The sequence below is a fragment of the Chenopodium album genome, chromosome 14 (assembly GCF_948465745.1).
Source record: "Chenopodium album chromosome 14, dcCheAlbu1.1, whole genome shotgun sequence".
Taxonomy (NCBI): Eukaryota; Viridiplantae; Streptophyta; class Magnoliopsida; order Caryophyllales; family Amaranthaceae; genus Chenopodium; species Chenopodium album.
In genome coordinates this window covers 1,420,740-1,482,521 of record NC_137847.1, presented here as the reverse complement: position 1 = coordinate 1,482,521, position 61,782 = coordinate 1,420,740, and the positions used below count along the sequence as shown (strand labels likewise).

Below are 61,782 nucleotides of genomic sequence, written 5' to 3'. Positions count from 1 at the left end.
CAGTAAAATTATAAGGAATACCAAGTATAGTTTTATGGCTTAAAGTCATCAAACCTTAAATATATAGACATTTACATAATAATTAGATAATACTTCCTTTAAGTTTCTTATCTTGCTCATCATAAAACTATCTATGGAGTATGTATAATTTTTATTTCCCAGCTTTTGTCTTATCAATAATATTCTAATCGTTAAAGTTGATCTGAATTTCCGATTATAAAACCATGCATGTCTACGTAAGTTTTTCATCCCATCTCATATCACAATTAAGATTACACTAAACATATTATTACATGTTCAATGTCAAATTAAATTCGAAATAATAATTTAATAGAGAGAAAACTAGTATAAAGATGATGATCCATAAGTTTCTAAATTAAACCTAGAATAGGACCACATTATTTTGTTGTGTAATGCCTTCAATTTTTGGAGTTAATGCATGTTGGTTAGTGATAGTGAGGTCAGACGTCAAACTTATTATTTCTGCTTCATTATTACTAGTATATAGGTCTCTGCCAAGTGCCAACACTATTTTTGACCATCTAAAATTTACTTAATTAATCATCCCATTAATTTGATTGCTTTTCACCACACTAGAAGACACCAATGCAATCCAATTTTTGGCTCGAATCTGATCTATAGTACTACGTACATTTAAGAGCAAGCATACTACGGAGTATTTAATACTTGTACATTTTCTAATTATGCATGGCAAAATTACAAGATCGATGTTATTATTAATGCTTGACTGTGTTTAATGTTTTAATTATTTAATTTTACACAATTAAACATAATTATTTCATTCACCCTTGTGATGTTTTGTTTTTGTCGATCTCACTATCTGAATATTGTCAGTGGCGGAATTTGGGAGTTTGAAAATAAACCCAATTTTTACCCAAACCAACTTAAGTATAGTATAACTAACATTATAAAAATGAAACATTTAATAGATAATCAAAACCAAGGGTGAAGCTTTTCAACCAAAATACATATATATATATATATATATATATATATATATATATATATATATATATATATATATATATATATATATATATATATATATATATATATATATATATATATATATATATATATATATATATATATATATATATATATATATATAAAATAATAAAAAAAAAAAAAAAAAAAAACACCAAAGATGAAACCAAGGCCCACGCCAGCCCCCGGTAGGGGGTGGCAATTCGGGTCAGCGCGTCGGGTTCAGGTCAGATTTCGGGTTGTGTTTAGAAACTATCAAAAATAGTTTAAAACTTAATATGATTACGATATATGAAATTTTGGTCAAATCGGGTCGAATTTGGATTGTACGAGTTCGGGTTCGGATTTCTCTCAGTACTTCGGGTCAGGTTCGGGTCGGGACAAGGATTGCCAGCCCTACCCTTTGGTTCTGCCCTGGCCTTGACTATTGTGATACTGATTTACTAACCTAAGCTATACTCTATAAGTCCGTAAGCCTTAAATTAAATCTCTTGTTCAATATCCCAATTTGCGTTCTTCTTAGAACAAATAAAAATAAATAATTTTACACTATGTGTTGTGCAATCCATTTAGTATAAGACAATATTTGCAAATAATGATTTTTGGCGGAAATTTTCAATGAATTTGTACTCTTATTTATTATACATGGCCAACAACCATTTTTTCTTTTTTTTTTTTTTTTTTTTTTGGAATTGAATATAATAGCTTTTTGGCTAACTTTGTCAGCAAAAAAAAATAAAAATAAAAAGAACTCAATTGATATTACACAACATCTTTATGAACTATTAGGCCTTGTTTGACGACGCTAATGAATTGATTGAAATCGAAAAAGTAGTAAATAAAACTAATAAGATTTTTACATATGAACCCGACGGAAAAAATAAAAATTGCCCTAGGGAGTAACAAACAATTTTACCAATCCTATGCATCAATGTCCTTGTAACATTCAATGGGAGCAACGGTATCATCACCATCAATTCTATCAAGTGCCAAAACTAAGCCCATAACAAAAGCAGCATCATAACCAGCCTTAAGAACAAGACTAAATACATCTCTTCCTAACACTATTTTTCTTGTGGGCTCCACTTTTCGTTTAATTGTAGCCACTGATTCTTTCATTGCATCACCATGATCTGATGATGTTACATGATATATGGTGCAACTTCTCTCACTAAAACACCCCTCAATTTGGAACATTGCATGAGATCCACCGTTGATTTCCACGTTTAAGCTCGACCGTCCGATTAAGGTTGACTTCCATATGTTGAAAATTGGTTGTAGTTGTTGTTGATCGTCGGATTTCTCCCCTAAGAATCCTTCCCACCTATGATGAAGTGTAGGCCTCTATTTCCATGCCAAAAATATTATATATGGATTAGAAGAAGAAAAAAATAATAATAATAATAATCTTCAACGGAAAAATAAAAAAAGTGACCGACCTTGTTTATGTTAATAAGTATAGATTTGTCTACATTGATCACACACGTTGTATGTACAATGTAACACTGCAATCTCGAAGCCTCTAAAAATTAAGAAAGATACTATTCAGTGACATCGTACCTAGTAAGTAGTCACCCAGACCCTAACTAGTTAAAATTAGGATGCCAACAAAGGAAAAAAAAAAAAACACTTTATTTTAAGTTGCTATAGTGTGTCAATCAATCATTTATAGATGATAATAAATAGAGTTGGCGATATGCGAAAGGCTAGAATATTGTAGACGTAAACTTGAAAGGGTTTGGTGCGTCGCTTACTCTCTAGTCAAATTTCATCCACCCATGAGGTTTTTTTTTTTTTTTTTTTTTTTTAAGTCAATAATAAACTTATATTTCCGAAATATGGACCAAAAATAATAAGTGTGTGACTATGTGCATGATATGTGCTATTAAATGTGCTCGATGCTTGAGATAAGTTTCAACAAGAGTTAACAATTAGGTTTAGCCTAAAATGTATGTTTATGAAGTAAAAAAAGTGTACATTCATGTCAAGTTTGTGTTTGAAATTCTTAAATTAAACACATGTGACATTTGTTTATGTATGTACTCACACTCAACAACCATACGATAGTATCCTAGTAACATACTTTAGGTTACAAGATACCATCTGTTTCGGGTAAAAACAATGGGACCTTGCCGAAGGTCCAGTAAGGTGGTGAAGACTGGGCTCGATCCGAGTGATGATGGACCGAGGGTTTCCTGCACAGCAAACACACGTAAACTAGCCTCGGGGGTGCTGCCGAGGAAGGCCCCTCCGATGCTAAAGTTAGTACAATGTGTAGAGAGAGAAATCTATGCAAGAGAATTAATTGCTTGAGGCTTTGTTGTGTGTGTACAAATGTAATATTGATGGCTTTTATACCTTGGCATATATGGGAGAAATGGGCTTGGGCCCAATTGACTTGCCTTGTGGACTGATCTTGACTTTAGCATTATTTGGAGAGATGAACCTTGACCTTGGGCTTTTAATTGGATCATTTAATGACTTGGCCCAATTGGACTAAATTGGACCCAAACAACTTGCCCCCCAGACCCGATTTGGAAGAATGACGGGTCGGGTTTTGATTAACCAGAAAAAGGAGGGAAGTAAATGATTTAATTAATCCAAAAAGATTTAAATTTAAACCGCCATTAATGAGATAACGGCTGACGGATGGATGATTTGTGGAAGTTGGACGGATAATGGGTAGTTAACCATTAATTAAGGGTAAACGTGTTTAACGGTTACTTAATGAGGAATTTAAGAGCGAATTTAAGCGTGAACCCCTAAAATTCCCATTTCTGGAAATAAAACCAAAAAGGGACGCACTCTTTCCTCATTTCTTCACCAACACGAGATTAAACCCCGCAAAAGAATCCCTGAATCCGCATCAAAACTTCGCTGAATCCCCGAGAAATAAGCTTAGAAACCGAAATTCGTCATTCCGAACTTGTAGATCGGCGAGTTCCGCTTCAGATAAAGGTAATTTCCTCCGATTTTTGTTTGATTTTTTTCGAATTTGAACTCCTTCCCCCTTTTCTTTCGACTTTTTCTTCAAAAACCGACAATGGTGAGAGGAGTTAGAGGTAGAGCCCGTGCTCCACGAAGAGCAAGGCAATTCCCCGATCCCCGGAATAGGATTGGGACCTGGAACGGACAAGGAGTGGGGTCTGACCCTGCTGAAGGAATTAGGGCTACCCCAATTTCATCGGCGCCTCCTGAAGGAACGGAGGAGCCGAGCGTCTCTGGGCAGGACGAAGTAGTTCCCGCTCAACTTTGGGATGTCCTTCCTGGATTTCAGGAGTGGCAGGACGCTGAAGTAGCCTCGGCCATGATAAAGAACTGCCCCTACCATTGGTGGGTAAAGCACGCCGAAGTGTATCGGTTTGCTGAACAAATAGAGCTGCACTATGGCATAATGGAAGCTGATGGGTATTGGTGCAGAATGCCCGTTGCATCTGATAGAATCCATCGTCCACCCCCGGGGTACGTGGGGGTGTACACGAGACAGCTTCAGTATGGGCTGAGGTTTCCTCTGGACACATTTGTCCGAGACTTGCTGATCCACTACAGGGTCTCCCTGTGCCAGCTAACTCCTGTCAGCATCCGAAGGGTGATGACGTATTTGTGGGTCTGCAAGTTTTTCAGATATGTGCCGAACCTCCACTGCTTCAAAAAGCTTCATCGGAGTGCCAAACACTCAAAGTGGGCACGGTGATCATGGTCCTGGGTGGTACCGAATTGAGTCTCGGCCCCAGTATTTAACCATGTGGCCGAATGACTCCTCAGATAAGGAATGGAGGGGTCAATGGATCTGGGTTAGGGCGCCCACAGATCCTGCCCATCCTTACGTCTTCAGCGCTCCCAGGTATCTATCTGATCCTGACCCTGAAATGGGAAGCCTGGGCCCTCCCGAAGATAGAGGCCTAGATCTGCACCTTAACCAGCAAAATATTTTCGGCCGAATGCTGAATCCTGGGGGCGCTGGAGGCCGAATGAAGTATATCCCGGAGACTTGGCTCCCGGATAACCACTATATTTTCCAAGAGCACATGCTAGCAGCTGTCGGCCTCAGCCGAAAGTTCAGGGATGGTAAGTTTCTTCGGCTGGGGCCGAGGCCTTTATTATTTATTCTTAGCAAGAATTTTGTTTTGCACTTTCCTGCTGAGCCGATCCAGCATTTTTATTTTGCCGAACTGACCTTTGCTCTTTTCTTATACTCAGAGCGGAACGAGACAAACGTTGGCATCGACTACAATCGTCTCGGCGTCAACCAAGAGAGAGTTATTATCGACCGGGCCCCCGCTATCACCGATTCAAAGCACAGGGAGGTCCATCTAGATCACTCTCATCTCCAAATCGAGGCTGTTGCCCTGTATCAGCGGCAGAAGCCTTGGTGGAAGAAGAGAGACCCTTGGCTTCAACTGCTAGCTGAGGAGCTTGAAGCCGCCCGTACAGCCGAGGAGGTTGCACGGGCTCTTGAAGCTTGTGAAGGAGGAGAAGGGTCCTCCAGGGCTGCTGAAGAAAAAGCAGCAGCGAGGGCGGCTGAAGAAGAAGACGAGGCTTTGCTGGAGACCTCGGTGAGTTGCACTTAACTTTTTAGCTTTGAAATTTCTTTTCTTCTTTTTTTTTCTTTTACTCACTCTTCTTGCCCCCCCCTGTTTTTTGCAGTCTGAAGGGAGCAAAAATCAGAGAGAAGGAAAAGCTCCTGTTCGTCCCGAAGACCAAATCCGGGAAGACTCCGAAGAATCGGACATGGATGAACAGCCCCTTCAGAAAAGGAGGAGACGGATGGCCATCATCGGCCCTCATGATTTCCAAACGGGGCCGAGGCCGTCCGGCATCAGCATCAGAGAGCCCGGGGAATTGCCAAGGGTTCCCCCACCACCACCACAATCTCCACCGAAGACCCCTCCCCCACCTCCTGAGATGGAGGTGGACCAAAAGACTCCCGATCCCAAGGGAGGGGTTCCAGCCGAGGGAATTGTAGATAATGCCGAAGGGCATAATGTTGAAAGTGCTGAGAAGCCCGCTGCTGAGGGTTTCTCAGCTGATATTGCTAGAGAGGTTGAGGCTTTCGTCCTCAACCCCGAAGAGGAAGCAGAGGTCATCGTCATCGGCTCTGCTGAGGAGGAAGAGAAGACTGCTGAAGAAGAAGAAGTTGAACCCCAAAGGGTTCATGAAGCTCCTGAGTCTTCCTTCCCCTCCCTCCAGACGCTGCACTCTGGAGAGATGGGGTTCTCGGCCTCCCGAATTCCAATTCCAGATCATATCTGGGACGTCATATGGGGCCAGAACCGAGAAGGTGCAGAAGCCTACTTCGGCAGTTTTGCTGGAATGTCCGAAGTAGACAGGGCAAGGGCCTGGTCGTTGAAGGCCACTGCTGGGATGGGTGAATCCAGCAGATCTGTCCCAGACCCTGTAAGGACGAATCAACTGCTGATGATGCAGGTAAATCCTTACTCTTGTTTTTATTTTTCTGTTCAGCTCTTCAACTCCAAGTTATTATGTTTGTTGTTTTTTTTTTACTGAGTTGTGCCTCTGCTTTCAGTTTGTGCACAATCAGACTCTCACTGTAGAGCTGATAGACACCCTACAAGATAGGGTGGACGATGCCGAGCATGCCCAGAAGGTGGCTGCTGAGGAGCTGAAGCTTGCTCAGATGAGGCAGGCAGCAGCTGAAGAAAAGCAGAGGGAAGGGGAGGAATACGAAAAGAAGGCTGCTGAAGCCCTCCAGACCTTCTGCACTGCTATGGAGAGGGAGGTTTTCCCCCCGCTAATAGAAGGGGAGAACTTTCTCCGAGATCACATGGGAGTGGACGTTACCAAATTCAAGGCTGCCATTGAAAGCCGAATCAAGGATGGAGCTACTGCACAGGCTGAGGTGCAGCAGAAATTGGAAGCTTCAGAAGCCAGTAGGATGGCTGCTGAAGAACAGCTCCAAGCCCAAAACGTCCAACTCTCAAAGGCTGTTGCTGCTGCCGAAGCTAAGAGAGCGAAGCTGAGAGAGGCTGAGGATCAGCTAAGGGTCAAAAATGACGAGCTGACTCAACTGAAGGCTGAAGCTTCAGAGGTTCAGCAAGAGCTGAACAAGCAGAAGGGTGCCTCTTCCAAGCTCGCTGAAGAGCTAAATCAATCCAAGAAAAACTTGGAGGAGGTACAGAAGAAGCTAGCAGATGCTGAAGCCCTGCTCAAGACCCGTATTTATACTCAAGAGGAGTACGAAATGGGATTTAAGAACGGGTTCAGAGTATGCCGAAGACTTTGTCTCCATGCTGAGCCGAATCTGGACTGGTCCAAGTGTGCTGAATGGGGCCAGGATCCAGAAGATCCCCATATGAAGTTCCCTACTCAAGCCGAAGCTGAGATTCTTGCAGCTGAGGAAGCTGAGGAAGAAGAAGAGAGGAGGGAAGCTCAGCAGGGTGCACAGCCTGCTTCATCTGCTGCTGGAGCTGAAGCCAGCATTGCTGATCAGTCTGATCCTCGGGCTGAAGCATAGGAACTCGGGCAGTCGTCTTCAGAATCTTGCGGTTCATCATGCGCTCAATTTTAGACTTGCCGCTTCTGAAAAAATTATTTTGCCTTGTTTTTTGCTTCAGCTTGCCTTGATGTACAAACTGCTTTATCTGTTTTTGTATTGTACTTCGGCAGCTGTATTTTTCCGCTTGTGGGCGGCTGCCGATATTTCGTTATGTCCTAGAAAATCCTGAATTCTGTAGCTCATTTTCTGAGCCTTTGATTTTTATCTGATGCATTTTTCTTCAACTACTTTGCCTTATTTTGAATGCTTTACTTTTTTCTCAAAAACTTGCTAAGTACAAAGCTTTCAGCTTGAGGAATTCTGCTGAAGATAAACTTGCGCTGACAGTGCTTCCTGCCTCCCTCAGTAATCTGAAGACTCAGGTCTTTGGATTACTGAATTGGATTTCTGTCTAACTTTAAAAACGGGTATCTGAAACACAAGGCCAACTGAAGGCAATGTTTCGAATAATGGCTTTCTGGAATACAAGGCTCAGTTAAGGCAATATCCCAGACTTGTCCACAGATTTAGGCCTTTGGAGAACAAGTCTTGCTGAAATTTAACCTCAGCTGAAAGACCAGAGCTCTTTGAAAGGCGAGTTCGTCAGCAATCTGAAACCCAGTTACCCGTAAGCGAAGGTTTCAGACGAGGCTGAATAAATATTTTATAATAGTTGCCGTTATCCTTGGTTTTCTCTCTATCTTTAAAAATGGATATCTGAAACGCAGGGCCAACTGAAGGCAATGTTTCAAATAATGGCTCTCTGGGATACGAGGCTCAGCTAAGGCAATATCCCAGACTCTGAGGCCTTTCATTAATAATTTATAGAAATGGTGGCTCTGAGGCCTTTCATTAATAAAAAGTTGCAAAATTTTATAGAAATGGTGGCTCTGAGGCCTTTCATTAATAATTCAAAATGTACTTACAAAGATTGTTCTGCCCCGAAGGGTTTACACATGGTATTTCTTAAGTACATCGGCGTTCCAGTGATTTTTCAGCTCAGTTCCATCTAACTGGCGGAGTCTGTATGTCCCTGGCTGAAGCTCATCATAAATTTCATAAGTTCCCTCCCATGCAGCTGAGAGTTTCCCATGGATCCGGCCTTTCTGAACTGCAGCAGCATTCCGAAGGACAAGATCTCCAATTTTGAGAGGCCTTGCATGGACCCTTCGGTTGTAAAATTTGCTGATTCTCTGCTTGTAAGCAGCCATTCTGTCTCGGGCTGAGTCTCTCACTTCGTCAAGGAAATCAAGGGATTCCTTCATAAGTTGCTCGTTCTCAGCCGAGAAGTGGTGCACTCTTAAACTTTCAGAACCGATTTCCACCGGAAGAACGGCTTCGGCACCATACACCAACTCAAAAGGTGAATAGCCCGTTGCCTCTTTTTCAGTTGTCCGAAGTGACCAGAGGGTTCCTGGAAGCTCCTCTATCCACTTAGACTTTTGATCTTCAACCCTTTTCTTCAAGACATTGAGGATTTGTTTATTTGCAGCTTCGGCTTGGCCATTACTTTGTGGATGACACACTGCTGAATATGCCAGTTTGATGCCGAACTGATCTGTGTACCGCCTCAGCGGTAGATTATCAAATTGCCTTCCATGATCAAAGACAAAAACCCTCGGAATACCAAAGCGAGTAATAATATTCTGCCAGATAAATTTCCTGACAGTTTGCTCTGTGATATTCGAGGCTGCTTCAGCCTCAATCCATTTGCTGAAATAGTCGATGCCGACTATTAACCATCTTTTTTGGTAGGGTGCATCTGGAAATGGTCCCACAATATCCAGCCCCCATTGGGCAAATGGAAGCGGATTTAGGATCGGCTGAAGGTTTCTAGCTGGCTGATGGATGACTGGTGCGAATTTTTGACATTTCTCGCACTTCCTGACCAGCTCCTTGGCGTCATAGACCATGGTGGGCCAGTAATATCCGGCCCTCAATGCCTTGTGGGCTAGGGTCCTTCCCCCAATGTGGTTTCCACAGATGCCGAGGTGAATTTCCCGAAGGATATAATCTGCATCTGTTGGTCCCACGCATTTCAGCAATGGGGCTGAGAAGGACTTTTTTAGAAGCTCTCCTCTGAAGACGATGAACCTTGAACTAGCTCTCTTCAGCTTGGAAGCTAGAATTTTGTCTTCGGGAATTTCTCCCCGAAGCTTGAAAGCTAAGATGGGGTCCATCCAGTTGGGCTCTGGGTCGGCGCAGCACACTTCGGGTGCTTCGTCGACACTTCTTTCTCGGCGCACCTCCACGTATACAGATCTGTTCAGCTCGGTGAGAGTTGAACTGGCAAGTTTGGAGAGTGCATCGGCTTGAGCATTCTGACCCCTTGGGATCAGCTGCACTTCAAATGTTCTCAGCTTTGCAATAACTGATTTGATCTTGGCAAGATAATTTACCATGGAGGGCTCTTTGGCCTCGTAACTGCCACCAATCTGATATGCAACTAGCTGAGAGTCTGTTTTCAGACAAACATGCTCGGCTTCCAGAGAGATGCACAATTCTAGGCCTGCAATTGCTGCCTCGTACTCAGCCTCGTTGTTCGAAGCCTTGAAAGAAAATTTTAGTGCATACTCAAAGGATTTGCCTTCGGGAGAGGTTATCACTACCCCTGCCCCCGAACCATTTACGGTGGAGGATCCATCCGTAAACACGGTCCAGATTTTCTTTTCATCGTCTAACGTCTCCTGGTACGAGCATTCGGCCAGGAAGTCCGCTAGAGCTTGAGCCTTGATGGCTGCTCTCGGCTGGTAGCTGATGCTGAATTCAGTGAGCTCAAAGGCCCACTTGGCCAGCCTACCCGATTTTTCCACTTTGCCGAGAACTTTTTCCAGCGGCTGATCAGTGAAAACCACTATCTGATGGCAATCAAAATAGGGCCTCAACTTCCGAGCGGCTACCACTACTGCAAAGGCAATTTTTTCGAGTAGAGGGTAACGAGTCTCGGCATCTGTCAGAGTGTGACTGACGAAATAGATCGGTTGCTGAATTTTATTTTCTTCCCTCAGCAGCACTGCACTGATGGTGGCCGGGCTAACAGCCACGTACAGATATAAAGTTTCTCCCTCCACTGGACTAGCCAGAGTTGGGAGCTGAGCCAGATGCTCCCGAAGCTGCTTGAAGGCCTCTTTTTGCTCTTCTTCCCAAATGAGCTCCTTTGTTTTTGGAAGTTTCAGGGCTTTGAAGAAGGGTAACCCCTTGTCCGAAGCTCTTGAAATGAACCTCGAGAGGGCCGCCATTCTTCCGGTGAGCCGCTGAACGTCCCTTTTTGTTTTCGGCTCAGGAAGATCTAGAGCTGCTTTAACTTTGGAGGGATTGGCATCAATCCCCCTCTTGCTGACCATGAATCCAAGGAATTTCCCTGACTTCACCCCGAAGACACACTTCTTCGGATTCAGCTTCATTTGAATGGCGAAGGTTTCAGCCAGGTCCTTAACATGGTCTTCAGATTTCTTGCTTTTGACGATTGAATCGTCAACATAGACTTCCATGTTTCGGCCTTTTTGATCGGCAAAAACCTGATCCACCAGCCTTTGATATGTTGCCCCCGCATTTTTCAATCCGAAGGGCATCATTTTGTAATTGTACACCCCGGCGTTCGTGACGAATGTCGTCTTTGCTCGGTCGTCGGGGTGCATGAAGATCTGATGATACCCCGAGAATGCGTCCATGAAACTAAGCAAGGCGTGACCGCTCGTCGAGTCGACTAGCTGATCGATTCTCGGCAAGGGATAGAAATCCTTCGGACAAGCCTTATTTAGGTCCGTGAAGTCAACGCACATTCTCCAGGTACCATTGGACTTCTGAACCATCACCACATTGGCCAGCCATTCTGGATACTGACAAGGCTCGATGAAACCTGCGTCCAGCAATTTTTTGACCTCGGCTGTGATGTCTCGGTTCTTATTTGCGGAGTAATTCCGCTTCTTTTGCTTAACTGGCCGACACGTTGGGTCGACGTTAAGCCTATGGGAGATGAGGTCTGGACTTATCCCCGGCATATCGGCTGCCGAGAAAGCAAACACATCTCTGTTGTCCCGAAGGAGTTGAATAAGTTCACAACGGGTGTTCGGATCAAGGTCCATCCCGATTGTTACACATTTCTCAGCATCCCCTTCGGTCAATTCGACCGTTTCAGTCTGATGATCCGTGTCCATTGCTGATGGACTGGATTCTTCACAATCCGGCCTGCTGTCTATATAAGCAGGCATCCCAGACTTCTTTTTCTTCGGCTGGCTCCCTGAGTCTTTCGGCTCAGATGAAGAGCTTGCCCTCTCTTTTTCTGACCCTTTTTCTTTGGGTACAGAACCTTGCGCTGAAGCACTTAGGCCTTTCGGCTTCTTCGTGTTCGGCTCTTTTTCTTTTTCTTTCTCCTCCCCATCCTCATCATCGTCCTCTGGGCGACTAGTGGATGGCTTGAGGTAGTTGCATCTTCGGGCTTCCTTTTGGCTGCCCTGGATCCTTTCGGGGAAGCCGGCGTCTGAAACGTATATCATCAGCTGATGATAAGTTGAGACAACCCCTTGGATCTCGTGAATTATGGGTCTCCCCAAAATCACGTTGTACACTGAAGGAGCATCAATGACCAAAAATTCGGTCATGACATTCCTAGCTGCTTCGTCGCAGCCGATTGTGACAGGAAGTAGGACCTTCCCATCAGGATAAGTTGAAGCCCCATTGAATCCGGATACTGGGTAGGATACCGGCGTGAGGTGCTTGGGCTTCAGCTTGATTTGATTGTAGGCCTTCCGAAACAAAATATTTGCCCCGCTACCACCGTCAATTAAGACTTTGCTGACGTCGTGGTTGGCCACCGTGGCGATTATCACCAACGGGTCCTCGTGAGGGTACGTCACCCCCCGACAGTCAGCGGCTGTGAACGTCATGTTCGGCACCGGTGACTGGGGTGGCTGTATATCAGCATGATTCACCTGATGGGTCAGAGCCCTGAGGTGACGTTTGTGCTCCCTCCGAGAGCATGTTCCTCCCGAGATAACATGGATTGGAGGGAATTTTCCTTCCGCGGTTTTGCTGTTCTTTCGGGGGAAGTCAATTTCTTGCCGAGAGTCTTTCTCAAGCTTCTCGGCTTCTTTTTTCTCGCGGTGATCCGCGATATATTTTTTCAAGTACCCTTTCCGGACCATATCCTCGATTTGGTCCTTCAGCTGGATACATTCTTCAGTGTTGTGTCCCGGTGATTCGTGGAACTCGCACCACTGGTTTTTATTCTTGCGCTGATACCACTCTGGGAGCGGTCTCGGCTTTCTGTAACTCTGCTCCTCCTTCGTTACACTGTAGATCTTAGCGCGCGGAAGGGAGAGCGGAGTGTAAGATTCGTACTTGCCCGCGAAAGGAGCAGATTTTTCCTTCTTCGACTCATTGGCCGAAGATTGTTCCGAGGCTTTCGCCTTTCCCTTTGCCTTCTGGCCTTGGCCTTCAGACGAGGGTGCTTGTTTTTGTTTCCCTCCCCCAGATTGGGGTTGGGTTTTTGCTTTGTTCCACTCCTCAGCTCGGATGAACTTATCCGAGGCATTCAATGCCTCCTCCAGGGTCTGAGGTGAATTCATGACCATGAAGTCGGAGAACGGCCCAGTTCTGAGACCGTGCTGAAGGGCGAAGACTGCCAGCCCTTGGTCCAGCTGAGAAATGCTGGATGACTCGTTGCTGAAGCGAGTCAGATAGTCTCGGAGGCTCTCGGCCTCACCTTGCTGCAGGCCCATGAGCTCTGCGGTAGTCTTTTCTCGGCGATTTGCCGTGGAAAACTTGCTCTTGAACTTGGAGGACAGATCGTCCCACCCAGTAATTGAGCCCTCTTTAACTCCCTTAGAGATCCACGCTTGCGCGACCCCCTTGAGAGTGGTTGGAAAATATTTGCACCAAGTTGCTTCGGACCTGGGGCAAAGATGCATATGAGCCTCGTACGAGGCAATATGGTCCTTTGGATCCGAAGTTCCATCATAAGTAATGTGCGACGGGATTTTGACCGTCGGCACATGGGACTCCAGTATCCATTGCTCAAATGGAGAACTGGAGGGCAGCATCACGACTTTGCCCTTATTCCCAGCCGAAGGGACCGCGCTCCGCCCTCTCAGAGAGGTAGAAGTGGTTCTCGTCCCGGGCTGGGAGGTCTGGGCCTCGGCTGCGGGATAGGAGAGGCGACTGTGCACACTCCGTTCCCTATCGCCGAGCCGGTCATGAACGCTTCGGCGAGCAGTTTCTGGCCGAGAGGCAGAACTGCTGCTTTTATGGGTTCGGCTCGTGGCGAGCTGAATGGAGGAATCCCTGAAGAAGTGAGAGTTCCTGTTTTTCTCCCTCTCGGTTCTCCAAGTATCCTCTTCCCATTCGCCAAGCTCCTTAAAAGAGGAGAGTTTCCCCCCCTCCTGGCCGAGGCACCTCCGCTGGTTTCTGGTTTGCGGAGGGGTTCGGTCGCGTGGAGGTGGCATGTTTTGGGCCTTCATGGCTTCCATGAGGACCGCTAGGGCTCTCAGTACCTCCTCCGAGTTGGGTCCCGTCAAGGGTGTCCTCGGCTGAGAACGAGAGTTGGTGCGAATGCTCCGAGATTGGCTCCGGGCATGAGATTGAGTCCTTTGACTGGACCAGTCGTCCTCATTTGACCGAGGTGGGCTCGGCGGATGATTAGACTGGATGATAGGAGATTCGGATCTCTCCCTAGGCTCCTCCCGAGAGTCGGGTCCCGCGGAGGGGCTCCTATCCCGAGGAGGAGATAGGCTAGAAGTGGGGCGTTCCGAGGGACCCCCTCCTAGTGACTTTCGGCGCTTTCTCATAGGAGAAGCCCCGTCGTTTTTGTTCTTGCGATTCTTAGCCATTGGAACTAAGATTGAGGTAGAACGATTGAAATTGGCTTAAAGAGATTTTTTTGAAAGTCTTCCCCACAGACGGCGCCAAATTGTTTCGGGTAAAAACAATGGGACCTTGCCGAAGGTCCAGTAAGGTGGTGAAGACTGGGCTCGATCCGAGTGATGATGGACCGAGGGTTTCCTGCACAGCAAACACACGTAAACTAGCCTCGGGGGTGCTGCCGAGGAAGGCCCCTCCGATGCTAAAGTTAGTACAATGTGTAGAGAGAGAAAGCTATGCAAGAGAATTAATTGCTTGAGGCTTTGTTGTGTGTGTACAAATGTAATATTGATGGCTTTTATACCTTGGCATATATGGGAGAAATGGGCTTGGGCCCAATTGACTTGCCTTGTGGACTGATCTTGACTTTAGCATTATTTGGAGAGATGAACCTTGACCTTGGGCTTTTAATTGGATCATTTAATGACTTGGCCCAATTGGACTAAATTGGACCCAAACACCATCAATAGCAAACGATTGAATGTCCATTTACACAAATATTGACCATCAATTTTAATAGAATGTCCATTAACACGAATATACTTCGTTTAAGTTTATGAAACATAAAAGTAAAACCAAGTTTAGTTATAAAAAAGCTTACTCTCAAAGTTTCTCAAAAGTGGACATCTTTTATAAAGAAGGTAATATTGTTTATTATTTGTAGGCCCAATGCCAGAGGATCCACGCTTAGCCCATAAATGTTGAGCCCACAATTTGTTAGAAAGAAAATTGGAAGAGCTTCACCAATTATATACGCAATTTATTTCTTTATTCCTTTGGGTACTAGTTAAAATTATGCATTGACAACTTTGACGTGTACGTGTCAAAATGTTACAATTAAAAGAGAATGGAGGATGTATATAAATTAAAGATGAGGATTAGAGATTATAACCTCCACACATGTACCATTCTAAAATTGTAATAGTAATTCTAAAATCACCATTATTATTTGGTATTATGTTGCATGATCAAGAAAATTATTATGAATAACTGAAATTGCACAATAACACCATGAATAACAATATATTAAAGCATGAAATGATCACCTTAGGGAGGAGAGTGAGGAGGGGCTTGCCAAAGGTATCCATAAGAAGGAGGCGATTCTTAGTCGGAGAGTACGTGTCGACTCGAAAGACGATATCACCCTTGGAGTCGTACACTATGAACCCATCTCCTTGGTTAAACATTGAAGTTTTGTGCACGGTTAACTCTACTTCTTCCTCGTAACAATATTTTTCTTCAACCACCACCTCTTTCTTCACTTCATTATTATCACACATTCTTTTTTTTGTGAATTTCTTTCTCCTATTACAAGTACTACAAAGTGCTAATAAAAAGAAATAATGAACAATAATAGTAACTAATAGAAGTATATATTGTTGTTGTTATTGTTTAAGGAATTGAAGGAGGTTTTAATTTGCTTTGTTGAGGTGGTTGAAATGGTGAGGTTTTTGCTATAAATGAATCTTCAATCAATCTTATCACTTTAGGCCTTGGCTTAATTAGGCCTACAAGTCGTTGTTGTGGGGGTTGTGGAATGGGGTTGGAGTCTTATAGGAAGTCAAGGAAGTCGGTCGTTTTTATGGAATGTACTAGTATTAATTAATTAAGTACGTTGTTATTTTGCCGTGCTAAAAATATTACTTTCTTCGTTCCTAAATATTGTCAATAGCAGAATAGCTCTATATGTAAGTTTTGGAGGCCTTGTGAGTCGTGATTATCACATGGATATTATTTGATAAAGTAATGTGTGCATGAGTGAATTTAAAATTGTGATTTTAATTGTTTGTCGGAGATGAGAGAAGTAACGGGATATTAGTGCAAATGAAGTTAAATTATCGGCAATGAACTAATGATATATGCAACCTTAGATTGCATATATAAACTTAGAACATATATTATGAAATGGTATAAATTTATGGCAAATATACGAGTCAATTGGTGTAAGAAGTGCAGGTGAGGTTTTTAAATAATTGTAAGAAATAGACAATGGTGTAATAGTTATTCGAAAGTAAAGGATATTCATTATATATATATTAAAAAAAAATAGAAAAAGGAACCATAATATAAGGACTAATTTAATATAAATATGTAGATATTTCCGAATTTGATGTACTTACAAAAGTTGCCACTATACAAAAATAGTGCACTGGTTGGATAGAAAAAAAAATTAAAATTCTAGTGCTAAACTTGAGGTCGTGTGTGATCTGAGTCTTGTACATTGGAGAGAAAAATAAAAACAGATTTATGAAACTTACATGAAAAAAATGCACTAAATGCCCTAAGTTATATTTCACACTTGTAACCACTAACCACTAACCACTGGTCCACTCCTAATTGTGATAATCTAAAATAAATAATTTGATTGTTATATGGTAAATAGAGCAAATACCATGACACTTCATAATTTACCACCGATAAACTCTTCTCTTAGCTTTTTCTCCCGTAAACAACAAAAATACCAAAGTTATTCTACTCTTTTGCTTAAAATAATTAAAATTTTGATCGTTAAATGTACTATTCATGTATAACTGTTAATTTTGTACAAGCCATCGGCCATCATCCTCCTAATCTCCTATGTACAAAAAAATCCTAGTGATGAAATTCCATGGGTGCAACCTCAACAACATCATCACCATCAATTCTATCAAGTGCTAAAACTAAGGCCATACCAAAAGCAGCATCAAAACCACCCTTAATACTAAGACTAAAAACTTCTCTTCCTAATAAAATTTTTCTAGTGGGCTCCACTTTTCGTTCGATCTGAGCCACTAATATTCTACACGTGGTATGATCAGATGAAGTGGACATATAATATATGGTGCACCTTCTCTCACTGAAACACCCTTCAATTTGGTACGTTGCATGAGATCCATCGTGTACTTCTACCATGATTTTGGACCGTCCGATCATTGTTGATTTCCATATGCTAAAGATGGGTGGTTGTTGATCATGATGCCCTAATTTTTCACCCATGAATCCTTCCCACCTTTGATGAAGTGTAGGCCTCTATTAATAATCCCATAGAAATAATAAAATAAATGTATTATAAGTACTACGTCATAAAATAAAATTAAAAAAAAAAAAGAAAAAATGGTGCTAAGTAGCTTTTTATGTCAAACTAAATGTTGTTTGACCACATCTTTTAAAAGAAACATTATATAAATTATAAAATGAGGTGACAATTATAAAAATCATACCTAGATGTATCATACATATTTTATACAAAGCATTCGGCAAAGAGTATATATTAGAATATGTATGATAATATATGTATTTACAACTTTAAGAGTTTGTTTTCATTGTCTTTTATCAATAATTACGCGTAATGACATTGTAAATAAATAATGGAATTGAGCTTTGAAGAAAAGGAAGTTTAGTATAAGCCAAAAAGGCTAATTATTAACAATTAGTGAAAATGAAACCCGCCTAGTAATATATTATAAGCCAAAAAGCATATACTTAAAATATGTCTTTCGACATGGCCGTGTGTTTGACAAACCAAAATTGATGTATAGCTATTAAGCAAACTTGAAGTAAATATCTTAAAATTCGAAAATTCGAAACACTTGTAAAGCTAATGGCTTTCAAATTCAGATGTATTGATTGAAATCCGGCCCTAACAACAATGCTTGGAGATGTATAAATTAGTCACCTTATATATATAAACTCATCTTAAGGAACAAATAAAATTCAACTTTTCAAGATTATATTGAGTGACAAATTAAACTTTAAAGCATTTTCTTCAAATTCGAAGAATTATCGATATTAAGATTAGCTTCTTTTAAAGCATGTAAAAGTGTTGACATATTTTAATAACCCTAAATAATATTGAGATTCAGTGTAACAACAAATATTGACAAAAAGGCTTAAATTTTGTTTAAATTACGTACCTTAGGGAGAAGGGTGAAGAGGGGCTTCCCGAAATGATCCATGAGAAGAAGGGGATGCTTAATAGGACCATACGAGTGAACTCGAAAAATGATATCGCCTTTCGAATCATACACTATGAAACCATCTCCTTGGCTAAACATTGAAGTTTTGTGAATTGTAAACTCTCTATCTTCTCTATAACAATACCTTTCTTGTACCATCACCTCTTTCTTCGACTTATTATCCTCCATTCTTTTTTCTTCACTTCAAATTAATGAAATTTTAGACGGTAATTTGCAAATTATGTAGCTATATAATTATATATTAACATATTACTATATATATTAATAGCATGTAGAAATATTAACTTGATGAAGGCGGCATCGACAACTAAGAACATACAACTATGAGTGGGTTGCCTCAAATTGAATTAATATAAATTAAGTTGAATGCTGTTTTTAATTAATCTTGTGTTAAGACTTGAGATGGATACAATTTTATGCTCTTAATTTTTAATTAATAGTCAATCTTATCACTTATATATGCCGGCAAGTTATTGTGTGAAATGTGACCACTTCCTCTCCTTTAGTTTTTATTTATTATTTAATTTGAATTGCAAAGAGTTGACATTTGGTGATTTAAACATAAAAAATAGGAAAAATTAACAACAAAGGTCCCAACTATGACCGGTCTTCTTTAAAAGGTCTCATCTTTCAAATAATCAAGGGCAGTCTCAACTATTGTACATATTTTCTTCCAATGGTCCGTAACCTTTAGCTTACTTGCTAAACCGGTTAAATTAACCACGTGGCATTGTAACATTGGGTTTTTTTTTTTTTTGGCTTCTCCTCCTCTCTGAGCTTTCCAATCAACCCCTTGCTAGAAATAACCACCTGCAACAGCCACCCCACCACAACAATACCTTCTAACCTACCTGAATCACAAAAGCACCAGCCAAACCGCCCCCACAAATCCACCAAGTCAGGCCACCCACGTGAGCCGCACCACAAAACCACCAATCGACGCACACCAAGAAGACATGAAGCCACCACCGTGCTGTCTCCCATCCTCATCCAAAAATTACCACCTACTAACCCACCCACACTACACTATCATCACCATAAATCCCACCAATATACTACACCAATTATGCAAAAATCAAAAGCTCTTACCATCCAAAATCAGGAAAAATAGCAGCAGCTTTGGAGGAGAATTGTGGCCGCGGCTCGAGATTCACGGTGAGTGAGCTTGAGGGATTAGGGTGAGATGGATCAGGGCCGAGAATCGCCACCATTGTAGCGTGTGCTATCACTGAGTGAACTCAGATGTCATTAGAGGAGATGAATGGAGGTAGAACTAATAAGGATATGATCACCATATTCACCATGCCATGCTAGTTGTTGTCCTACTGTTTGCTCAAGGAATAATTCTGTTATTTTGTTTGTAGTGTCAATGATTAGCTGTGTTTTGTCCTGTAGTTAGTATAAATGCTTCCTTGTAGGGTTGCCTCTTTTTGTAAGAAAGATTGATCGGTTTTGATCTCAATATCAGAATTTTCCCTTTCTTCTCTATCTCTCTTTTCTCTATTCTCTGTACTCTTTTAATCCCCTTGCATCAGGCTTAATCTCTCTTCATGGTATCAGAGCCAGTGATGAAAAATCGGGATATTTAGAAAGATCAAATCTTTCTCTATTAGTTGCACAAATCTCTACTCTAATTTATCTCTTTTTCTCTTAAAAATCAAGTCTTTATGGCAACTGATACAAACAGTGTGTTGTATTTACACCCTAATGATGGTTCTTATTCCATCTCTATTGACAAGCTCACTGGAGCTCATGATTACAGATCATGGAGGAGGTCTATGGAGATTGCCTGTCATGATTACATGGATACAGCTTGAAAAACAATTTTCTATGGCTAATGGTTCTAGAAAGTATAAGCTAAACAAGGATTTGTATAATCTTAAGCAAAACAATAATCCTGGGAATGTTTATTATATTGCTATGACTAGTCTTTGGGAGGAACTTGATTATATGAATCTTATGCCTGTCATTATTGAAACTTCAACTGAAATAAGAACCTTACTGAATACAATAACTAAGTCTCAGGAAGAAAGCAGACTTTTTCAATTCCTCAATGGCCTTGATGATTATTATAGTGCCATGAGAACTCAGTTACTTATGATGACCCCATTACCTACTGTTGACACTGCCTGTTCTATATTGCAACAAGAAGAAAGCCAAAGACAAGTTCTGCAGAAGTCTGATCCAGATACTTATGCTATGTACAGCAAGAATGCCCCTCAGTATACTGGAAGAAACCTGATATGTTCTGCTTGTGGGGGGGAAAGGTCATACTCAGACCATGTGTTGGACTGTTATAGGATATCCTACTTGGCATCCTAAACACAAACCAGCTGTTGTGAAGACAAACTCGAAGCACTCTGATCAGAAATTGAGTCACAGCAAATCCTCTCCTAGACTTGCTGTTGTGGCTCAGGTGGGGAGTTCTGGAGCTGGAAATGTGACTCTCACACAACAGTAATTTGAGCATATTCTCAAGCTCATGCCATCCTCAAGTGGGTTTGTCAAAGGTAGTGAAACTGATGAAGAAATAGACACCAATTTTTCTGGAATGGTGTCCTGTCACAATGCAGTTTGTATAACAGCAGAGTGGATACTTGACTTAGGAGCTTCAGACCATACGACATCCTGTCTAAGCTACCTTTCTAATCCCATGGAATCTAAAAATCGTCCCAAAATCATTCTTCCTACTGGTGCATCTGCTGCAATCTCTCATACTGGAGATGTAGAGTTAAACAACTCTCTTATTTTAAAAAATGTTCGGTGGTGCCTCCTTTTAAATATAATCTCTTATCTGTTCCAAAGCTCACTAAAGACTCTAATTGTGAAGTCAGCTTCTATGGCACTCACTGTGTTATAAAGGACACTCTTACAAAAAAAGGTGGAAGGAGTGGGAAAGGCTAGAAATGGCCTATATTACTCGGTAAATACACCATTCAATGATGAGGTTTCAAAGACCTCTCTCAGCAAATCTTACACTTGTCTCACAGTAAACTCTGAGAAAGATGCTTCATTTGCTATATGGCATCACAGGCTGGGACATGCTTCCCTGGGAAAATTGAAGCACATCCCTTGTGTAAAGAGATCAATCAAAGAAAACAGCCAAATTTTTGTAACCTGCCCTATGGCTAAGTTTACCAAACTACCCTATCAACTAAGTGATTCTCATGCCACTTCACCTTTTGAACTGATACACATGGATATCTGGGGTTCTTATAAAGTGTGTACAAGAGGGAAATACATGTACTTTCTTACCATTGTTGATGACTACTCCAGAAACACTTGGGTTTACTTGCTTTAACATAAATCCGATGTTTTATCGATCTCAGTTGAAAGCTTTCTATAACTATGCTCAGACACACTTTGACTCCAAAATCAAATTTCTCAGGTCAGACAATGCCTTAGAGTTTGATGATGGACCATGTCAAGAATTCTTTGCAAATTTGGGTATTGTGCACCAGACTTCATGTGTTGACAGACCTCAACAAAATGCAAGGGTAGAGAGAAAGCACAGACATATCCTTGAAATTGCCAAAGCTCTCAGGTTTCAAGCTGGATTGTCACTAGCTTATTGGGGTGAGTGTGTTATGACTGTTGTGCATATCATTAATAAATTACCTACACCCATTTTGCATAACAAAACTCCTTATGAAATGTTGTTTAAACCTGCTCTTAACTATGAACATATGAGAGTTTTTGGATGTTTATCTTTTGCTGCAAATCCCTCTATTGTCAAGGATAAGTTTCAACCTAGAGGTGTTGCCTGTGTATTTCTAGGATACCCTGCTACTCAGAAGGGTTACAGATTACTTGATATTCAAAGCAAAAGAATTTTTGTTTCCAGGGATGTGATATTCCATGAAACCATTTTCCCATTTCTGTTGCAATCTCTTGACAAATACATGAACCCTTTTCCACATTTTCTGTCATCAAATTCTAAACCCAATCCAGATCTCTTTTATGACATCACATCTATTGACAATATAGAAAACAATCTTGACTCTCAGAGTGAACATTCCTCTAAAGAAACTGAAACCAGTTCTGTTCCCATTTCATCACAAAATGCTCAAACCAGTTTTGTTCCTATTTCACCACAAAATGCTCACTCTTCCCAAAATGAAACTTCAACCACTTTTGCTGACACAAACCTAAGCCTAGAACCTCATCCTAGACAGAGCACCAAAGTCTCAAAACCACCAGGATGGTGGAAGGACTATGTTTTACCAAAAAAGAAAAAAGACAGACAAATTGCAAATCTGGTTGTAAAAGAAATACAACATGATTTTCATTGTTTCTTAACTACTCTTGCAGGACATAAGGATCCAATTCATTTTAAGCATGTTGTTGCTGAAAAATGCTGGGTTGATGCTATGCTATGAATCAAAAACTTGAGCAATGTGAAAAAAATGAAACCTGGGTGATCACCACTCTTCCACCTGGGAAAAGAGTGATTGGAAGCAAATGGGTGTTCAAAACGAAGTTCAAGCCCAATGGAGACATTGAGAGACACAAGGCCAGGATTGTAATCCTAGGTTGCAGACAACAGTAGGGCCTAGATTATGCAGAAACATTTGCACTAGTTGCAAAAATGACTACTGTAAGAGCCTTGTTAGTTGTTACTGTAATGCATGATTGGGTAACTGACAGGCTAAAGTCGTATCACCTAATCAAAAGTATTACCTAAATCCTCTAACTAAAGTAGATAGGGAAGTAGGGTCGAACCCACAGGGAAACTGGTCTTTCTACTCCTAATTAATTAATATAATCTAAATTATTAAAGTAACCAATTTGTTGTTTGTAATGTGAAATTATACTACGAAGATTGAGTTTAGAGAGAAAGTCGATAATAAGAAAGCCTAGGGTCATAGGTTCACCAATAATTAATATTCCGGGATAAAACATAACAATCAATTAATCAACATTGCACAGATAACATGATTAACAGGCTCTCGCAATTAATTAACCAACATAGATCTAACAGGCTCTCGCAATTAATTAACCAACATAGATCTAACAGGCTCTCGCAATTTACTAGATCTAAGTTCCTATTGAAAATAGCCTTTAATACTAAATTAACATCTGCTCGATTCATCAATTCAATATTGCTAAACATTCACAATCAAATTACATATGCTCGATTCATAATCTAATTGCAAAGAATTAAAACAATTCAATAAGAAATTATCATGCAATATCAATAATCAACAATAACAAATTATCCCTTCATATTAATTATGGATCCCCATAAACCCTAGAATTAAACTACTCAGACATAATTAAAATTAAACTAAACAAAGCAATTAAAGGAGACATGATGAAAGGAAGAAAATAAATAACTGAGATGAAACCAAGAGTTGTAGAGAGAGAAACAAGAGAGAAAATAATACTAAGAGTTTAAGAGAAGAGAGAAAGAAAAAAGTTAGAGAGAGAAAATAGAGAGTAAGGGAAGGGAGAAAAGAATTCCCCCCTAAATTCGCTTAACAAAAGCGTATTTATACTAAGCTAGAAAATCCTAAGTTAAAACAAATTAAACGACGCTTAAAACGTCCTCCAGAAACACGCGCCCGATCGGGCGAGGCACCGCCCGATCGGGCGCGCCTTTTTGATCGGACGAAGGGCTGCTGCGATATAAGTCTTCTTTGCCCGATCGGGCGCGCTATCGGGCGGATCATCGGGCGGACCATCGGGCGGACACCTTTGGGCCGCTTGGACTCCTCGTTTGGGCTCGTAACCTGGCCCAAACCAAATATCCTCTTTGGGGCTTAAATCATTCGGTCCAAATGCCTCTTCTTCACACAAGTCGAGCCCTTATTCACCGGCTTGATTACTCTAACCGATCTTGGGCTATGAAAGATGGTCGTGCTCCTCCAATGCTCGTAGTTGCTCCATAAAATCCTGGGAAAATGCTCCAAAGGTGCAATTCCCTACAAAACTCAACCAAAACTACGAAAACACTAGAAAACACATATTAGTAATAAAAGTGGCTCTAAAGAGCCAAAAACACTACTAATTATGACCAAGGGACGGGGGTAAAATACTATATAAAATAGACATATCAGTAACTGTTCAAATGGATGTAACAAATGCTTTTTTACATGGAGAAATAGAAGAGGATGTTTACATGTCCCACCCACAAGGATACACTTCATATGGCAGCAGAATCTCTCTGAACAATGCAGGATCACAGTTTAAAAATCCCAAACTAGTGGGAAAGTTGGTGAAATCTCTTTATGGTCTTAAACAAGCACCTAGACAATGGTTCTCTAAGATTTCTTCCACTCTTTTGTCTTTTGGTTATAAGAAGTCTAAGGCAGATTATAGTCTCTTCACTAAGGTTGCTGGAAAATCAATTACAGCTATCTTAGTTTATGTTGATGATCTCTTGATCACTGGAAGTGACTCTGAAGAAATCAATCATCTCAAGGCTATGCTATCAACTCACTTTCACATGAAATATTTGGGACAGCTTAGATATTTTCTTGGTCTTGAAATAGACCAATCTGATAAAGGCATATTTGTCTCTCAAAGAAAATATGTTACTGATCTTTTAAAGGATCAGGGAATGACTAATGTCAAGCCTCTCAAGCTCCCTATGGATTCTCATCTCAAACTATCAGTTGACAAAGGCACTTCATTACCTAATACTATGTTTTATCAGCAGCTTGTTGGGAAATTGATTTATCTCACTGTCACAAGACCTGATATTGCTTTCTCTGTTGAAATCTTAAGTCAGTTTATGCATTATCCCACATCTGTTCATATGCAGGCTGCTAAGAGACTTCTCAGGTACCTTGTTGGTACTAAAAATCAAGGCATCTTATTAGCTTCATCCTTTGCAGCTCAGCTTACTGCCTATGCTAATAGTGATTGGGCTAGCTGCCCCAATACTAGAAGATCTACTACAGGATATTGTGTTCTTCTTGGAGACTCTCCTATTTCTTGGAAGGCTAAGAAACAATCTGTAGTAGCCCTTTCTACTGCTAAAGTTGATTATAGGGCTATGGCACTAACAGCCTGTGAAGTAACATGGCTCAAATCTTTGCTTAAGGACTTTGAACTGAATAATCTTGGTCCAACTCTTTTGAAAAGTGACAGTCAAGCTGCAATTGCAATTGCTGCAAACCCAGTCTTACATGAAAGAACTAAACATGTAGAAATAAACTGTCACTATATTCGAGACATGGTTAAGAATGGTGCACTGATCACTCAGCATGTTTCGTCAAAGGATCAGCTAGCTGATGTTCTTACAAAGATCCTGCCAGTCAAACAACACAATGATTTGCTACTCAAGCTGGGTGTTGTCTCTCCTTCCACCACTCAGCTTGAGGAGGGGGAGGGGGGTAATAAAGATATGATCACCATATTCACCATGCCATGCCAGCTGTTGTCCTACTGTTTGCTCAAGGAATAATTCTGTTATTTTGTTTGTAGTGTCAATGATTAGCTGTGTTTTGTCCTATATTTAGTATAAATGCTTCCTTGTAGGGTTGCCTCTTTTTGTAAGAAAGATTAATCGGTTTTGATCTGAATATCAGAATTTTCCCTTTCTTCTCTATCTCTCTTTTCTCTATTCTCTATACTCTTTTAATCCCCTTGAATCAGGCTCAATCTCTCTTCAAGAAGAGAATGATGGTGGTGACGATTGGGGTGGTGGATTGGTGGTTCAAGTGTGGAGGGTGGAGACTAGGAGCAGTTGTGGTGGTTAAGTCATGAAAGGAGAGAGATTGAGAATAAATTATTGTAATTAAAACATATTACCGGTTTAACAGGTAACAAGTTATACCGGACTGTTTTGAGAAGAAATTGTTATAGTTGGGATTGTCCTTGGTTATTTGAAAGGTGAGACCTTATATAATTGGGACCTTTGTTGTTAATTTTTCCCAAAAAATAAAAAAATACTTCGTAAAAAAAATTGTTCTTTAATGAAGTACTGTATGTTTTTTTTTAAAACTTATCACTTGGTTCTCTTGAGAAGCATAAAAAGACTTCTCCTTTATTGAATCCATTAATTCCACGATAGACTTATATAACACTAGAAATAGAGTATATTCCATAACATAATTAGTTTGATCACGAGTACATAATTATTAAAAAAAAAAAGCTGTTAATTAACTTGTCACGAGTATATAAACACAAATTCTTAATTAAGACAGACTTTCATCAAGACGGGTTAAAGTTATTATTTAAATTTACCGTCATTGTAACTTTCTTGATTAAAGTTACCGTTAAATTAACCGTCATTAATACATGATTTTTTTAGGAAATAATTATATTTTTCTTTTTCTTTTTTAAATATTACGGAGTAATTTTTTTTTTTTTTTTTTTGGAGAAAGAGTCAGTACTATTCCAAATATGGTAAAAGTAGAAAAAAAATCTTAATATATGGTATATGCTCAACATTGTATATTTGTATATGCTCCAAATATGATAAAAGTGGAAAAAAAATCTTAATTTATGGTAAAAACTAAAAAGTCTACTCCGTATATAGTAATTGGAAAATTTGTCAAAAACAACTTTTTAAAGTGTCCACTTTATTTAAAACAACCTTTTAAATATTTTTTTGCAACATCAGACCACATTATAATTTTTTTTTACCAAAGACAACCTAATGTTACTTTCCGGCGTTGACTCTATTTTTTCCGATGTTGACCACGAGTGTGCGAGGCACGTGACCTCCTATATTGCTTATTACACCCCTTTCCCTTCCAATTAACTCCTATCAAAACCCCCTGTTTCTCTCTCATCCCTCTTTTACGTTCAAATGGAAAAAATTGCAAAGTAAATTCCTCTAAAGCCATCTGAATCTGGGAATTCAAGTTTTCAACCAAGCATTTCATCAATTTCGAACTTAGGTATTGTGGTTTCTGTTATTTAAAGTATTTTGTTTTTCTGTAATTGTTGTTTTTGGAAATTAGGGTTTTTTCCCCCAAATTTTTGAAATCGAAATAATTGACAAAGGATTTTCAATTATGCAGCATTCATGGGATTTTGTATTACTTGATAATTGACAGAGCTTTCTTCTTCCCTTTATCTCTGACCATGGCAGCAAATTTTGGAAAACAAAAAGAAAAAAAAATCAGGGAATAAACGATAATATGAGCAATTTTAAAACTTTAAACTAGATTGCATAAATGAATACTAACTCTATTTAGAATCTCTTAATTAATGGAAGCTGAGAAGAATTGCAGAGGGGATTGATGACAAATAGTGATTTTTGTCTCCAAAGTTGAATGAGAGAGAAGGAGGGGATTAGTACGATGAGTGAATTTGAGGGAATGGGGTGTAATAAGCAATATCCGAGGTCACGTGCCTCGCACACTCGTGGTCAACATCGGAAAAAATAGAGTCAATGCCGGAAAGTATCATTAGGTTGTCTTTGATAAAAAAAATTTATAATGTGGTTTGAAGTTGCAAAAAAAAAATTTAAAAGCTTGTTTTAAATAAAGTGGACACTTTAAAAGATTGTTTTTAATAAATTTTCCATAGTAATTTAACACTTTTTTTTTTTTCTTGCCATATTACTCCAAAATTGCAATCCGTTACTCCAACTCATGGATTTCTCCAAATTAAAAATAAAATAAAATAAAACTTCTACTAGAATTTTTATTTATTTATTTATTTATTTATTTTTAATTTAGAAAGAAAACATCTACTTCCATAAGTTTCACATTGTTTTTTTTTAAGGAAAGCTTCACTTGTACTACTTAGTACTCCGTATTTTTTTTCTTTCTCATTCTAATTAAGTAATTATACATACGTACGTCGCATTTAATTTCTTACATTTATATTTGCTCACTCTCCTACATTGAAGCATACTCTGAAGCCTTCCACTGAAGCAGAGGTAAGATAGTGTTTTTCAATCATCGTAATTCATTATCTATGATTTAGTTGATTTGATTTGTGTCAATTTAGGGTTTTGATTATTCCAATAGTTTTATCCATTAAGTCATATTTTTAATTTTAGTTGAGTGTTGCAAGCTTTTTGTATCATATGAAATTAATTTCAAAGTCGAATTAAATTGTTGGTTTTAATTATTGTGTACAGATTGATTAATTGGGGGATTGAATTATCAACATCAAAACTCAAGCAATTGTATCAAAATTTTAATCTCTATTTCCTTCCTTAAGCATGGTTTGTGAATTGGTAGATTTGTTCACTTTTACAGCACCTTTCATAGTTATTACTATAGCTGTATTGAGAAGATATCTTGCTTTTAAACGAATCATAACTCACAAGTTCGGTATCATTGTGATTTTCAGTTTTACTGTAGTACTCCGTATAGTTTATAAAAAAAAGTTACTAGTATTTCATATAATGTTGTTATTAGTATTTAGTTCCGCATTTATAGTGTTGTTCCTTCTAACATAATTTAACATTATTCATATATGCAGGGTCATCTTTGGAAGTTTGGAGGCCCTGTGCTAATGAAAGTATTGCATGACTAGAAAGTAACGAGGCTCTGCAAATTTGTTAAGGTCAACTATTTGATACAATTTATGTTATCATCCAGATAAAAATAGTTTTAATTGGAACTAGTTTTTTTTAAGTCCGAGCTATCCCCGTGTTACTATATTATTTTCATCATAAAAATCTTTAAATTTTAATAAATTGGCATGTAATATTGTACTGGCTAACACCTTAAAGTTTGAAGGTAAGGTAATATTGTACTGGATAGCACCTTAAAGTTTAAACTTAAGGTTTTGGGTTCAAATCTTATAAGAACTATATTTTTTAAATAAAGTGTGAAATCGGATTAAATGAAAGAGTGCCGCATAGTTTAAACATATGGTGTAATAAAATAAGGAGAGCGACAATGACACGTGACACCTAAACTTGTTTAGAAACACTTTTTTATATAAAGTACGGAGTATAGATAAATTATTATATCCTCTATATCACTATGGTTAATTCAATAGAAACTTATGATTATTCTATCAAAAGCTTTAATTTTTATTTTATTTTCGTTTTTTCACAACCATTATTATATTTCCTAATTTTTAGGAATTATTGATAAACTAAATAAAGTTACATTATTTTAAAAAAAAATGAAAATTGAAGCAGCAATTATATTAAAATTGAAGAAAATTAAAAATATAATAGATAAAACATGGAAATATATAATTGAATAATCATTGTGGAAAAATTATAGTTTTATTTTCTTGGTTTGCTCTAAAATTTTGGTTTGCACTTATTACTTATATACTTATTACTTATATACTCTATAAATAAGAATAAGGTGAAAAGGGCAAATCCCATTCACATGACTTATGGAGAGTACTTCATTTATTCTATTAGTACTTAGGTAATTTTTTTCATGTTTATTTATGCTTGTTGCAGTTACCAAGATATGCACGACGTGAGCGCTATGAACTTCCAATTCCTTGTGCCCATACCAATTTGAAGGTGATAAAATTGTATTATTTTGATGTCTTGTGGTTGCCAGTTGCTGCCTATTTGTTGCGAAGTGCATCTGTGTTGGATTGTATGGTGCTTACTAAGTCTCATAGGAATACTTATGGATTTGAATCTTGGCGTTGGTCTTTTAACAAGATGTAATTATCAAATGTTGTATGCAAATATATTAAGAATTCGTTGAGTGGAAAAGCTTCATCAACCAATGCGGAATTGAACATTAAATAATCTCTCTCGAATAATTATTGGTTAAGTAATTGTATTATTTATTTTGAAAAGTTTTCGTGTAAGTAGGAATGGCAGTAGGCTTGGACCTTACCCTATTTAAGGGTATGGATTATGGGGTACTTATTTTTTCTTTTGTAACTTTGTAAGCTAATTAATTAATTTATGAGTAATGCTATGTATATATTAGTTCGTGAAAAAATAGTATTAGCGATAATTTGGTGGAGTTGGTGGGGAATTTACCTTGTTACTTTGAGTTCACAAATTCGTGTCCCACCAACTACATTTGCTTGAGTGCAGCCTTGTGTAGGTAGATTTCCTTCACTCTCAAGTGTTAACATGTGTAGTTAGGCTAACTTAACCTGTAAGAGGTGCTGACGGTGTTGTTCACTAGGATCTATTATCTTACCAACTATTGTACTACCTACGATTATTTTTAGTTGTAACTTTGGGGTATTATTTGAGAGATATCAAATATTCTAAAGTTGCAACTAAAAAAAATCAGAGGTAGTATTTGTATTCTTATAGTCAATTCAATGTCTAATTAGCAATGTTAGTTGTTTTGCAGCGTTACTGACAAAAACCAAAGCTTGATATTCGATTTATAGTCCCATGGAGGCAAGCAAGACTTTGATGATAGTTGATCACTATGGTGAGGAATTCAGTCATTCACCACCTTATTTATTACCTTGAGATCACAAGACCGAGTCTCTCATCTATGACACCACTTGGAGATGAAATTCCCTTACCTTTCTTGGCCTCCTCCTCTTAAATGTCTAACCAGGAAATACCAAACCAAAAAACCCGTGAGCATGTCAAACCTACTCTAAAGAATTTTATACCTATCATCCGAAGCACTAGCTAGTTTTGTTGAACAAGCCCTTTCACATCTCCCGCGCTTCAATTCCAACATAACCAATTACAGCATACTCCTCTATCACAGTTATGTTATTACATCTTTCTAAATTCTAACACACCTTCTTCGTCATTTCCTTGATTCAACCAACAATGGCGTCGATCTCACCATCTTCCGACGCAAAACCATGGGAGTCAATGCTTCCAGGTCCACCAGGCCGCAACAATGGCGGCGCCTCCGACATCACCTCCGCCGGCCTCCTCGCCTTCGCTTCCGGCAGCTCAGTCTCTCTCATCGACACTCGATCCATGCAACTACTCTCTGTCATTCCTCTCCCTCCTCCACCTTCTTCTCTCTCCTACTCTTCTTCTTCCTCCCCTTCTCTCTCCCCTTTCGTCACCTCCGTTCGTTGGGCCCCACTTTCTCTCCGCCAATTCGACATCCTCTCCTCCGATTCTCTCTCCTCTTCTCACCTTCTTCTTGCTGTCGGAGATCGTCAAGGGCGATTATCGCTTCTCGATTTCAAATCTCGAGTTCCGATTCTATGGTTTGATTCAGATCACAACTCGCTGAAACTGGGTATTCAGGATATTTGCTGGGTTAAATCTACTCTTGATTCGTGGGCAATTGCCGCCATTACTGGACCTCATCTTTTGTGTTTGTTCTCATCTTCTACCGGAAAATGCTTCTTCAAATACGACGCCGTTTCGGAGTTCTTGTCCTGTATTCGTCGTGATCCGTTTGATTCTCGGCACTTTGTTGTGTTAGGGTTGAAGGGATTCTTACTTTCAGTCAAAATTACCGGAGAATCGGAAGACGGTATCGTTTTGAATGAGCTTCAGATTCGGACTGATTCGTCGGAATTGGCGAAATTGGAGAAGGATTTGGGTGGTAGTGGTGGTGGTGGGGGTAATAATAGTGCTAACACTTCTCCGACATCGGCAATTTTCCCTAATTATCCGGCTAAATGTGCGTTTTCGCCCGGGTGGCGGCATATATTGTTTGTGTCATTTCCCAGGGAGCTTGTGGTGTATGATTTGCATTATGAGACGGCATTGTTTGCCGCGAATTTGCCTCGTGGAGGGAAGTTTCTTGATGTCTTGCCTGATCCGAATAGCGAATTGTTGTACTCTGTGCATCTTGATGGGAAGCTTAGCACTTGGAGACGTCGAGAGTGAGTGAGCTTTACCTTGTTTTTAAGCTCCTACATTGTTGTCAATATGATCATGGTTGGTAGTTTGTTCATTATTTATGTTGGGAATTTACATTTAGGTGCAATTAAAGGTGAAATTATGATTATGATTGTTGTACTTTGAAATTGGAGTGTTACATTGTCAATGTGGGAAATTTCAAATTTGGATGTTACCTGTAATTTGGTGAAACAAGCATTCTAACCTCAAAATAGGAACGAAGCATCATTAGCAATTTAGCATATTTTGTTGTCAATTTGGGGTTGATGTGCATCGAGAATGTGCTGGGGAATAGATTGTCTTGGAAATTTTTGCGTGAAAAAAAAAGAAAAGAACATTGTCTTCTTAAATTGCCAACGTAGGTTGAATATGGAATTGCATTTGAGTCTCACATTGTGAATGTGTGCAAAATCAAATATTTATTGCTTTAGGGAAAGAGTTTTATCCTTTTAATTTGGGAGAATGGCTGTAAGAATTGATCTTCTTTCTTTTATTTTGAATGGTTTTAGCTTGAGAGGAATAGATTGGTCTAATGGAAAGTTGATGCATGTCATAACTCTTAAGGAAGGTTAGAGATCTTTCCGATGTAATCATGTTCGGTGGAGTTGAGGCCATAGAGATTGCCTTATTAAGGCAGCCAGTGGCTCCCAAGGAACATTACGTGTCTATTCTGTATATTACAATGTTTTGTTCAATAGATGGTAAAATCATATCTTCTACTATATTATAAGCTATTGCGGCTATGTGACTATTTCTTGTTGGAAGGAGTATAGGATAGAATAACTTGTTATGCTTATTGGTTTTATTGATAATCAAGGATCAGAAACCATGTTAGTTATTCTTGACAAAAGTTTTACACAAGTCAATAACTGATTATTTATTTAATCGTAGGTGGCTTGTTCACAGGGGAAATTAAATAAGACATAGGATTGGACTGTAGGAGGGAAGAATTGGGTTTGGTCGGTAGAAGGACTCACAGAGTGTAGATGTGGCATCAAAGGTGAGCAACTATTAGGAAACCATATTCATTTATGAGAACAGATACAGGAACTAATTGGTGGGTATTATGAAAAATGATTACAGAAGATTAAGTTGATTAACTGACCAGAAGCAAGTTCAAGCTAATGTGAGCTCTAGTAAAGGGTAAACTGGTGAAGGACTTTTGCGATTGACATTGTTATGAGTTGGCTGTGTTCTGCATAGTGATAATTTTGGTTAGTTGTAAAATAGAAATTTTTGTTTTTTGTGAATAATTAAAGATAGCCTTTTCTGATTAAGCTAGCATAATTTGATAAAAACATATCAGCTTCATTCATGCCATCTTTGTTGTATTCACATCCTTCTTTTTTTCTTGGATGATTTGGGGAGAATCCTAATTTATATTTCATCACAGAGGTGAACAGGCATATACGAATTGTTCAACACAAGAGTTGATGCCCTCTGTTGGCTCGTCTGCTCCTTCTCCCTCCATTCTCGCTGCTGTAGTATGTGAATCTGATTATGCTCTCCAAAATGTTGGCAAAATTTACTCTGATGTGCCTCATACTCCTTTTAGTGACGAGGACTTTGACAATCCTTTTGATTTTTGTGACGAGTCACTTCCTGCCTCAAAAACTCATTTGATCTCTATTTCTGATGATGGAAAAGTATGGAACTGGCTCTTAACTGCTGAAGGACCTGAGGTGACTCCCAAAGATGTGTCAAAGTTGAAAGAACATGTGAATGAAAATGGATCACGTGTTTCAGATATGAGTGCTGGTAATGACACTTCTGAGGGATCTCTGACAAGCCAAAGATCTGAACGTACGAAGGGAAGAGAGCGTTCATCTAATTTGACTGTCTATCCTGAAGACACACTATTCAAGGTTGGTCAAACTTCTTTCTTACTATTCTTTTTCCTTGGGTGAGTTAATTAATTATAGTATTATATTATGTTTTATTCCTTTATAAGCTTTTGGTTTCATACAAGAATTGAACCTATTGGTAACTGGCCAAATATTAGTTATATCTTGTGATTGATGGTTGTTGAAAAGCAAAAATCAATCTGTATTTGGTTGGTCCAGTGAATGAAGTAGAAGGATGTGCTCAATTGTGTTGTCCAGAAACTCTAGATTTATTTCCAGGTTGCTCTATTGTTTACTAGTTACTTGAATTGGGTCTTATCTATTTCTCTCTCTCTTTTTTTTTTTTTTTTTTTTTTTTTTTTTTTTTTTTTTTGTATTATAGTTTGGTAATGTATGGTATAATATTTTATTATAGATTCATATACGCACTCACATAACAATGAAATCTGCAGATAATCTTAGTAGGACAGCTCCATCTAATATCTTCAACTGTGACTACGCTTGCTGTACCATCCCCTTCTTTGACAGCTACTTTGGCCCGTTAGTTTCATTTCTGATTATTCTCTACTTTAAAATGGATTATATTATTTATATTTTGGCATTACTGAATTCTGCATTTGTTTTCTCTGAAGGTGGTGGTAATCATCCTGCTGTGGCTGTTCCTCTGGTTGCTCTGGGTACCCAAAGTGGTGCAATTGAGATCATTGATGTCTCTGCCAACGCAGTTACAACTTCCTTTTCTGTTCACCATGGGATTGTTAGGGGATTAAGATGGCTTGGAAATTCTCGGCTGGTGTCATTTTCTTACACTCAGGTAATAGAATGCATAATGATATTCATATATTAAGTTGTGGACTTCCTTGCTTATACCTGTTGTTGTCTGGATTAGTCAGATGAGGTGGCAGGCCTCTGCTTATAATCATTGTCCTCGCTCACGGATTTTTGTTTAATGAAAAGAAAATGCATTTGGGTGGTTGCAGGCCAATGAAAAATCTGGAGGCTACATTAACAGGCTTGTTGTGACCTGTGTTAGAAGTGGTTTTAATCGGGCATTTCGGGTTCTTCAAAAGCCAGAAAGGGCACCCATTCGAGCTCTCAGAGCATCTTCATCCGGAAGGTTAACACTGAATCTCAAATCTGACTTGGCTATGTAGATATCTGCTCTTTTTCTGTGCAACTCTTTTCCTTTGTGGTTTAAATACTCTCTGAACAAGCAGGGACAACAAACGTAATATTGCTTGAATTGCATTTGGTTTCTTGTTGCATCAAGACTACCTTAGTTAGTTGTAGTATGGGATACTTTGCAACTTGAAAATAGTAAGATGCTTTACTTTTGTTTGACAAGTGCATTTCATTCTCCCTGTCACCCCACCCCCCCACCCCCCCAAAAAAAAAAAGGAAAAAGAAATATGTGCTAATGATTTGATTTGAATTGTTGGCTTAATTATGCAGATATCTGCTACTTCTATTTCGTGATGCTCCTGTAGAGGTGTGGGCGATGACGAAGAACCCAATTATGGTCAGCTGTTAAATTCTTATATATGTTGGGCTAGTTTGATTCTTATTATCCTGCATGTTAGAAACTAAGATAAATGTATATTTTGTAACGTTTAAATTTTACTTTTCCACCTGAAAGTGCTTTTGTTTGCCTTTACTAGTGGAGTTGTATGATCCTAATTGCTTGCAACTATATTTCAGGATTTCTTATTGCCTTTTAGACGAGTTAATAATTTACGTAGTTTAAATTAATGTTTTGAGGATCATGGATGAGTTCTATACTTGTAGAATATGAACATAATTGTTGGTGGGCCTGTAGAAAAACTAATGAATGTAAATAGCAATCATAGCATCATGTTTGCTGCTTGTGACCCTTTACTGGATACCTCACTTCTTCTCTAAAATCCTGTAAGTGTTTGAAACCAAACTAAACCCCAGGAATTCTGCAGAGTACATTAACATTTTGAGTAAATACCAATTAATTTTATCATGTCAGAACTGATTTTTAAGCTGGTTGTAACTATATGTTTATATGATTGTTAGCAGTTTTTTCTCCTTACAAAAGGAGGAAACAGTTTACGGTATAATTTAAGAATTAAAATTGTGGATTTAGCAACGTTTAGTGTCCAAAACTGTTTAGGTTGACGTGTTCTTTATCCCTATGCCAATAAGTATGTGCTTGGCCAGGCTCCTAGAGCAGTTCCTAGGAGTGAGATATAGAAACTTGGCCAAACAAAGGTTTTGAGAGAAGTAAAGAAAATGCTCATTAGAAGCCTATACCAGCTTTTGGTACAAGGTCCTAAATGAAGCTATGAAGCTATGAAGCTTTGGTATTATTTCACTTTGGTGCCTTGTGTTCACTAATTCCTTTTTGGAGTCCTGACATTTAAACATTTGTTTACGTTAGTGCCCTTTTGATAAGATTTTCATTTAAGCAATTGAGTCATGTGCCTTTATGGTGTTCATCAACTGGCATTTGTCTAAAAGATTCACACTTTAACCTATCCAAGCTTCCAAAAATCAATTCTTTCCTTTTATGTTTCTCCACATCTGTTTTAAAACCTTAGAAAAGAGGATATAACTTGACATATTTATAAAATTAACCAAAACTTAAATAATAAAAAAAAGGAGACTTGTATATTGCTTTTGTTGGAGCTTAATCAAGACATTAAACAAAAATGGTAGGAAAGGAAATTAGTTAAACTTGACTCTTTGTTGCTAAGCACTATAGTGAATAAAGTTGTAACTTTAGGAACATAAAAATAATTACTAATAACACGGCACCAAAGTAGAAATTATATTTCAGATACAAATGAAGTAAATGTGAACTTTGCTTTAATTGCTTTGCCCAACAAATTTAATGCTGGCCCTATGCTGCTGTTTGTTTGCATCATTTTTGACACAGCTGTTTAACTGTAGTTCACATGCTCTTGATAGGATGAGGAGTTACGGGCTTTGGATTCTTTGTGTCTTAGAAAACCTCACCAGAGCCTAGAGTTTGTTTGTTTTTCATGGTGCTCTGGAATTATAAAATACCACACAAATTGACAATTCTTTAAATTGAGTGGAGTGATGTGAACTTTTCTGTAAGTTTGTGTAAGTATGGGGAGACAGGGAGGCATATATATTTATAGATTGCAAGCTGGCTAAGTTTTTGTGGTATAGATTTGATATGGAAGTGAAAGAGTAAAAAATGTCTTTTTACAAAAGTTAATCTGATGATTGGCAAGGTATATAGGAGAGAGTTAGTAGAATGAAGGGAAGCATGTCAATAATATGTCTAGTGTTTCTTTTCGAAATGCTAGCACTCTCTTGACCTTCAAAATGATTTTGGTACAATTTGTTTCTCGAGATCCTTTTCTTTGTTTATTTGTCAAAATGATCTAGTTAATGCCTTTAAATATGTTTAATACATGTCATTCATTCTGCTGTAAAGATTTTGTATTCCTAATTTTCTCAGACATTTCTATAATTTTGGTGTTATTTGGTCTATATTCTTATCATCTCTATTTCTTTAATTTTAGCTTAGATCACTAGCACTTCCATTTACAGTACTGGAGTGGACTCTTCCAACAGTTCCTCGACCAGCTGCATCAACCAGGGAATCCTCAATATCATTGAAAGACCGTATTGTTGGCACGCAGACGGGGACATCATCTCCGTCAAATGATACTTCAGAAGAATCTAGTAAGCTTCATTTCCATAATATTTAAGATAAAAATAATATATATGGACTGCTAATGGCTATTTACTCATGAAATCCGCTCTGATTTGCAGAGCCTGGGAGTTCTGAGGGACCTCAGGATGAGAGCTCTGAGAGTTTTGCTTTTGCACTTGTCAATGGCGCCCTTGGAGTATTTGAGGTCCAAGGCCGTAGGATAAAAGATTTCAGGTATATATTATTTTTCGATGCTGCTCAGAAATTGTATCTGATTGATTTTATACTTTGTTGTCTGATTGGGGACTCCTCTTTTTCTTTGGTTTATAATAATGTTATCATATTAGGTGTTGTTATTTGTGGTTGATGATCAATGAGTCTGAGTTTTGTTCTAGTCACATAATATTTAGTGGCTTATTTCACTTTCTATTGCTGATTAACAAGACCATGTATGAGAGATTGGCTTTAGCCTATCCCTCTACCAAGCTATGACACAATCTTGGGGAATTTTAATTTAGCATTAGGCTCATAGGAATTTGAAGGTTTCATCTTGTAAAACACGACTTACAGCATACTAGGTTTGATGATCTTGATATGAGAATAAATGGTCTATCTTCCTTCTAGAGGAAATCTAGCCAGGATGTTATGTGCTCCAACTGTGACATCCTCTGGGAATTTATTCCATGGGGCTGGGCCTTTCATTCCGAGATAATAGTGAATTTCCTGCTGTTCCAATAATTAAATTACTTTGTAATTTCATCAAAGTAGAATGATATAGGAAGCAAGCAAGAAATATCACTATATCATCAGTATTTAATAAAGAGAAACAAGTATTAAGTCAGATTTGGGCTTGTGACGAAACAAATAGGTTTTGTAGGATAAAGGCTGACGGTGGATCTCAAATGATATGAGTGATTGATAGGTCTCCCTTAGAAGAGTACATATGACTTTCAACAATGATGGAGGAACAGAGTTTGAGAATTCATGAGAAGATTCTGGCTAGAACAGCATTATGCTTAGCGTTTTTATTTTATAAATCCTCTCAGCCTCTCATATGTGCTGATCCATTTGGACTTGGAAAATCTTTTGGATTGGCTATTTGTTGGGTTGCATGGCCCCAAATTTCATTTAGCCCCATTCTAGCTTCTAAAATTTACTAGTAAATGCTGGATCATTTGTGAAAATCTTGCATGATCCCATCTTACTGCTCTCGTGAGTCAGAAACTTAGAGCATGCTAGATCATTCTAAACTTTTGTCCTTTGTGAAAAAACATTTGGGAGCATTATGATAAAAGGATCTTAACATTTCTAGAAGTCGGTCAACCGACCTTTGCCAAGACTTATTTGCTGACATACTTCAAGACTTCAAGTATAATATATGTGAGTTGCTCTTCATTTCACAACACCCATAAGAAGCCATACATTACGAGCTTTCTTTGGAATGGACCCTCTTTGTGCACTACGAGAATACAATAATACATTCACAGTGTATTATAGCAGCTTTGACAGTTGAGTACTGATGAAATGTTCTGAGTTGTGTATTATGTGACACTGAGTAGGTGGATTAGGGACCAAAATAGCTTGTGGTTACAGATATGAGGATAGCTAGTGCAATGTTCTGATTTTTAATTCTAGATGAATGCTCTTTCTGTCCCCAAGATTGCCCCAAACCTCAGAAGCTAGTGCAGATTTGTTCACATGGGCGGGCACAATTATTGATGAGAAGAGAGAGAGAGAGAGAGAATGTGGGGTTGCAAGTGGGAAAATGTAGCAGTTAAGGTATGAAGCAATTTTTAGGACATCCATATTTAGCATATGAGCAGCAATAAATAGCACATTTGTACATGCCACTGCTAGTAATCTTCGGGTAAGGTTGTTTGTGTCACTATATCTTGCACTACGCAAACCTTGAGTCCTTGAGTGTGGTGGGATCCTAACTGGCTTTCATGACTCTAGAGTGGATCATGTTGGCTAGGGTGGGATCCTAACTAACTTTCATGACTCTAGAGTGGATCCTAACTGGATTTCATGACTCTAGAGTGGATCCTAACTAGCTTTCATGACTCTAGAGTAGATCATGCTAGGGGTGAAAGTTCGGTGTTCGGTTTGGATTTTGACCCAAACCGAAATAATTCGGTTTTGAAATTTCCAAATCGAAACCAAACCGAATTAAATCTAAAACCGAACCAATCCAAACTGAAATTTAAAAATCTAATTCAGTTCCGAACCGAAAACCGAATTTCTCAGGTTTTTTTCCCAGATTGTTGAAATGTAAAAAAAAAAAACAATCAAAATTATAATTAACAGATCTAAAAAAAATAGTACAAAAAGAAGTAGTACAACTATGATTATCATTAAATTATATGGATTACAACACTATTTTTACAAGAATACTATGATTTCGGTAAGATCATGCAAAACATAACTTGTTCAATTGACTTTATAATCTTTTAATACAATTACATAGTACATAAAATATAATCAAGAAAGATTGTATTAATCGTTTAAAACTACTGTAATTCGTTTAAAAATTCACCAAAACTTTCTTTTCTGAAAATTAGGTATGAATACCCAAATAATGCAACAGCAAAACCATGGATGGGTACCAATAACCCCAGAAAAAGCATTGACAACAACAACTTCTTCACATGAATCCGGTCGTAATATGGACTATGAGAAAGGAGAGATGATATGAGAGAGGAGAGGGATTGGATTAATCAATGATGATGATGGCAATTCCATTTTTTTCACTCATAAATTAAATTTGAGATGAAAAGAGGAAAGATGAGGGAGACAGAAGTGAGGCGTGAAAGTGAAAAAGAGAGGAAGGAGGCGAGAAATTGAAACAGGAGTTGGGAATTAGGGTTTTTAACATTTATATATGCAAAAAGTATAGGCTTATGTACTAATGGGCCGTTATTTCGGTTCGGATTTCGGTTTTTGGAAGCCCAAAACCGAAATCCAATTTTTTTTATTTTTATTAAAACCGAGCCAAACCGAATAGGAAAAAAACCCGAACCAAATTGGTTCGGTTTGGTTTTCGGTTTTTAACCAATTTACTTTCATCCCTACATCATGCCCATGATCTGAATAAAAAAACCACTTATTTCATTTGCGATTCTATTATTTTATGGTTTGTGGTTTGTGGGAGGGGAGAATGTGTGATCTTACGTAGCTACTTACCATATGTTCTTTCTAAACAATACATTAATATTTATCTAACAAATTTGACTAGCAACTTGCCAACTTTATCTAACATGATGTCAAATAACCTTGCCTTACTTAAGACATGGTGATTAAGGATGGAACAAGGCAAGAATGAGATGGTTTGGGGCCTTAAGTAGGATTCTCAAGGTCATTTGGGAACCCCAGGAAGGACTTGGATGCATAATTTTGGCGGGTGAAACAATGATCTACGGACGCCAAAAAATCGGAGCAATTTTGAATGTTTCGGGACCCAGTGAAAAAATTCACGAAACAATATGGGATGCATCCATGGGTCATATAATGTTGTTTAAGCCTATATACAGGCCTTAGTCGGTTATATAAAGGCCTCAGGAGTCGGGGAAGCCCATAGCTAATACAATAGTTGTGTACAAAACAACAGTTTAAGGCAAAGCGGACGGCTTCGACCACTTAAATGGTCTCTCATGGTGTTGTGGGGTTCATGGGTAACACCTCGACCTCTTTCCTTTTCGCTGAATAAGTCCAAAATTGTCTAAAATTGGAGGTTATAATACACGAAAACAGAGTAATTTGGGAGGTTTTGAGACCTGGTGTCAAAAATTCTCGAGATACTAGGGAATACATCCCGAGGTCATATAATGACGTTTGGAACCATATATGATCATTGTACATTGTCATAATTGTCCGTGGTGGCCTTGAGTTAATGAAATTGGCGAAAGATGTAAACAAGTAAATTGACTGTTTTAAGGCATAGTGGATGGTTCTACCCACCCAATTGGGCTCCCACAGTGTATTTGGGTCTATGGGAAGCATCTCGGCTATATTTGTTTTCGGGTAAAAAAAAGTCAAAAATTGTCCAAAATTGAAGGCTATTATCCACGTTTTCGGGTCAATTTTGAAAATTTTTCAAAAAAATGAACTGAATGTGTGGGGTGATTCCTATTGTCAATATAACTTGGTTTGGAACCATAAGACACCTATAAAGATGTCTACTAAGTCCCGAGAATGAGTTTAGTTTCATTCAATTATATTATGTTGCATTATTGCATTATTGTTGGTTTGTAGTAAAAGAGATGGTTCTGAACTTCTGATAATGACAAACTCTGTGCAACACCGTAATAACTGTATATTTAGCATAAATTACCAATCAAGTAATCATGGATGCATAAATGTATATAAAAAAAGCATTCCCTCAAGGTTGATATGTGAAATTGTGGTGTTCTCTTGCTTCTCAATTCTCTTTGTCTTGTCTAGTTTAACACAGTTAGAAATCTATGCTTCCATATCTGCTCCAAGTAATGGAACATATTGCATTACTTAACTAGGGTTATTTTAACTTTTTTGCTGCTGAAGTGTTGGCTTATATGCCTTAGATCTTTATATCTTGTATTTGATATTTTGTATTTGATATTTTAATTCTCATAAGTGGTGTGTTTGTCGTCAGACCAAAGTGGCCTTCTTCTTCCTTTGTTTCATCTGATGGGTTGATCACAGCCATGGCATACCGACTTCCTCATGTGGTATATTCAACACTTCTATTCCAAGCTATGATGATTCTAGAAGCAAACAGTTTACTATTATGAATGGATACCTTTTTTTCTGTTAGGTTATGGGGGACAGATCTGGTAACATACGCTGGTGGGACGTGACAACTGGGCACTCTTCCTCATTCAATACTCATAGAGAAGGAATAAGGAGGATTAAATTTTCACCTGTCGTTGCTGGAGATCGTAGTCGAGGGCGTGTCGCTGTACTATTTTATGATAACACATTTGCTGTATACGACCTTGTAAGTGTAGCTGAGGCAACTCACTGGAAAACAAATATTATCTTCGAGAGTATTGCTCTTTTTGTTTCATTTGAAGGTCTTTCAATGCAACAATGTTTATGGCTAACTTTATTAGAAAATAAGGGATGAGTGGCGAGCAATTTAAGTTCAGCTTCTACTTACTTTGAAGTTCAAACCTACGTCATCTTCTTATATTTGAAAATCAAGATCCAATCATATATTTTTTAAGAATTGTAAATTTTTTCTAATATTTTTATTGGTTATTATTATCAATTCATGTGCGAAGTATACAACAACTCATGTTTTTAAAGTCCCATCGTAAATTTTAGGAATTGTTATGATCTTTTTAACAATTTTTTTTTTTTGGTAGCTCTTGCTGTACTTTGTGATTGCAAGATTATAATTGCTTTTACATGTTACACCAAAGATATGGAATTATTTAAAAAAAAATTATTCATGTGTTTTCTTCTTACTGTGCTGTAACTGAACTATTAGCTTTGTTGAATTTTCAGGACTTGCCAGATCCATTAGCAAATTCCATTGCTCAACCCCAATTTCCGGGAACACTTGTATTGGAACTTGACTGGCTGCATTTGCGAACTCACAACAGTGATCCACTAGGCTTGTGTATTGCTGGAGCTGATAGTAGTTTTCGACTTGTTGAGGTTACCGTGTATGTTTCTTTCTATGTTTAGTTCGATACTTTCCACTTGAGCTCCTTTTAAACTATAAAGTCTATAAGATTTTAAGCTTACTCAAATTACTATTTGTTTATCATAATCCATTTGGTGTTAGGCTCTTTTTGCACCCTTGCATACTTCACTTTGAATCCTGTCATAACTCTACGCTACCTTTTGTTTAAATAAACTTTTGGCAAACTCTTTTTTATATACATATGTTACGTAATTTACAGTTTGCTCATTACTTTTCATAAATAGTTTTTGACATGAACTCTTTGATCATTTGCATTACTTTGGACTCTTCTTTCCTTTACCTTGAGTAGGTCATTTTTTTTAACTGTTGCTCAAGTGAAGAGTTTGTTGACTGATATTGCTGAAACCCTACCAAGCTATAGATTTTGCTGTGTTTATAACATCATCTACATTAATATAATTTTACTTTGATTATTCCCAAAATAATTGATGTTCTCCCCCCTCAATCTTTCTTTTCCTCTTGCAGAAATGACCAAAGATCTGCATATGGATCAATTAGGGAGAAGTTTCGGCCAATGCCTCTGTGTGCTCCCATCTTACTTCCTACACCACATGCCCTGGTAAATTATGATGATGTTTTATTATATTTCATATATTTTTTTTATTCCCAGGTTTTGTTTCTTCTAGTTAAATCAGTAAGCATACTTCTCTTATGGTATCAGAGTTATTTGTTGACGAATCATTGATGTTCATTTCTTTTTTTCATTTAAAATGGTTTAAGATAGGTTTATGCTCTGGTCCCATGGGAGGTGTTTTGTCTTCTTTCAATTTTATATAAGAGGATTATCTGCTGTTTGATGCACAAGCTATGTTACATTGACACGGGTACGGGTATCCGATATTGGTACGTATCCGAGTGTCGGATACGCCATTCTCAAAAATTTAGGACACGGGGACACCGTCTTAACATTGGACTCGGGTACGGATACGGCAATAATTTTTCTAAAGAAAAAAATAAATAGATAATTCGTGCAACAAATTTAAAAATTGATTACATAAACTGATAAACACATAACAAAAGTTCTTCAACTGGATAAAACTGATTACATAAACTCATTAAAACTGATTAAAGCTAAATATCCCAAACAATGCCGACTACGTAATAAAAGACCACAAGCAGAGTCATACAAAAACAATATAGATATCAAAAGATGTTCTTCAACTGTTCAACTAAATGTCTAAATCATTGGCAGCACTATGAAAACTCTAAAAAACACTTCAATTCTTCTCAAATGTCATCAAATGCTATAGCTTCAAATTCTGGTTCATTGAGGGAAAGGTCAGCAACTTCTAACAAGCTATCTCCATCAATATTATCTCCCCCTATTAAAAATGAAAACAACAGAAGTTAAAATAGATAAAATGAGAAATTATTTACAACTTACATGTTTACTTGAAAACAACAAATAAGAATTATGAGCTACTTACCAATATCCCAATATTTAGTTGGTCCCTCTGTATAATCCTTTTGCTTTCTAGAGAGCAAGCGTAAGTTGATGTGAATATAGACAAGAAGTTCCAGTCGTTGAGTATTAAGCTTGTTTCTTTTAATAGTTTGGATGCCACCATATGTGCTCCAATTCCTCTCACAACAAGAAGAAGAAGCGGGTTGCGAGAGTAGCTTGAACGCAAGGCTTTGCAACATTGGAGCTCCCGAGCCATAGTTGGACCACCATGACATAGGATCTTCATATGCCATTGCTGCAATGACATGGGGCTCATTAAAGAACCCTAAACCCCCTGAGAAAGTTCCATATTCAAGAAATACTTTTCGAGCATCATCGGCATTTGGGAAAAGCCTTTGTAAACACTTGTTTCTATTTAATGAAACCTCTTCATCTTCATTAGGAGGTACTCTTGGAATGCTGCCATCTCCTCGTATCCATTCTTGAGTGTAGTATCTAGGAACTAAAGAATGTGCCAAGCAATGTAGAGGGGTATTGCTTTTGTTCCACCTACTCTCAATGACATTTTGAATAGCATCATAAAATGGAGACTGCCCTGTGAGAAAATCAGCACCTTCATGATTGAAAATAACTTTTTTCACTTGTTCGATCATCGTATCCCACATGTCATACACCAAGTGTAAGACACAAGAATCTGTATCAGCAGCCCTTAAGAAGTTCATCATGGGCAGTGTAAACTCAAGAAAATAGTCAAGTTTATCCCACCATCCATCACTCACCAACAGATCTTTAACCTCCCTCGCCTTAAGTTCAACAGGATTCCTCCCATTGACCTTGAATTTCTTCCAATCAGGATCCATTACAGTTTTTTCAAGAGCATCCTTTAGTAATCTTAACCTAGTTGCCATCACAATCTTAGACCCAAACCTAGTTTCAGCAACCTTTAAGAGTCTTAAATCAGAATAACGTTCAAAAATTGTTCTTGACAAACCATGATTCAGAACAAAATAATTAATTTCATCAACTTGCTTCACTAACTCTAAAATCCATTGACACTCTTTGTAATGGTCAGCTTTCTCACTAGGCTCACACATAGATCGCAAAACCAAATTTAAGCAATGAACAACACAGGGTGTCCAAAAAATTTGAGGATATTTTTGTTCAATCAAACCACCAGCAGCCTTATAATTAGCAGCATTATCAGTTACAATTTGAACAATATTAGATGAGCCTACATCTTCAATGATTTCAGAGAACAAACCTGCCAGATACTCAGCATCTTTTGTAAGGATTTCGCTTGCATCAAAAGCTTTCAGAAACATAGGGCCAGAAGCTGAGGCAGCCATTATGTTTATCAAAGGCTTCGATTTGAGATCTTGCCAACCATCTGAGCAAATTGAAGCTCCTTTCTTCACCCAACTGTCTCTAATAGGTTGGAGTAATTTCTCAACATGAGCTTTCAATTGAAGTAGCAACGTTGTTCGAAGTCTATCATAAGTAGGAGGAGTATACCCATACAAGCTTCCATTGGCTAGCCTTTGACAAAATTTTCTGAAGTAAGGATTTCTAGCAAAGTTGAAAGAGAGCATGCCTGTATAAAACATCATCGCACATTCTTTATCGGCTTCTTCCCTTTCTAACACATTGAAGGCTATCTCGATTTGACCTTTTCTTTTTTTTTGTATGAGCTAAATCGGAACCGTCAGGGAGAGAGATGTAATCCTGCTTCTGTTTGACGCTTAAATTATGAGCCCTTTTCTTTTGTTCAGCTTCATCATTTTCCCTCTTAATCTCGCGATACACGTTGTCTGCTATTGTGCAAGGTGCAACACCTTGTTTGGCAAGTTTAAGCAAATGAGCTTTCACTTTAGAATAAGAACCACTGACTTCTTTGTTGCAATACTTGCATCTCCACGTCTTGTTACCACCTCCACCAGCAGATACACGCAAAACCTCGACATGAGTCCATAATGGTGTTTCGTCAAACCCTACATTCTTGGTTGGCCGAGGCATGGATGCTGGATACAAGTACAAAATTATAAGACAATAACAAATCAATTAAATTATTCAAGTAAATAACAAAGTATAAAAATTTGTAGATTATCTTAAGAAAAAGATTATCATAAGAAAAAGATTATCATAGAAAATAATGCATGCGATATAATTGAAGATTATCATAAGAAAAAGAAAATAGTTAAGAGGGAATTTGATTTGATTTACTAACATACCTTGTGATATTTGGAGATCTGATAAATTTTCTTGTAAATACTAAATTTTGTGGAGTGTTTTACTAACATCCTCTTTTTATATGGGTTTTTGAAAACCATTCTATATGGAGAAGCGGAAGAGTTTACCAGTAGAGTGGTAGACAGTAGTTAATGAGGGAAGAGGAAGGGTCATGGAGAATAGCTAGAGTAGTCACGGAGGAAGAAGGATTGGAAAGAATATTTTTATATTACTTTATATCCATATAAAACTCCGCCAGTGGGTTTCCCGCTGCCAGTCCCAAGCCTGGATAAAGGAGGAGGGTTACGGTAGGCCAGTGACAGCCAGTATAAAACTTCGTCACATCCCATGACATGAGCCAAACAGATATTTTCGTGGGGGCGTTCCCTACTCAGCGACGCGCTGCACTTCCTAGACCCGGGTGTAGTGATAAGTATGCAAGGGTTGCTAGGTCGTCGCCCAGAAGCGACGCGCCACATTGCCCGAGTGTGGTGTCAAATGAGCAAGGGCGTGCCATTGGGGCGTTCCCTACTGAGCGACGCGCTGCACTTCCCAGACCCGGGTGCAGTGATAAGTATGTAAGGGTTGCTAGGTCGTCGCCCAGAAGCGACGCGCCATATTGCCCAATTGTGGTGTCAAATAATCAAGGGCTTGGAGTTGGGATCAGGAGGGAGCGTGGGAGAAAAGAATTTAGTTTGCGGATTGGTTCTTGGAATGTGGGGTCTCTTACGGGAAAATCAGCAGAATTGGTAGAAGTAATGAAAAGACGACGCGTGAACATCATGTGCCTCCAAGAGACAAGATGGACAGGAGAAGGAGCTCGAGGCTTGGTTTTGGGGTATAAGGTATGGTATGTTGGGCAAGAAACGAGCCACAGAACAAGGAATGGTGGAGCTAGGAACGGAGTTGGTGTGGTTCTCGATGAGAGGTTGGCAAAAGAGGTGATCGAGGTCTATCGGAAGAACGATAGGTTGATAAGGCTGAAGTTGCTATGTGGCAAGGAGATTGTGAATGTTATCAGTGCTTATGCTCCCCAAGTGGGTTTAGATGCAGAAGAGAAACGACAATTTTGGGAGGACCTAGACGAGGTGGTGCAGGGTGTCCACCACTCAGAGAAGTTATATATTGGAGGGGATCTAAATGGGCACGTTGGGGCGAGCCGAGATGGCTATGAGAGTGTCCATGGAGGCTTTGGGTATGGGCAGAGGGACGCCGGTGGTGAAGCTATTATGGATTTTGCCCAATCATATGATTTAATTTTGGCTAATACTTGGTTTAAGAAGAGGGATTCACACTTGATAACTTTTCGGAATGGAGCAAATGCAACTCAAATAGACTTCCTGCTCACAAGGAGCATAGATAGACAAAGTTGCATAAACTGTAAGGTTATCCCAGGGGAGAGTGTGGTCACCCAACACCGGCTATTGGTAATGACTATTCGTCTGAAAGAGAAGGCGAAGAAAAAAGTTAGACAAGAAGAACCAAGGATAAGATGGTGGACCCTAAGGGATGCAAAAGCTAAGGTTTTTACAGAAAAGGTAATTGAAGAAGCGGATTGGGATGGAGAGGTGGATCCGGACATGACTTGGTTACGAATGAAGAACTGTTTCCTAAGAGTGGCCAAAGAGGTCTTAGGGGAAGTAAGGGGAAGAACTTCGGTACAGAGAGATACTTCGTGGTGGAATGAAGAGGTGAAAGCAGTAATTAAGCAAAAAAGGGAATGCTATCAAGCCTTAGGAAAATGTAGGAGTGATGAAACCTTTGCAGCGTATAAGGAGGCTAAGAGTAAGGCAAAGGTAGCTGTTCGCCAAGCAAAAGAAAAGGCATATCAGGAGGTTTATGAAAAGCTTGATTCCAAGGAGGGAGAAAGGATCATTTATAAGATGGCAAAGAGAAGACAAGAGGCAAGGAAGGATATTGGCATGGTGAAGTGTGTCAAAGATAAGAACCAAATGGTCCTAGTGCAAGAGGAGGGCATCAAGGACAGGTGGAAGGGGTACTTCGATGAATTATTTAATGGAAGTAATGGAGTTGTGATAGGAGATACCTCTATGAGTGATGAAGAAATCAACATGGAGTATGTGCGAAGGATTAGGAGAGTAGAGGTGGAGATTGCACTGAGGAAGATGAAACCTAAGAAGGCGGTTGGCCCTGATGGGGTACCGATAGAGGTGTGGAGGTGTTTGGGTAAGATTGGTATTGATTGGTTAACAAACCTTTTCAACAAGATATGGACGGCTACAAGGATCCCACAAGATTGGAGGAAGAGCACCTTGGTCCCGGTTTATAAAAACAAAGGAGACGCTCAAGATTGTTCTAACTATCGAGGAATTAAGCTTATGAGCCATACTATGAAGTTGTGGGAAAGGGTGATTGAACAAAGGTTGAGGGCATGCACAAGCATTTCAGATAACCAATTTGGTTTTATGCCTGGGAGATCTACTATGGAGGCAATCCATTTGATAAGACAGATGATGGAGTTTTATAGGGTAAAGAAGAAAGATCTTCATATGGTCTTTATTGATTTAGAGAAGGCATATGACAAGGTGCCAAGAGAGATACTTTGGTGGGCAATGTTGAAGAAAGGTATCCCACGAAGGTATGTAGACCTAGTTAAGGATATGTATCGGGATGTGTCAACAAATGTGAGGACATGCGGAGGGTTGACAAAAGATTTCCCTATTACAATCGGATTGCATCAAGAGTCTGCATTAAGCCCTTTTCTTTTTGCAACGGTTCTAGATGAATTAACTAGACCAATTCAAGATGAGGTTCCATGGTGTATGCTGTTCGCAGATGATATCGTTTTGGTGGATGAGACTAAGGATGGGGTTAATGTCAAGTTGGAGCAATGGAGGCAAAGGTTGGAATCTAGAGGGTTTAAGCTAAGTCGGAGTAAGACTGAATATTTGGTATGTCGTTTTGGCACTCAGAGGGGGACAAGCAATGAAGTGGTGAGTTTGGATGGAAAGGATTTGACCATGAGTGAATGTTTTAAGTACCTAGGGTCGATCATCCAGAAGAATGGTGACATTGATCAAGACGTGACCCACAGGATTAAGTCAGGGTGGCTTAAATGGAGAGCGGCCACGGGAGTGTTATGCGACCGCAGCATTCCCTTAAAGTTGAAGGGAAAATTCTACAGGACTGCCATAAGACCAGTGTTGCTCTATGGTACAGAATGTTGGGCTTCTAAGAAAGAGCATATTAAAAAGATGGAGGTTACGGAAATGCGCATGTTAAGGTGGATGTGTGGAAACACTTTAAGAGATAGAATCAGAAATGAGGTTATTCGCAAGAAAGTAGGTGTGGCGGGCATTGTAGATAAATTAAGGGAAAATCGTCTGCGTTGGTTTGGACATGTAAGACGGAGACCCGAGGGTGCACCGGTGCGAAGAGTGGAAGAGTGGGACCATGGAGGGATTAAACGAGGAAGAGGGAGACCAAAGATGACTTGGTTGGAAGGAGTGAGGAAGGATATGAAGTGCATGGATTTACGTGAGGATGAAGTTTTGGATCGTAAGGGATGGAGGAGAAAGATTTATGTTGATGACTACACGGAATAATCAAATTTGGTTCATGTTAGCCGACCCCACTTTTGGGATTAAGGCTTTGATTGATTGATTGATTGACTTTATATCCATATCAATAGTAGTATCGGTATAAGTAACACGGATACTTCATTGAGATAGCGAATAATCATACAGTAATTCAATAATTTAGTTCGTTAAATTGATTCAATACATAATTATATATTGATCAATCGTTAATACATTGATTCAATAATCTCGTTCTTATATTAGGTTAACCAATAGCATTCTAATGTTGTTTCAATACATAATTATTAGATATTGATCAATCGATAAATCGATAATACAATGATTCGATAATCTCGTTCTATTGGATTCTTATTATTAGGTTAACCAATAGCTTTCTAATGTTGTTTCAATACATAATTAGATATTGATCAATCGATAAATTGATAATACATTGATTTGATAATCTCGTTCTATTGGATTCTTATTAGGTTAACCAATAGCTTTCTAATGTTGTTTCAATACATAATAAGATATTGATCAATCGATAAATCGATAATACATTGATTCGGTAATCTGATTCTATTATTAGGTTAGCCAATAGCTTATTATAAACGATTCCTTTGTTGTTTATTGTTGTTCTTGTAATGTTGTATACATAATTAGATATTGATCAATTGATAATTCGATAATATATTGATTCGGTAATATCGTTCTATTGGATTCTTATTAGGTTAGCCAATAGCTTACTAATGTTGTTTCAATACATAATTAGATATTGATCAATCGGTAAATTGATAATACATTGATTCGGTAATCTCGTTCTATTGGATTCTTATTAGGTTAGCTAATAGCTTATTATAAACGATTCCTTTGTTGTTTAGTTTTATTTAAAACTACTACGTAAGTATAATGATGTTGATTCGATAAATTGATTCGATCATTGGTAAATATTATGATGTTGATACCGATTAGCTAGTTATAATTATTTTTATTTCACCAATGAATTATAATCTCATTTTCTAGTAAAAAATAAAAATTAGGATGTGCGTGATTTCCCAACCATTGAACTAATCAATCAAGCTTTTAAGCTTTTATATTAAAAATATATAAAAAATTTTGCGGCTACGCCGCAAATAAAAATTAATTTATTTCTTTATACACAATATTTATTTTGAAAAATGTTTCTTTTTAAAAATGTAGCAAATATCATTTATTATAATTCATTTGTTTTTCAAATATAGACAAACTCCATCTAATTACTAAAGCGTATCGGTTTTCTTCTTTGAAAAAATATTACGGAGTATTAGACTTCATTTGTGTAAAAATTAAATAAAAGTTATATATATACTCCATTTATTTAATAAAGTGTATCATATTATTTGTATTTAATATACTTCAGTAATTTAGTTGTAAGATTTTTCCAATACTTTTGTCCATAATATATCAAAAATAGTACTGTATATACAAACACTCAAAAGAAAAACACTCGAAACCTTGCTTGGGAAGCCAAAGTAGTGCCAACAAACTAGTAATAATCTAATACTAGTAATTTGTACCACTTTTCTTGGGAAGCAACAACTGCCCACACAGTTTTTTTTAAAAGTTTTAAAATTAAATTCAATAAATAAATAAATAAATATACTAAACGTCTAAAGTAAAATTGTAAAAGTATTCGTACAAATTAACAGCTGTAAAAGTAAATATAATATAATCACAATAGCAAAATTTTGCTTGAGAGTCAGTTCATCTTCAACGGTTCATCTTCTTCAACTGTAAAAATTTTACAGTCACAATACTCACAAAACCTCCTTCAACATCACTTTCTTCCTATCCTCATCTAATTCTTCAAACTTTCAAAGCTTCAAGTATTTCAATGGCCGTCGTAAACTCGTAACCGTGTTCATCTTCGAAATTGTTTGAGAACCGTCTTCATCTTCTTCAAAGCTTCAACTCCTTCAATGGCCGCCGTACCCGAGAGAAAAATGGAGTATCCGGAACGGATTTCATACCCGGATCGGTGTCGCGTCGTATCGACCCGGGTATGCCGGCCAAAATGCCGTGTCCAGGTAACATAGTGCACAAGCATGGACCCGCCAACCAAAAAAACCGATTACCACTCACACGTGTTCCATACCACTATGTCAAGAATCCCGAGCATACAACCCACAACCACAATCCCTCAACTAGCACCGTTAGACGTGAAAAAACCAGTTCCAATCGTTAACTCAGTCTAGACTCGTAATAATGATGATTTCATGCAACAGTGTCAAGAATTGGACTGCTCACACATACTGCTTGTTCTCGCCCGTATCCGACTATAATCCGCATCAAGCCGTCCTGAAACACTACTTCCTCATCGGCCACGGATACCCTATGTAGACGATTAAATAAGACAACACACGGTGTTCCATTAGTTCACCAAGGTTTCTCGACCCCAAATCAGCCGAAATCCCAAACTCACACAGGTTCTCCATCAACGAATATTTGTCGCGTTGTACCACTGCTTCGTAGAGTGAATCCCCGAACTACGAGTCTTGCAACAACAAAAGACATTACAAGAAATATAGTTGAAAACACCCTAAACTAACATAAAGTACAACGTGAACGGTTGGACGATTAATTGAAGGCTAGACGAACGATATCGACTTCATAGATTCGAGGTCGCGTCCGCGTCTTTCCATCTTATGGCCAGGTCTACATTCTTGGCCTCGAAGCTATGACATCGTCAAATTTTCCGCCTTGCCTCCGGTGAGATTTTTGTGTGCATTCTTCTGGCAATGCACACTACGTACCAGAGGCCTCAAGGTTAAATAACTATATTATAGCTATTCAACATTGAGTTGCCCACCTTCCCCTATAGAGCTTTATATTGTACCCCTGTAAAAATCTAGTGAACACGTGACTGGGAGTAACACAATAATGGGTCAAAACTTGTGAATATGTGATAATAACACCCTTTATTTTATTTTATTTATTTATTTTTTTTTTTTGTGGAATCCAAAGAATGGGTATTAATTTACATTTTCTCACTTTTATTTTTTGTGGGCCCCAAAAAGGGGAAATACTAGAAAAAAGCGGTAATTGGAAAAATAGGAAAATTTGCTGAAATAGCCTTGAAGATGGGGAAAAGGTTGGGAATATTAAGGGATGGGTTTTTTGATACTTTTTGCATCCAATATTACCCTTATTGTGCTTTTTTCGAGGTTCAGGGACCGAGAATGTGGTGATTGACCCCAAGAAAGGGTGATGTGATGTGATGGAGGGACAATTTGTGTTAGGGGTGAACAAAAAATCAGGGTAACCCTGAATCGAAACTGTAACCTATACAAGAAGTTCTGGTTTTGGGTAACAAAATGGAGAACATGTTGCAATAGGTTCCGATCAGGTTTTTAATAGAACCTATAGGGTACCCCATAACCTTATAAAAGTATCACTTAATTTCAAAATATTCATCAATTCTAACTTATTTTTTTAAATAATAAATATCAAAATTACAATTATAAATGTGTATTAAATTTGTTAGACAACTACTATTAGTTTGGTTTTTTGCGGGTTATAAACATTGTAAAAGTTAGTAAGTATATTACAAGATAGGGTACCCTGAATCACAAGAGGAACCACCTATAGAATCCGATTCACTTCCCAATTTCCGAGATCCTGTTCACATGTTCTGGTTCTAGTTTCCATTTTGAGGAACCTGTTGCAATAGGTTCTAGTTCCGATTCCAGGAATTTTAATAGGGTTTCCTGTTATGCTCACCCCTAGTTTGTGTTGCTGGTGATGATGGAATGAGGTAATTGATTGTTTTCGTGAGATAAGATATGATACTTACATTACGAAGATGATGAATAGTTTATTCAAATCTATCAATCAACCCATCACATTATGTCAATTAACACATATGTGAATAGTAATATGATTATCCATAGTTACTAATTACTATTGTCGAATCAATCATCACATATTCACATCACATCATATCATGAATTTTTCCATTTTTATTGTCAAATCACATCACTATTATGGTTATATGACATCAATTTACCTATATGACATCACTTATATAACATAATTATACTTTTATGACATCACATCATTATAAATATAATTACATAATATGACATCATTATATAGTGAAGTCACATCACTTTAATATATTTTTATGACATCATTATAGTCAAGTAACATCACTTCAATATATTCATATAACATCATTATAGTCAAGTCACATAACATTATTACACTTATATGACATCATCATATTTCAAAATAGAGTCAAAACTCATTCTTGGTACTTTATAGACATCTTTATCGGTGTCTTATGGTTTCAAATTACCTTATATGACCCCGAGAGTCACCCTACACATTCAGTTCATTTTTTGAAAAAATATCAAAATTTGACCCAAAATCATGTATAATATATAGCCTTCAATTTTGGACAATTTTCCACTTTTTTTGACCCACAACTAAAAATTGCCGAGATGCTTATCATGGATCCTAATACACCCCGGGAGTCCATTTGGATGGGTACAACTATCCAATACGCCTTTAAACGGTCAATTTACCCGTTTACAACTTACATCGATTTCATAAACTCAAGCCTACCACGAACATTTATGACAACATATAAGGTCATATATGGTTCCAAACGGCATTATATGACCCCGAGATGTATCCCTTAGTATTTCAATAACTTTTTGACACCGCGTCCCGAAACCTCCAAAATCTCAAAAAGCGTGGATTTATAGCCTTCAATTTTGGACAATTTTCCGTTATTTTTGACCAGGAACTAAAAATTGCGTAGATGTTTACCATAGTCCCTAATAACCTCCAGGAGTCTAATAGGGTCTAATAGGGTGCGTGCAACCATCCAATTTGCCTTTAAATGGTCAATTTACCCGTTTACAACTTACACCGATTTCATAAACTAAGTCTACCACGAACATATATGACAACATATAATGATTATATATGGTTCCAAATGGCATTATATGACCCTAGGATGTATCCCCTATTATCTCAAGACTTTCGACAGCGGGTCCCGAAACCTCTAAAATTCTCCAAAAAGCGTGGATTATAGCCTTTAATTTTGGAAATTTTTAACTGTTTTTCGCCCGGAAATAAAAATTGCTGAGATGTTTACCATGGTCTCTAATACCCTTCGGGAGCCCAATTGGGTGGGTGGAGCCATCCAATTTGCCTTTAAGCATCCAATTTACCCGTTTTCGTACGCGCCTCTTGTATTGGCTATAAGCTTTCACGGGGCCTTTACGTAGCCGAATAATGGTCATATATGGGTCGAAACAATATTATATGACCCTGCGATGCATCCCGTAGTGTTCCGTGAATTTCCGACACCAGGTCCCGACACCTTCTAAATTGCTCCGATTTCGTGTATTATAGCCTTCATATTTGGCTTCCGTATATCATTTTTTGGCTTCCGTATATCATTTTTTCACCCGGCGAGATTATGCATCCAACTACTTCCATGGGTTCCCAAAGGGCCTTGGGAGTCATAAATAGTGCCTGGAACCATCTCATTCATTCTTAATCATCATGTATTAAGGGCCTTGGAAGTCATAAATAGTGCCCGGAACCAAGTATGCCTTGTCCTTGGGTGCACATATATTGTGCACATGCCACATGCCATGCCCCCTTGCAACACTTAGGCTTTGTGACTTGTCTTAATCCCGTACTTAGCATTTTTTAGCATATAAGATGCATCACTAACCTCGTTTTCCAAAATATACTACCTCCTTTAAATATTAGTTGTAACTTTGGAATATTTTATATCTCACTAATAATATCCCAAAGTTGCAACTAATATTTAGGGAATAAGGTGAGGGGAGGGACGAATCGAAGCGACATAGGGCTGAATTTAAGTGGATCGTGGCAGCAAGGCCACTTTGCTACTTATGTCTAATGTGATAGTAGCAAAGTTTCTCCTGTTTTATGAAAAGCTCTCTACAAATACAGTGAGTGCACTACACTACATATGAACTATACAATGTGTAGCTAGAGTCTGGAAATTATTTTGTCTTTCATATTAGTTTGAGTGTTTGACTGCTCAATCTAGTAGTGCCAAGCTTTTTCCAATAGAGTGACCGTTAACCTAGATTGACATTTATTGTAGTACATTAATCACAAAGATGGAAGTGCATCCGAACAATTTTATGTACTCATTTTATTTATTCTCTCTTCAGGCATTGCGAATGATTTTGCAACTGGGTGTGAAACCTTCTTGGTTTAACACAAGCAGTATAATGATTGATAAAAGGCCTCACCATATCCCGGGAACTCCAAAATCAGCAGGTGATCTCCGCAGTTACATTATTGACACTCCACCTGTTGGTGATGTTGCGATCCCAGAAATGCTTCTCAAAGTGTTGGAACCCTATCGTCAAGAAGGTGCTTCTATATATATTCAGTTGCTACTATACAGTTTTTAGTTTTAAGCAGGCTTGTCAACAATCATGCGTGAATGTAGTTTGTTCACGACTTCTTCTTTCTTTTTTTTTTTTTTTTTTTTTGATGAGATTGTTCATGACTTCATTTTTCTTATTATAGGGTGCATTCTTGACGACGAGAGGGCAAGACTATATGCGAAGATAATGTATAAAGGTTCTGCTGTGAGGCTTGCCTTTGCTGCAATGATTTTTGGTGAATCATCTGAGGCACTTTTTTGGCTACAGCTTCCTCGTGCACTTAACCATCTTATAAATAAGTCACCGATTAAGCTGCCTCAGAGAAAGTCTATGCCAGATCCATCTCCACAGGTTGATGAAGCAGCTCTTCTGACTGAAATAAAATCGGGTGGTAATTCATTGCCTGGGTCAGAGAGAAGAGAATCACTGGTAAATCATATGTATATTGCTCAGTACCACTATTATAGGAGGTTGTTTTATTTAAAAAGTTTATGTTTGTAATCTGGATTCATTTTGCTGTAGAGTCAAGGCCAGCTTAGATTAATGGCCTTTGAGCAAGAAGAATTGTGGGAGACTGCTAACGAACGAATACTTTGGCATGAGAAACTGAATGGAGAAGATGCTATCCAAAACCGTGTACATGAGTAAGTCTTTGCTGTTTCTAATTTTGCTAGATTTATTATCATTTACAAATCAAAAATATTAAATAAGGTAGCTCTCGGTTGTTCAAAACACCATAACTGTTAGCTAGTCCAGATTTAATGGGCAGATCTAATGTTTTGGGCACTGTGGAAGCCTTTGTGATAGCTTTGTATTATTCTCTCAAAAGAAGAGACACTTGAAAGAAAAGTACTCAGGCTCCTAGCTTACAACTATGTTTTCAGAAATTTCATAATTTCAAATGTCACTGTCTACCCCAGCTATCTCTTTCTCTCTGCTCCCACTCTTTTTTCATATATAGTCCTGTTCAAAGTTCCACGTTCTTGGCTACCAATTCTACCTTGTTGATACATTTGACTTGCTTTAAGCCAATGTAATTCATACATATATTCTAATGACTCTTTGGTATTATGGACAGTCTTGTCTCAGTTGGAAATTTAGAAGCTGCAGTTAGTTTATTACTATCCACTTCCCCTGAAAGCCATTACTTTTATGCAAACGCGCTGCGTGCAGTTGCCCTTGCTTCTGCTGTGTCAAAGTCTCTTCTTGAACTTGCTGTTAAGGTATAGCAACAGACTCGCATTGAATTAAACTGTATGTTTCCTATGGGTCTATGTGTACTCTAATCACTGTCACCTTTATCTAGGTTGTTGCAGCTAATATGGTAAGGACAGATAAATCATTGTCTGGCACTCATCTTCTTTGTGCTGTTGGAAGGCATCAAGAAGCTTGTTCTCAGGTCAATTTTCTCCCTTCTTAGGGTAGCCATAGAAGGATAAAAAGGAATTAAAAATGTGTATGGCTGTGGCTTGTGCACATAATGTCTGCTTTCTCATATATGCAATGCTGTCCCTTTTTCCTCGTCTATAAACCCAAATTAATTTGAACCAAACTTAGTCAAGAAAAGTGGGATGGGGGAAGTAGGAGGACCACTTATTGCTGTGCATAGGATGTGTGCTTCCTCATATTCGTCCCCCTAGGCTTCGATATGACTCTCAGGTTGTCTGACTGTTCTATGCTGCGTGGCTTCGGCACATGAGACCATGATGATATTGCTGTGCTTTGAGCATTTAAAAATATAATTACCACTGTTATTTTGCAGTGCTTCAGAAATACATTAAATAGACTTCCGTTGCTGCATTTCCAGTAGGACTTGTGCAAAAACAATTTTACCTCTAATCTATTAAGTGCATTAAATCAAGAGGAAACAAGTGCTGCTCGAGTGTAGCTTATTGCAATACTGTTTGTGCTCTGTGGCTGTTGATTAGTTTTGGTTCAGACAAATATAATGGGTTGCTCTTAAAATTTGTGTGATGATCTACTAAATATCTAAGCCAAATTGGAAGATTATGTTATGACTCATGTGGGATTTTGGTGCTTTGCCGGGAAATTCTCAGTTTTTACATCATTTTTTCAGCTTATAATCTCTCTGTATTGTCTAAATGAAGAAATGTCAAGAAATGCCTCAAACTCAATCACTCAATCAAAGCCTTAATCCCATAAGAAATACCTCAAACTCAAGATTTAAAGTTTTTTTCCATTTTGTGATCATTTTGAATTGAGAATGTTTTTTGTACCTGTTGGAGTGTAAGACCAGTTTTGATATTATTTTGGGAACCCTCTCTAGCTACACTGTAAGGCGCAATGTGGTATAGAATTACTGATTTAAGTATTTGTTACACTGAAGTTTATCTTATCCTTCAATGCAGCTACAAGATGCTGGATGCTGGACTGATGCTGCAACTTTGGCTGCAACACATTTAAAGGGTTCAGATTACTCAAGGTCTGTCTCTTCTCATATCACATGATTATTCTATGATGCTCAGACTCGGGTTCAAGTGTCGGATTCAAATATGGATCTAAGTTTGATTTGAATGTTTCTAATCCTGAAGATTTGGGGACACAGTTGTTCAAAGATTTGATTGGGGCGTGAGTGCGTGACACACAATTAGAACACTTATACATGTATATAGGAGTAGAAAAGTATCTATATTATTTTTCCTGTGTCTGGCCAATATTGAAATGTTTATAACCATACTTGAGCTGAAATGATGAGTCATAACATCACAGATTTATAATACCATCATACCATGACAAGTAAATGCCTGAAACTATAATCTGTATAACCAGTGTTGGTTTGACTAGATTACCCTGCTCTCCCCCCCCCCCCCCCCCCCCCCTCTCCCCTCTTGCTCCAGTGGAGATATAGTATCTTATTATCTATTTTATGGACATATTGTAGATTGAGTTCAATTTTTTTTTTTCTTCTGAAAAGTAGCTCTCACGACTCATTTATCACCTAGCATTTGCAGTAGATATAAAAATTGGCAGTTCACTGACCCACTGTCTTCTTTATTTTAGTTTATGCCTAAGAAAGTTTTCCAAATCTTACTACATACAAATGCTCACTTGCTTGTTTCTTTTCTATGATACACTAGGGTATTGCAAAGATGGGCTGACCATGTGCTTCACACAGAGCACAATCTCTGGAGGTATGGCAATGGGTTTCAACTTATTGTATATTATCTGGAAAATGTCATCACTTTTCTTAAAGTAGTTATGGCTTATAATGGAATATTTTACTTTGTCTTGTTGGATTTTGTGATGGGGAGGAACCCAAAAAAAAAAAAAAAAAAAGTAACGATTATGTAAAGTGGGAATTTATTGTTAAAATCTTTTTCTTTTCTTAATCATGACGACCAGAGGTTGGGACCTTGTGACAACCAACTCCAAATGCAGGAAACATCTAATCTTCTCATAATGTCCTGCCTACAACTACAAGAGCTAATATGCAGCTATGTTCATTTCAGGGCTCTGATTTTGTATGTTGCTGCTGGTGCATTTCGAGAAGCTTTAACTGCTCTTCGTGAAGCCCAACAACCAGACACAGCAGCCATGTTCGTTGTTACTTGTCGTGAAATTCATACTGATATTATTGCTAATATGGAGGACACAGAACAAGGGACTGAATCATCCAGTAAAGACCAGCTTCCAATCTTGCCTGAGCTTAGTTTGGAAAATGAAGAAGTCATTGCCGCGTATGAGCTATATGGGCAGTATCAAAGAAAACTGGTCCATTTGTGCATGGATTCACAGCCTTTCTCGGACTGAACACTAAGAAGTTGGGCAACACTTAATTCTAAAAGTTTAGTGGCCTAAGCTGAACTCTAGATTAATTTAAGTAACAGTTTCTGTATTTATTTATTTTATTTTATATATAGCAAAAAAATTAATACTCTCCACTAGAGTATTTTCCCAAAATTTTGTTGATACAAGTCTGTGGACTTAAATTAACGATATTGGATCAAAAAGTCAAATTACTGACTTGATAACATTTTAAATTTAATTGATAATATTTTAAACTTGGGTGAAAAAAATATTAAGTTAGCCCAAATTTTTAAATTTCACTTAATTTGAATGACGAGAAACTTCTATGATTTTAATGTGCATTTTGCCTTAATTACTAACAATTAAGTTCAGGTCAAAGGCAAAATGCACATTAAGGGGGCGTTTGGTTCGGATAATGGAAACGGAATGGAAACGAAACAAATAAGTGGGGGAAAATCAGAAAAAGAATCATTGAACTACTACCTTTTCTTTTATTTGGTTTGACCATGGAAAGGAATAAGTTAAAGTTTACTTCTTTTGTTTGTGTTTGAGGAGGGTAAGGGTATTATTATCCTAAGTTTTTGAGAGGTAACAAATGAGAGGTAATCCTATTACCCTTAGCCTTCTGCTTTTTTTCACCCGCGGGGAGCGCAGCAACCAAGGTGCGATCAGGCCTGGTGAATGTCAAGTACTGAAGAGCACCAGCTACCAAACACTCGATAACGGTATCGGCTTAATCGAATCTGTTTCCAATCCAAAAAGTACATCAACTAAACATGCTCTTAAATCATAAAGTATCACCTCAATAAACAGATTTTTTCTTCTTCTTAACCTCATTTGGATGAGAAAATTGAACTTGAAGAAGTAATCACTCTAATCTTTATCCTTTAAGATGATGTAACAAATAAATTAAACAAGATTTGATCTCGGATCTTTCCTCAAAAAAAAAAAAAAAAAAAAAAAAAAAGGATTTGATATCGAATCTTGACTCTTGAGTACTATTCCAAAAAACTTTAATCAACTAAGTTAGTTGACATCACTACTTCAATATTGTCTCCTCTATTATAAGAGAATGTAGTTAGGAACCCAATCACCATCCACCTATTTTCTTCAGTTCTTAAATTTATAACCAATACATTTGGACAAAATTGATACAAACAATTAACAAAGTATAATATAAAGTGAAATCTCGTTAACCCATTCATGGCCGTCACTAATTAGATGAGTCA

The 61,782-nt window shown here is 38.2% G+C and overlaps 2 protein-coding genes and 1 pseudogene across 6 annotated transcripts; 1 reads left to right on the top strand and 2 right to left on the bottom strand.

Annotated features, from left to right (window-relative positions):
• Positions 1-1,747: 1,747 nt before the first annotated feature.
• LOC145579790 (protein LURP-one-related 12-like) lies at positions 1,748-15,826 on the bottom strand. The gene is made up of 2 exons (XM_081637044.1): positions 15,409-15,826; positions 1,748-2,352 (listed from the first exon to the last, which is right to left on the bottom strand). The coding sequence occupies exons 1-2, from the start codon at positions 15,640-15,642 to the stop codon at positions 1,930-1,932; spliced, it is 657 nt and encodes a 218-aa protein (XP_081493170.1). The 5' UTR covers positions 15,643-15,826; the 3' UTR covers positions 1,748-1,929.
• A 1,128-nt stretch (positions 15,827-16,954) lies between these two features.
• LOC145579682 (protein LURP-one-related 12 pseudogene) lies at positions 16,955-18,488 on the bottom strand (annotated as a pseudogene). Its single transcript, XR_014099179.1, has 2 exons — positions 18,256-18,488; positions 16,955-17,371 (listed from the first exon to the last, which is right to left on the bottom strand). The product of XR_014099179.1 is annotated as a protein LURP-one-related 12 pseudogene (transcript).
• Positions 18,489-27,045: 8,557 nt separating this feature from the next.
• LOC145579788 (uncharacterized) lies at positions 27,046-60,816 on the top strand. Of its 4 annotated transcripts, none has more exons than XM_081637040.1 (24): positions 27,046-27,170; positions 28,130-28,159; positions 28,711-28,794; positions 29,657-29,722; positions 30,525-31,986; positions 33,396-33,867; positions 34,299-34,386; positions 34,479-34,660; positions 34,827-34,963; positions 35,299-35,365; positions 37,368-37,530; positions 37,621-37,735; positions 42,132-42,207; positions 42,294-42,476; positions 42,989-43,149; positions 43,656-43,749; positions 56,564-56,768; positions 56,928-57,214; positions 57,308-57,429; positions 57,864-58,008; positions 58,092-58,184; positions 59,155-59,228; positions 59,884-59,937; positions 60,256-60,816. In XM_081637040.1, the coding sequence occupies exons 5-24, from the start codon at positions 30,965-30,967 to the stop codon at positions 60,554-60,556; spliced, it is 4,041 nt and encodes a 1,346-aa protein (XP_081493166.1). In that variant the 5' UTR covers positions 27,046-27,170; positions 28,130-28,159; positions 28,711-28,794; positions 29,657-29,722; positions 30,525-30,964; the 3' UTR covers positions 60,557-60,816. The 4 variants fall into 4 exon arrangements, with proteins under 4 accessions (XP_081493166.1, XP_081493169.1, XP_081493167.1 ...); XM_081637043.1 differs by lacking the exon at positions 28,130-28,159 and adding an exon at positions 28,364-28,450 and having other exon boundaries at positions 27,047-27,170; XM_081637041.1 differs by lacking the exon at positions 28,130-28,159 and having other exon boundaries at positions 27,047-27,170.
• Positions 60,817-61,782: the final 966 nt, after the last annotated feature.

Bases quoted from the DNA above. Each gene is read 5' to 3' on its own strand.
- LOC145579790 (XM_081637044.1), bottom strand. From the start codon at position 15,642: ATGTGTGATAATAATGAAGTGAAGAAAGAGGTGGTGGTTGAAGAAAAA. The intron at 2,353-15,408 runs GTGATCATTTCA...GCATGGAAATAG, and splicing joins TCCTCACTCTCCTCCCTAAG to AGGCCTACACTTCATCATAG.
- LOC145579788 (XM_081637040.1), top strand. From the start codon at position 30,965: ATGGCGTCGATCTCACCATCTTCCGACGCAAAACCATGGGAGTCAATG. The intron at 34,964-35,298 runs GTTAACACTGAA...TTAATTATGCAG, and splicing joins AGAGCATCTTCATCCGGAAG to ATATCTGCTACTTCTATTTC. The intron at 37,736-42,131 runs GTATATATTATT...GTTTGTCGTCAG, and splicing joins CGTAGGATAAAAGATTTCAG to ACCAAAGTGGCCTTCTTCTT.